This window comes from Ischnura elegans, chromosome 9 (assembly GCF_921293095.1).
Source record: "Ischnura elegans chromosome 9, ioIscEleg1.1, whole genome shotgun sequence".
Taxonomy (NCBI): Eukaryota; Metazoa; Arthropoda; class Insecta; order Odonata; family Coenagrionidae; genus Ischnura; species Ischnura elegans.
The window spans coordinates 106,891,674-106,955,141 of record NC_060254.1 but is presented as its reverse complement, the minus strand read 5'-3'; the positions used below and the strand labels follow the sequence as shown (position 1 = coordinate 106,955,141).

The 63,468-nt window shown below is 39.4% G+C and overlaps 1 protein-coding gene across 1 annotated transcript; it reads right to left on the bottom strand.

Moving 5' to 3' along the window:
• Nucleotides 1-34,042: 34,042 nt before the first annotated feature.
• On the bottom strand, nucleotides 34,043-63,149 carry LOC124165740. Its single transcript, XM_046543227.1, has 4 exons — nucleotides 62,985-63,149; nucleotides 50,219-50,461; nucleotides 38,664-38,806; nucleotides 34,043-34,547 (listed from the first exon to the last, which is right to left on the bottom strand). The coding sequence occupies exons 1-4, from the start codon at nucleotides 63,063-63,065 to the stop codon at nucleotides 34,469-34,471; spliced, it is 546 nt and encodes a 181-aa protein (XP_046399183.1). The 5' UTR covers nucleotides 63,066-63,149; the 3' UTR covers nucleotides 34,043-34,468.
• Between the last annotated feature and the right edge of the window lie 319 nt (nucleotides 63,150-63,468).

Genomic DNA, 63,468 nt, shown 5'->3' with positions numbered 1-63,468 from the left:
AATCAAACTATTTCAAAATTTTGCTATCTAACAAATGAAATTTGACCACCTATGCTAAGTCGAAGTTTTTACATGTGAGCTGCAGGTAAATGTTGAAAAGGACCCACGGTATATACTCCGAAGATTTTAAAATGATTTCCAGAATTTTATTGATGTGCGAAGTACTTCGATGACCGATAGAGAGGCATTGTTGCTCACGGGATGAATACTTTCACTTTGGTCGTTATGACGCTAAAAGCCTTAATTCTGGAAGTAAGGAGGAAAATGCAACGAATGTGTTTCCACTTGTTTGAACCCTTAGCCTGCCCTTCGTCTTTACTGATTCGCGGAAGGAGTGGGGAGGCGTTGCTTGGGTTGTCTGGAGGAGGGCAGGGCCATCGCATCGCTCGGAATTGGAAAGGGAATTCCACGAGTGGGGTGAGTGAGAGAGAGAGGGCGAGGGGGGGAGGGGTCGCAGTTCAAGGGTACCTACGCCCCCCCCCCCCATTCGCCGCTTGTTAGTGTTTCCGGTTGACAGGCAGGAGATTGCATTTTTCCGACGATAGAGATTGAAGGATTTTTTTGTTCGAAGTGTGCTTCATGCATTCCAGCACAGGGAATTTATTTCCGATATTATTCCGATATATTTCCGATAGTGTTAAAATCCTAAGGTTGGTGTGCTGCAGCTGTTCGTTTCCTCCTTTGCTATTTCCTTCGGTTCTTCTTGTTCCTCTTCCTTGTGTCCTTAATATCTACTCCAAGTATTTATACCTTTGTTTTCTTTCTTCGGAGGACCTTTTTCTCCCTTGATGACATTCCTTGCGTAATACGTTATTTTCCTTCATAAAAGAAAACGAAAGACATTCAATGTGGTTCGTTACCCACCATTAGTGTATTCATAATACAAAATTATTTTGTTTTAGAAACCCCAGTTTAGACGAATGGCAATAGACAATTTTAACCGCATTTGAAAAAGGCGAGATTGGCGCCCATGCAATGCCACTCCACGTGACGTCACAGGGACCAAGTTTCTATACGAGTAAATAGGAGTTTTACATCGTCTGAGATTACCGATGCATGCATAAGGCACAGAGCTCAGGGTAACATCTCTTAATAATCACCCATTAAAACTGGCTAAGTTCGGAAAGTTTTTTTTCGTTTGATAGGGTATTAATAATCCTTATTTAAGCCAAGCGCTACCTGCTGGCTGGGTACTTTGCTACCTGCTAGCATCCTGCGTCGTATCAGCACTCAAGCTTCGTCCCAAGGTCACCTACACGCCGACAGCTGGAACCAGAAATACGTCACACGGACTTTTCCCAGCATTCATACTTAGCCGTCGCGTTTTCGCGCGCTTGAAATTTTTCACTTTTCATTTAATCGCGAAAAATAGATATCGTCATTAAAAAATCTAAAAGCGTGATATTCGTACTCCAGGTGTAATAATCTTTCGATTTAGACAATAAAAAAATAAAAGGAAACCACCCTATTGCTGTCTAATTTCAAGGGATCCACCAGAGCCCATGGCAAATACGACAGTCGAATGATTCTCCGGTTATTATAAGCGGTTGCTAACTCAAAACACCAAAGTAACTCGTGGCTCTCGCCACGAATACTATTCTATCTTCTGTTGCCTTGCTAATTCTAGCTATTGCTAGTCCCAAGTGGCCAGACTATGAGCCCAGGAATTCGAATAATCATTTGCTCCTCGAGAGCATAGCAAAGTTCACGATTACCCTCGCAGGATCTTATCGAATATGCACCGAGGCACCTGGAAAACGTAGGAAATGTTATCGTGAAGAGTAATGATGAACTGAAACAATAGTAATTCAACCAGCTGTAATTGAGCTACGATGCTGGCCTCCGTAAGTATATTTTCTCTGTATGTTGGCTGTGCTGAATGCAATACAACACTTTAATCATGCGTTCCGAAATGTATTGGCTTACTTTCAACACAATATGAAAACATAGGGAACATTTTTTAATATGACCATGTAACTTTGTAATGAAAATACCTGATTTTATTACCTCTTCGTCCATTGACTGCACGTAAATATCTTTATGCTCTGATGCTAGCAGCAACCTATTTCCCTGATTATGGAGATGAATTTATGAAAAGAAACTTGAGCCTTTTTAACTAATGATTATAATGATTGCCTGATTATAATGGTTATAATGATTACCTGCTGGATAGTTATCTAAATACCTAGATTGCGTGCGGATATCCGATTGTCCATGAGAATGTATGCAAAAGCAACGGTATTCACTCTCACGCTAGTGTTTTTTACATTGAAAAAGTCGAGAGTCGCAGGCACTCTGGTATTTCCCTCGAGTTCTCTTGCCGTGCATTTACGCATTTCTCGATGCCACTCGGGTGGCTGCTGATCAACGAATTTTGGCACTCGCCTATTGGAGAGGTCGGCCGCGCAGTGTGTGGGGATCGTTTAGACTTCGATAGTATGGTGCTGGATTCAAATCGCTTAACTGTTGGGCTTTTATTAATAATATGTCATCTTCGAACACCGGTGATTCGAGATGCATCAAACAGATAATTAGTAGATTTTGTAGTTGTCATTTAAAATATCTATTTATTGTTGTGAAATACCGACTAAACAATTAAAAATTTTAAAAAAGATTTAAACAATGAATCGGAAAAAATATGTGACATGTCCACCTCCATCTTAGAAAATATAAAGGAACTTTTTCTTTCCTTTTGATTTTAACTATTTTCTCTTTTTCATTCAGATTCATAAAAAATCACATTTTCTTGGATTTATAAATTACCTTTGTCAATCGATGTATGGAAGGGTACCATGAATAAGTAAATTACTGATACGATTATTTTCCGAACAGTTTTTTTTATGTAGAAGGATGCGCCGGCTGTATCTTCTCAAGTCTCTCCGGAAATGCCCACTGTAACCATTGCGATATTCTTAGTAGCGAATTTTCAGAAGAAACCAAGTCGCCACTTGGAAACGGAGCGGTTCCTATGCGGAGTTTTTTTTATGTACATCAATTGCCACTCTTTAATTCGTCCACAGAGGAACTGGAGGTGATCGTAATGATTGTTCACGGAAAACACCTGCTCTCAACCTGCAATTTGAAATGAGGAGGAGGGCTTACGACTGAGGACGGAGGAGGATTTGTCTGATATGCCTTCCGGAAATAGAGAGGCTCCACCAAACAGCGAAACGTTTGCCTCCCTAGGAATTCTGCCTCATCCAAGCAGCGCAGCTGGCCCGAATCACCAATAGGGTGGTTTCCTATTATTTTTTTATTGCTTTAATCGAAATATTATTACTCCTGGAGTACGTATTTCACGCTTTTAGATTTTTAAATGACAACATCTATTTTTCGCGATTAAATGAAAAGTGAAAATTTTCAAGCGCGCGAAAACGCGACGCTTAAGTATGAATGTCGGGAAGTCTCTCTGCGTGACGTATTTCTGGTTCCCCCTCCCGCCCTGCGAGGTGACCTTGAGGCGAGGCTTAGCGCTGATACGACGCAGGCTGCTAGCGGCTAGCCTAGTACCTTGCTGTCTGGTAGCGCTTGGCTTAAAAAAGGTTTATTAATACCTTATCAAACGAAGAAAACTTTCCGAACTTAGCCAGTTTTAATAGGTGATTATTAAGACATGTTTCCCTGAGCTCTGTGCCACGTGCATGCATTGGTAACCTCAGACGATGTATAACTCCTATCCTCTCGTGTAGAAACTAGGTCCCTGTGACGTCATGCGGAGTGGAATCGCATGGGCGCCAATCTGGCCTTTTTCAAATGAGGATAAAATTTGACCCATGCCATTCGTCTAAACCGGTATTTCAAAAACCAAATAATTTGTGTATTATGAATACACTAATGGTGGGTAACGAATCGCAATCAATGCCTTTCGTTTTCTTTGATGAAGGAAACTACCCTATTTCCCATTATTTTTTTATTTCCTACATCAAAAGATTATTACTCCTGGAGTACGCATTTCACGCTTTTAGATTTTTAAATGACGATATCTAATTTTCGCGATCAAATGAAAAGTGAAAATTTTCAAGCGCGCGAAAACGCGGCGGCGAAGTATGAATGCTGGGTAAAGCCCGTGTGACGTCTTTCTGGTTCCCGCTTCCGCCCTTTGAGGTGACCTTGGGGCGAGGATATGTGCACCACTACGATGCAGGCTTATAGCAGGTAGCAGAGTACCCTGCTAGCAGGTAGCGCTTGGCTTAAATAAGGATTATTAATACCTTATCAAGTGAAGGAAATTTTCCGACCGTAGGCAGTTTTAATAGGTGATTAATAAGGCATTTCTCCCTGAGCTCTGTGCCTCACGCATGCTTTGGTAATCTCAGACAATGTAAAACTCCTAACTACTCGTATAGAAACTAGGTCCCTGTGACGTCACGTGGAGTGGCATCGCATGGGCGCCAATCTGGGGCCGTATTCTGTATTTCGTCGGTACCGCACCGGTCGGTTTCCCTTCCCAGCCCACCGACAGCACATCATTCCGTACCGACAACGGTTTCCGTACCGGCGACGGCACTTTCAGCGATTCTGTAAGGTCGTCGGTTTCAATCCAGTCGGTACGGTTCCCTCTCCTTCCCAAACAGGGAAAATCCGAGTATATCCGAAGTTAAACGTGTCTCCACCAATGAAAGAAGGGTAAAAACAAGTGAAGACTCATTGGCACAGTTTGTTGTCGTCATTCTCAATCTTTTTATTTGCGGAAATTACGACTTATTGCTAGATTAAGATAATCGATATTGGATAAGTTGTTAACAATGCTTATATAATGTGTGGTAGTATTGCTCTACCTACAGAATCGAAGGAAACAATATTACAACAGCACAATAAAGTTTGTATGTGATGGAGATTGTTGATGCTGGAATGAATTATTGAAACTATCCTTAAGATCGTAGTTTCATTTTTTAAATATTGGTTCCGTATAATGCTATTTATTCATGATTTGGTAATATACTCGTAGTTGTCATTGAGTAAGTTCCGTCTAAATGCTATCAACGGAAGGTTATGCCATTGGCACCGTAGCAGACGAAAATCACATACCATGGAACGTGAACGTAGGATTCAAATGCAAATGTAAATGTCATATTAGAGGAACAAGTTAGGAAATTGTTATAAAAATATGGAGCTGGGTGTAATTAAAAGAAGTGCAATGACGAGGAAGAAAATAAATTGTGATTGGGTGAAATACATATGTTTAAGTTGCGCATTCCAAGTGAGAGAAAATTATAATATTGCGGTAAACCTCATACCATGCCTCATACTTATTAACAAATATCTTCTTTTATCGTCAAGGGAATCAATGGCTGACGATGAAATGAAATATAGTTGCCTGTTACAAATGAAAGAAACTGATACCGTTGTGGCAAACTTCATACTTAAATAAAAAGATCTTATTTCTACGCCGAGAGAAACGCCAAATTGATGATTGAGTGAAATAACAGTCGCCTATTCAGAGTGATATAAAGTGATGACATTGCGGCAAAACTCATATTTAATCAAAAATATCTTTTTTATGTCAAAGGAGCAAATAAATGATGATAGAGAGAAATAAAGCCTATTACAAGCGAGTGAAATTTCACTTAAGTGGTAACATAAATGAGAAAAAGTCATTATATGTTAGCAAACCTCATGTTTATTAACCATTATCTTATATTTCTGTCAAGGTAATTAATATAGATGATGACACAGTGAATTATAGAGGCGTATTCGAAGGGGCAGATAAAGATAACATTGCAGAAAACCTCATTATTTACTCGGTGATGAGGTAAAAACAAAATAAAACGTACAATGCGCACCGGGGAGTTCATGAAACCCACAAGTCGGTGGCCGTATCGACACCTTTTTGCTGTCGGTACGGCTACCGACGATCTCCCGTCCTCTCGTCGGTGCCGCACCGATCGGGTTCGTAGAGAATCGCACGACTTCTTACCGGGAGTCGGTGTGACGTCGCACCCGACGAATCGGTGCCGCACCGATCGGTTTGGAGTTACAGAATACGGCCCCTGGCCTTTTTCAAATGCGGTTAAAATTGACCATTAACATTCGTCTAAGCTGGGATTTCTAAAACCAAATATTTTTATATTATGAATACACTAATGGTGGGTAACGAATCGCAAGCAATGCCTTTCGTTTTCTTTGATGGAGGAAACTACCCTATTGTGAATGATAGACTAGTGCATAGTGTACTCAATGCGTTATTTTTTGTGATTTTAATTGAAATCGTTAAGCTCCGTTTGCTAGTGAGCAGATTTTTTTATTCTCATACTTCATTTTTTCGATTCTTTGATTAATATTAATGATGACTGAATTAATAACTAAGATTTATTTTGCACCGATTCGTCGATTCGGCAAATACCGAACTACTTTTTTTTGCCTGTGTTTTGCCTGTGGGATTTGCCTCTGGGAACAGTGTAAATAATTAAGCATAACATCAGACTCCCACTCCTAGTATCATTGTACAGTACGTTGTATTAGATAGTCATTGAGAAGTCATCTAAATAAGGAACCGAAGCGCAGGCCGGACATTGAATGCGTCTTACGGTTCTCGACAATGCGATGTGAGGAAGGAACGCTTTTGAGGAGGCGTCAATGCCGTCTGTGACTCACGCGACACAGGAGCACGACGGAATATACTCGCAAACTGCCTTGAAATCCGGATGGATATCGATAGCATGCAGGGACGCCGACTTACAAAAATATTGGGGGGGCCCAAACCGGGGATCTTGCCCCGGGAAATTTTGTAAGTAATGAGTTTTAAGTTTTTTAAGCATTTTATAAGAGTCATATGATCAACATTAGAACCCTGATAACTCGAACCTCGATATATGAACACTCCGATGAAAATTGACAAGCCTGACACATTTTTCCTCACAAGCCCCATGAAGTCGCCCCCCTCAAGCCCCATGAAGTCGGCGCCACTGATAGCATGGACTGATTATGATACAATTACGTCTCTGATTCGGAGGAGGGTGATTTATTGTCTTTCGACGTCTCAAATCCAAGGATAAAGTTGTTCCCGTGAGCGCAATCCTTCCGCGTGGGACCGCTTCCAATTTAAGAGAACGGCTGGGAATTGGGCTGGGTGAACACACGATGTTCCAAGAGATCACAATCCCAATCGCTAGGAGAGGGAGAGAGGGTGAAAGTGGTGGTGATGGTGGCTGGGACGGGAGAGGCGAAACCGCCTGACTGACGTGAGAGTGACCTTCGCTGCGTTGGGTGGGTGGGCAATAGGGTAGTTTCCTTCATCAAAGAAAACGAAAGGCATTGATTGCGATTCGTTACCCACCATTAGTGTATTCATAATATACAAATTATTTGGTTATAGAAATACCAGTTTAGGCGAATGGCAATGGTCAATTTTAACCTCATTTGAAAAAGGTCACATTGGTGCCCATGCGATGCAACTCCACGTGACGTCACAGGGACCTAGTTTCTATACGAGTAGATAGGAGTTTTACATCGTCTGAGATTACCAATGCATGCATAAGGCACAGAGCTCAGGGAAACATCTCTTAATAATCACCTATTAAAACTGTTTATTGTCGGAAAATTAAATCTAAACTAAATCGAAAGATTATTACTCCTGGAGTACGTATTTCACGCTTATAGATTTTTTATTGACGATATCTTTTTTTCGCGATCAAATGAAAAGTGAAAACTTTCAAGCGCGTGAACACGCGACGGCTAAGTATGCATGCTGGGAAAAGCCCTTGTGACGTCATTCTGGTTCCCGTTGTCGCCGCATGAGGTGACCTCGGGGCGAGGCTTTGTGCGCTGATACGACGCAGGATGCTAGCAGGTAGCAGAGTACCCTGCTAGCAGGTAGCGCTTGGCTTAAATAAGGATTATTAATACCTTATCAAGCGAAGAAAATTTTCCGACCTTACGGAATTTTAATAGGTGATTATTAAGAGATATTTCCCTGAGCTCTGTGCCTCATGCATGCATTGGTAATCTCAGACGATGTAAAACTCCTATCTACTCGTATAGAAACTATGTCCCTGTGACGTAACGTGGAGTGGAATCGCATGTGCGCCAATCTGGCCTTTTTCAAATGAGGATAAAATTGACCATTGCCATTTGTTCTTCGAACAAAAGAAACAATCTCCTTTAAGCAAACAACAAAAAAAAACTAGTAAAATTACAATACAATTCAACTGAATTACAGAAATATGAATGAAAAAAGACGATAGATACAACAAAATCATCGTGTATTTAACAAAATCAATTTGACGATGGGCCTCTTGAAGGTGCTGGTCGCTGTGCGGACAGTTGCCACTCGCGCCGATCCATCTGACCCAGGATGAAGGTCAGTGATTACCGCCAGAGGCCACTTGGCTGGAGAGGTCACCTCATTTTTGATGAGTACTATATCTCCCACGGTCAAGGCGGGAGATTCCTGGGTCCATTTGCTTTGGCATTGTATGCTTTTTAAATATTCTACCGACCACCGGTCCCAGAAGTGTTGACTCATTTGTGACAGCAACAACCAGCGCTTCAGAGGAGGCAATTTCTCATCCGTAACCCTAGGTTCTGGAATCAGTAAAGAAGCAGAGCCAATTAAAAAATGCGCTGGAGTGAGTGGTTGCAAATCGGTAACATCATCCGTTATAGGGACTAACGGTCGAGAATTGAGACATGCTTCAATTTGACATAAAACAGTTGAAAATTCTTCATATGTTAACTTGTGCAATCCAATAACTCGTTTCAAATGATACTTTGTGGATTTAACTGCGGCTTCCCATATTCCCCCGAAATGTGGAGCCGCGGGCGGATTAAATTTACAACTAGTTCCATCTTTCGCTAATGTTTCAATTATTTTGTTACATTCCTTAGAGGCATTTTGGAAGAGACTTCGGAATTCAGCATCAGCACCAATAAAATTAGTCCCTTGGTCACTAAGCAAAGTAGCGCAGTGACCCCTTCGAGCAACAAACCTTTTGAAGGCAGCAATGGAGGCTGCAGAGTCATAGCTAGACACAACCTCCATATGCACGGCTTTGGTGCTCAAACAAATGAAGAGAGCCACATAACCTTTATAGTGTTTGCGACCCCGCCCAGGAGAACACTTGAGAAATGGCCCACAGTAATCGACCTCTGAATTTAAAAATGGTCTGTTTAGTCTTACCCTGAGAGGAAGCAAGTCGCCCATTCTTTGATACGTAGGAGAAGCAGAATACCGATGGCATGTCGTACAATTGTGGATAACACTTTTCACAGCTTGCCTTCCTTTTACTATCCAGTATTTTCTCCTAATATGTGAGAGAGTTAGTTGAGTTCCTCCATGAAGAGTAATTTTGTGGAAATGTTCTATTATAAGAGTAGTTAGGCGAGAAGAATGTGGTAAAATTAGAGGATGCTTCTCGTCTTCACTCAGGATAGAATGTTTTAAACGCCCACCAACACGAAGACAATTACTTGTAAGAATGGGGTTAAGTTTATGTAGAGAACTTTGATGAGAAATTTGAAGTCCTGATTTGATTAAAGAGATCTCTTTTAAAAAGGAAGTTCTTTGGACTTCATGGACCTATAGCAAACGTGCGAAGTCAGTTTCCTCGACACTAGGATGCGAGGAATAAGACGATGGAAAGTTTTTTAAAGATTCAAGAATTTTTCCCGACGCCACCCAAGTTGCAAATTTAATTTTTAATAATCTCAAGCAGAGTGCCGTAATTCTCAGGAGTTTTGAAAGGGAAGAAAACCTATACAACAAATCCCAAATCGGAGAGGGCGAGACTGAAGCAATGCGTGTTATTTTCCTTGCCTCTTTTGGCTCTATTACCACTTGTATTGGCTTTGATGTTGGCCATGGTGCACTGGAGGTAGTTAAATTTGGGGGGCCATGCCACCAAAGCTCAGACTTCATCAACTCAGAAGGAGTTAAACCTCTAGAAACAGCGTCTGCAGGATTACCTGCGGAACGGATATGATGCCATGTACCATTAGGAAGTAAATTTAAAATTTCTGCACAGCGATTAGCCACAAATGTTTGCCATCGAGAGGGATGATCTTTCAACCAGAACAGAACATCAATGGAATCAGACCAAAGGTGTAATTTTGAATCAGTCAAATTGAGGACATGTTGGCAATGTTTAGCAAGCCAAGCAGCCAATACGGCGGCGCACAGTTCTAGCCTTGGTATGCTGATAGTTTCAATAGGAGCTACTTTGCTCTTAGACAAAACAAGCATTGAGGTGGAACCCACATCAGAAACAACTCTAAGATAAACAACAGCACCATATGCTCTTTGTGAAGCATCGGCAAATGCATGAATTTCGGAAAATATTGCATTTGGAGAAAACCTAATCCATCTGGGAAGTTTTAAATTCGACAGAACTGGAAGTGACAAATACCAATTCTCCCACACCCTAGCAGTTTCATCAGTAAGTTCAGAATCCCAATCAGTTCTCAGAAGCCACAAAGATTGCATTAATATTTTAGCAGTAATAATAACCGGTGATAACCAACCAAGTGGATCAAACAATTTAGAAATATTAGAAAGAACATTGCGTTTGGTTATCGGTTTAGTCAAAACTGGATCGATACTTATCCGGAAGTAAATGCTGTCTTCTTGGGGGACCCAGGATAGGCCCAGGACAGCCATCCTCCTGGATTCCGGCTGTGGAAGATCACCAGGATCAGCAGCAACTACCTCCTGTGGCTACCATTCCAGAAGCCATGTAGATCTCATCAAGTAGCACAGGGGCAGCAAGAGGGCAATGGGCACCTTCACTCCGGCCTAGTTCTCTAACACATCGATTTGCTAGATAAGGTGAACATGCCAAGCCATAAGTCACAGTTTGTAATTGGTATGAAAGCACAGGTTCATTTGTGTCAAATCTCCACAGTACTTTCTGTAAATGTTGGTCACGCTCATCAACTAAGACTTGGTGAAACATCTTCTCAATGTCCGCAGTAAAAGCAAAGCGATAAGTTCGTCAACGTAATACCACATCAGCTAAATCAGGTAATAAGTTAGGACCAATATGCAACTTATCGTTGAGAGATATCCCTTTATCAGTTTTTTGCGAACCATTAAACACAACTCTTAACTTAGTTGTCGCACTGGACTCTTTCCAAACAGCATGATGAGGAAGATAAAAACCATGAAGCTCTGTTGCAGGAATTGCGACTTTCATGTGTTTCATGTTAATGTACTCACGCATGAAGGCCTTATATTTCTCTTGCAAGTGGTCATCTTTGACGAATCTCCTCTCCTTCCGATCGAGCATCCTCTTGGCAGTAGAGTAAGAATTACCAATTTGTAGGTTTTCGGCCGTCTCATCATCCTTCAATGGCAGTCGAACGATGAAGTGACCTGAAAAATCTCTATTATAATTAGACATGAAAAAGTCTTCACACTCTTGCTCCTCCGGAGTAAGTATTTTTCGTGAAGGTTGAAAATCCTCTTGTTCCCAGAATTTCCTTAGAAGGTCAGTAGGTAAGGTCCTCAGTCTCCAGGCAATGAAGAACCGTTGAAGGCTCTGACGGTTCAACCTGCTGGATTTGGACGTCTCCCGACAGCATCCATCCCAATGCGGTGCACGTAGCTATAGGCTCACCTGAACCTCCTTTCTTCACCTGGTCCTTCACAATCTTGGCATGGATGGCAGCGCTAAGTAGGAGTTCAATCCCCCTTCCTTCATATTGCTGTGGATCGGCAAGCGTCAACACTTGAATATGTTTCCAGTTAGAGGAAGCAATCTTATTCTCTGGAATATATGAGGATACTTTGGAGACAGCAAAAGCGTCTACGTCACAAGCAAATGGGGAATGGAAATGCGGCTTGATTTTAAATGACACGGATTTTTTGCAACTCGCTTGTTTATTTCCCGCTAGTCCCAGTATCTCCACCTTAGTGTTCCTTCCCTTCAGCCGTAGCCGTTGGCACAATGACTCAGAGATGAAAGATGACTGAGCACACTGATCCACAAGTCCTCGAGCAAGTATTGAGTGACCATGAGGTCCAATTACTTTAACGAGCACCGAAGCAAGCAGCACAGAACACGTTTTGGGGGCGGGGGTTATGTGCATTAATGTGGATTTATCTGAATCATCTTCAGATGAAACACTATTATGTGCGTGAGAAGATTCTGGTGGCGGGATAGATTGTTTTGCGGGCTCTTCTGTCTCATGAACCATCGAATGATGCTTTACCTGGCAGAATCTGCACCTTTTGTTGGACTTACAACACTTTATTGAATGACGCGAGAGACAATTCAAACAAAGGCGCTTTGATTTCACTATCTCTTGTCGTTGCTGTGGAGTCTTTTCTCTTAATTGGCCGCAAAACATTATGAAATGTGATCGATTACACAAAGCACATTTGTCTTCGGTCTTTTTGGAATCGTAGCCCACGTGAAATACTCTTGAATATTTAGAATCAGAATAATTTTTTGTTTTTGCACTATTCGCACCGTACTTAGTTGATTTAGAAGTCCCATGAGTCCCGCTCTCAAAGGCTTCGGAGCTGATTATCGCACTTTCTAAAAATTTGACAAGAGTATCTAAAGTTGCAGGCCGTGTTCCGATCCATAGGGTGCACTCTACGCTCTTGCGCTCTTACGCTCTAAACGGCTCTTTCACTCTTTCCTGCTCTTATTGCAAGTAGTGCCACCACTGTCAAGTGGCAGATTTCGAAACTGAAAAAAGTTGAGTAACAAATTCGAAGGGTAAGAAAATAGTGCAATGTTGTTGTTGTTATGAAGTGAGTGTTGCAATAATTTATTGCCTTATAAATATATGTACTCATATATATGTTTATATGTACTTATAAATGGAATTGCAGAAGTTATAACGAATAAAATACGACATAGGCGACATATTTATCAATTGTAGGCTACTAATTTCGTGCAGGCAACCAATTTCGTACATTCAGACAAATTTAAGTGGTTTTTATATCTGAAAACAATATATTAAAGATGTAGTGAAAATGAAAAATTATAATCACTGTAAATAGGTACCCGTCATAATATTTGAAATGCAGTAAGTCGACAGACTTAGGGCGTCCAGCCAAAGCAGAAAACTTCATGCATAATTCCAGCTTCTCCAGGGAAATTTTACAAATCCCAGTTTAATCTTACGTGATTACTGCGATATATACGAATTTTTTACATGATTTTACCCGAATCCCTTACGTGACTTTAAATCATTGAAGTGATTTCATGTTATATCATTATCATATTCATGCATTTACAAGGAAAAGAAATACGTTAGTTAACACATTGAATACGTTTGTTAGCATTGAAATTATTCAAAGCAAGGCTGACGAGCTGCTCCTAACTAGATGTCGACGTCACCTGGCATTCTATTCTTCGTGTTTTTTTAATATTACTTGAGTACATAGTTAGATATTTACATTCATTCAGATAGAGTACATATATTAGTATATTTCGGTTCTGTTGTCTCGTCTGACATTGCACGTTTCGTTGCAGCTGAAAAAACTCTTCTTAGCTATTGCACTTAAATCTACAACAAACACGTTTTAACCAGAAAATGGGCGTTGAACTGGAAAAATTATCTGTGAAATGAATTTGATATAAACGTTTCTACAGTTCCGGGGTGGATCAAAAATTCATGCATAATTCCCGACTTTCCCGGTCGCTGGACACCCTTAAATTCACATCTATTCAAGATTCATTCGGATTCGATATTCACTCGATTCCTTATAAACGATATAAAGAACCGAATCATTGCTCTGAATCAAATCCCATCCGAATCTACGAATATTCCACCTCAACGGCGGTAGACGAAGGGCTGAAGAGCGAGTAAGGGTGAATCCTTGCGCTCTCTCGTGCTCTTCGACTATGCGCTCTTCAGAGCAGAACGTAGAGCGGATTGGAATCGCACTACGTGACGTCACTTCCGAAATGTGACGATCGAAAAGTGCGGGAAAGAGCGCAAGAGTGCATTTTCGGTGGATTGGAACACGGCCGCAGGCTCTCTTGGCGTGGTTGAATTCCCCAGATGGCTCTCCCACTCCTTACGAGTTGGTGGATACAAATTGCTGACGGTAAGGTTGACTAACAGGTCGTCCCTTTGCTCAGCTGCTTGTCGTAAATTATTCAATGGTCGCACACAGTTTAGAGCAGATGTCAAAATTCGTCTCAACTCTGCGTAATTTTCACTTTTAGCAGCCGTCACAGAAAACAAACTGTCGATGTGCGCATTGACTTGACGACGCTTGTTCTCGTACGCGTTCATAAGGGTTTCCCAGGCTAAGTGAAAATTGTTCCCAGTTACTGGAATTGAAGAAATATAATTTGCAGCATCCCCGATTACACAGCTTCGTAGATAGTGCATTTTAGCTACGTCGGCTATGGCCTTTTCTCCCACTACCAAGGAATCAAAAATTTCCTTAAACGGCAGCCAATCGCAGAACACACCAGAAAACTTTGGCAAGTTCAATCGAGGTAAGTTAGTTGGCTGAGTATAGTCTGAGGTTTCAGGCGAGATGGAGTGGAAACGTGATGAAAAAGCAGGAGCAATTTCCACAATTTTAGTTAGCTGAGCATTACAATTACTTTCCCCGGGGATCACATTCGAAGCACTCTCTCTTGTATTCGAAAATTCGTCCCTCGTTAAGCAGTTTAAGTACTCTTTAAATTCTCCCCTCTGAGAGACATAACTTTCTTCAGCCACTTCAAAAAATTCGTTTTTAAAATAAATATCCTCGAAGTCAACTTCTTTTGACCTAATCATTGAACTGTGGTCGCGCGTTAGTTGACTCCACCACCCGTCTAATTGTTCCAAGCGTACTTCACACGCACCCCGAGTCATTTTGGCTCTTCCTTCCTTCTTAAAGTTCGTGAAAGAATTTGTAATTTTACGATGAAGTTTTTCCTGCTGGAATTTAAAGGACTCCATCGTGACTTTGGCGGCCCTTGATTTCGTAAGCAGTTTTGCACACACGATAGAGAATGACGAATTTAGTCATTATAAGCAAATATAGAAAGCATGAAGCGATATTAGAGCAAGCAAAGAGAACGTAAGCACGTTCTTAAGAGAATTCGCCATGCGAAGCAACACATTCAGTTTTACGCCGAGTAGCATGAGTGGCGACAGTTAAGTGGGGTATTAGCAGGAGCGTTTGACTGTCGCGTCTCGAAGCACACGTGGTCCGTGTTCTAGTGAAGTAGCCCGTAATTTGGTCAGAAAGTGATTGAAATCACAAGCTTTATAGTACAAACGTTCCTCAGAAGAGAAATTAGCACGAAAAGTCAGCAATCAGACACCAAGCAAGAATTCACAGAAAAAAGAAAAAGTAACTTATCGTTCATTCAGCAAGAGGTTGACGAATTTCAGTCCAGTTCGTCTGTCAGCAATTAGCACCAGCTTATCCGGCCCGAAGGACCAAAATGTTCCAAACAAATCACAACTACATAATACAATCAATGCGGGCAATTCAAATTCTCAAACACCATTCGTCTAAACCGGTATTTCTAAAACCAAATAATTCATATATTATGAATACACTAATGGTGGGTAAGGAATCGCAATCAATGCATTTCGTTTTCTTTTATGAAGGAAACTACCCTATTAGAATATCCAAAATTTCATACTTCGTGAAATGGTGTTAGGAGGTGCTTTCGGTATTCATGCGGAAGGAAAAAGCAAGTGCGGCTGCGATCAGCTCAAAAGACTTAAGTACTATTCCTACTGGCTGTGACTGGAACTCGGAAATTTCGAGAAATCGCCGAAAAAAACGGAGAAAAAGGTCAGGTCATCGCGGTATTCTTGAAGAATGAAAATATTAAATTCAATTGTTGTGTCACTGGCTCAGATCAATCATGTAATGTGCTCATCTCATATGCATCAGGATTTTCCAAATCTGTTCCATTCTTGTTTGAATAATAGGTGAAAAATTACTTGGAGAACTATTGTCCTGTACGGTTTCGTTTGTGCGAATTTGATTAATATGTCGCGGGCGGTGGGAATAGGCAAGAGGGCACTCGCTGAACCTTGACATCCTCTCAAAAATTAAACCCATCGTTCAAATCGAGAGAATCAACAAAGAGAGGCCTTGCGAGCCCACAAAGGGCCCACGTCAACCCAACTCGATTCTCTGCCGAAGTTGACTGGAAGCGCATCGAAGATTGATTGCTCTCCTGGCGACTTGGAGACGCTGAGAAAAACTTATTTGGCTATAAGACACGGAAGAAAATGTTATTGGGCGGTTGTGATTACCTGGAGAATCCGGAAGAAAAGGTGAATAAATAACATGAGAGAACACAAAGGAAGCGTTTCACTTTGTTTAAAATATGTGAGAGGATCTATGGTAAAAAGAGAGGGATTACGTGTAGATGGCTTGAGAGTATTGGAATGCTATTGAAATGAAAGGGAGGGTAAATGAAGGGTTTTTTATTTATTTATTTCAAAATTTAGTTGCCATGGGTACAAGGGCGCCTTTGGGCTTCTGTAACTACTAGTATTTCTACGTTCCCCGTATATTTGGCCAAGGAGGGAGAAATGAGTTTTTGCGGAAAGAAGTTTGGAGAATTTACCTCCGGCAGCCATAGCTGCGTTTTATGGGCGCATATTCCGATAAAATACAAGCGATGGCGCTCGAAATGACTGCACAATCAATGAAATCTGAGGATAATCTTGAAACACCCAGGTCATCATATCATCATGTCAACTGGAAAAGGCTATCAAATGAAAATATTAAAGTGAAACACGTAAAGGTGATTTTCTTGCCATTCTGATACCTGCATTCCTCATGAGCATGAACTTTAATGAAAATTCAATTTTTATTTTAAATTAGCAACACTCTAACAAGCACTAATTCAATTACCTCATTTTTACTTTACTGCTGTATCTTAGCCGAATGCCCAATGGTAGTAATTACGAGGGTCGTCCAATAAGTCCTTAGAATTTCCGTGAGATTGCACTCTTGACATGAAAAATTAATATTTCCTAGTAATCAGGACTCTTGACAAGTCAACTGTTTGGGTTTCAGGTGTATCCATGCCACATTTTCATCGTTGTTGCCGATTGTAGAGAACAACTTTCATTTGTTTTTCTAAAAATGGATAAAATGGAGTTTCGTGCAGTGATCAAATGCTTGTTTTAAATGGTTAACGCCGAAAGAAATCAAAGCTGATCTGTATGAAGTTCATGTCATATCTGCTTTTGTGTTCGCTACTATTTACAATTGCGTAAGTGAGTTAAAACGTGGCCGTTCATCCAAAAAATTGAACATTGCTCCGGACTCCCCGTGGAAGGGTCTACCCCCGAAATGATAGACAAAATCCACGATATGATTCTAAATGATGCACTAATCGAAGTGCGAGATATATTTGAGGCCACAGGCATATTGCAGTGCACAATCGCTTCAAGTTTGCACGAAAAATTGGGTTGGAAAAAATCTCGGTAGAATGGCTGCCGAGTTTGCTCGCCGCGGAGAATAAACGAAATTGTGTGGTCAACTCCGAGGCTGTTTTGGCGCTTTTCCACCGAAATTCTGAGGAATTATTCCCGTCAATACATAACTTTTTATGAAATATGGATTCATTACTACACTACAGAGACAAAAACAGTTAAAAAATGTAATTCTGAAGGTGAACAGGCTCCAAAGCAGGCGAAGTTGGTGAAAGGGGCAGGTCAAGTCATGGCATTGACATTTTGGCATGGATACGGAATAATATACATCAATTTCTTAGAAAACAGAAAAGCGATAACAGAAGGGTATTATGCATCGTTATTGGATCGGTTGTTGGTTGGTATAAATCAAGAAATGCGTCCTCATTTGAAATAGAAAAAGTTCCTTCTTCAACAAGACATTGCACGGTTGTACACATATGCAGTTTTATTAGCCAAATTTACCAAATTGAAGCCCCTATTTGTTACAAAATTTACCGTATTTAATAGATTTGACCCCCAGCGACTTTTTATCGTTTCTAAACTCGAAGAAGTACCTTTGCAGACATATTTTTACGTCTATGAAGTAGATAATCGTCCAAAATAATACCTTTTTTGAGAATATCCCGGAATTATTCTTTTTGAAAGGCTAAAAATTCTGAGAAAAATGTATTCAAAATTTACAGAGCTGAAAGGAGTTAAAGTTGAAAAGTATGAAAACATTGATCCAAAAGATTTGTTTTTATATCTTTTTGTAAAGACTTACTGAACGACCTTCGTACCAAGTGATTGCCGGTCTTATGATTTTCCTCTTTAAAATGCGCTCGATGAGGCTGAAATTTTTTTTAAATCATCGTGAGAGATTTTATACGCTCGATTGGAAGGTATAGTTTCTGGTGCTATCATGCAAACACAGCTCGAATACATTGCACAAGTTGGTGGTGCTGCTCTCGAGACGACTGAATACATTCTCAGTTAACCCATACAAATCCTATTGTGGGACTTTTCAGGGTCGAGTACAGTGTGACGATGACTCTTAATCAATTTATGTATTTGAGTGAAACTTAGCGTGCTTTTGTCTTCCCGGTTTGCATTGCGAACTCTTAAGTGAGATAATAATATTCGTCTATGTCTCGCCTCATAAGAAATCAATTTAAATTAGGCCGTTATGACTCTGTTTAGGGAGGGGCCGATGAAGGCCGTTATTTTGGCTGGAGGAAGGTTCTTTAATAACACAGGCAAGCAATGAAAAAACCTTTTTACTGAAAATACCTTATTCTTATGTTTTTAAAGTTGCTGAATCCAAATATGATGGTTTTAAAGTTGTATCACCCACTATTTATTCACATTTTACAGTTAAATTTATGAAACCAAGCAATATTTTTAGAATTTAACAGCTCTTTTATAGTTATAATAAAATTGAAAAAGTAGGTCTAATGAACGAGGATAATGGGGGATTACTGTTGGTACTTCCCCGAGAAGTTCAGCAAGCGATTCATCGGAGAAAAAGCTACACAAGAAGCTTCAAGGAAAAAAGGGAAAGAAAATGTAGACCAATTCCAGTTGACAAGTGAACCCTGTATTATCACGCTGTAGTAAATAGAAACAATTTTATCACGATGTAGTGAATAGTAAATGCAAACAATTTTATGGTGCAACACAGTGTTTCATTGATTTCCCTGTATACCGTATAGGGGTATTAGACTAAATATAAAATACATATTACTTGGACACTATGGATGATACAAAAAAACTAAGGCCAGGTTTGGATTCGGCACATCATAATCTATAAAGATCAGCTATTTAAATAAAAAAGGTTTTCAAACAAAATTTTGTTGTTGGCCTGTGTAATCGCAGAGCCTTGCTGGCTCCTCTCCATGTCATGTGCCTGAAGTCTGACGTGTGTTGACCAGTGGCTTTTAGATATTCATCACTTATCATTAAACATTGGTTGTTAAATCTGTTGAAGGAAAGACTTTCATTGAATAGCCGCCTTAGAGATTAATAGCTCCTCAATTTTTCCACAAGATACGTCCTCCACCCCCTCCCTTGAGCCGTCACAATGTTTTCCGATTGCGATATACCTATCTGTGTCTTCCTAATGCGCTCAAAGTCGAACTGCTGCGACTATCAGTCTATTTTAATTATACCGTGTCACCGGACCACCATGTATCAAAATTCTTTTTATGTAAAATCATGTAATGCATGCAATGTCATTGTCATGCAATGTATCTCAACATCTGAAATACCTACATCATGACAGTATATAATTTTTAAAAAATTGTCCTTATTTTATTTGAATAAAATTTGATTTTCATGTTAAAATATTGAAATTTATCGTATTTTATGTGTATTAAATACTGTATTTTGTCTAATTATTATGACATTTGCTCTGATGACAGCATTTACGCTATTATGAAATTTGATGACTGTGTAAATGTATTTAAAGTGGATCTATATGAGTATAATACTTCTCCAAATGTTCACGTTAATATTTTGCTATCAACAATTAAGTACTGTGTTCCATGAGCCATTGAAAATCCCACAAGATTTTCTCAAACTTATGCGTATAAATACTTATGCTTAAAAGGGCAGTCCTAGCGCAAATAAAAAATGTATATCTATCAGCACAGTTGTCGCAGATCGACTAACTAAGATGAAGAGGTCGACCGCGTCGATTCCTCGCACCCTTTGTTCACACACGCGAGTCGAAGGTACATAAGACTTGGACGGTCAGTTCAGGCCCTATTTGACCACAGATATCGTAAAATTTGATCAAAAACACTTTCTCCGCTCTTTCTTCTGCTCTTCGTCCTCCCCTGCTCGTGAGCCTTGCCAACATTCCAGAATTTAGTTGGGATCTGTGAGTTGGTCGCCACTTTCACCAAGTCGCGTGGCTTCTACCATTTTATCCGTTCAACCGTGCTTTGAATCACTAATAATCCCAGCATTTATTTGAATTTTCACCTACCTTCATTTTTAAAACGTGCTCTGAATACCCACTGCTAAATGACGCGAACTGACAAGGTCAAAGGATTCCTCTGTGGATTAAGAATGCCTGTAGACTTATCAGAATGCCATAATTTTTGACATCAATTGATTTATCACATGCGCATTAGTCTCATGTATGTTTAAGTTATTTTTAACCTCTATATGATTCTAATTCTTTCGTTTGAATTCCTTCGAAATCTTCTGTGGAGATACTTAAGCTGATCATATGATCTTCACAGTGGAAAGGTGATCGCCTTTTTCAACGCCCTACTCACCCTAGATTGGAGAAATGTGTGTGTGAAGACCAAACTATCGCATAGTACAAAGTAAAACGCTCTCGTACCAAATTTTCACGCTAAGAATGAAACTATTCGTGAAAAATATCAACAAGTTTGTATGCATGGTATTCTGGGATTGATATTCTATCGATAGAGATAGTTCGGACTCCAGCCCCTGCCATTTATAAGTTTCAGGAGCATAGAGTCATGTTGCCAAGTCATATTCAGCAATTCTTATGTAGTGCTTTAAGAAAAATCGTTGCAGGATTACGGTAAAGCAGTTTAAACTCCCATGGACAGATCTCCTCTCCAATACGCTCGTCAATCAATGGTGAAAGAGCTTCTTCCTTCGTTTCTCTTTGTCTCTAGATAGATATGTGCTTAAAGTCTAGATGGGAAATATACAGGATTTGATAAATTAGGTTAGCATCAAAAAAGGAATTTGAGAAAAAAAAGTCCCGCTTGAATAAGAGGAATAGGATCCAAAAATCAATAAATTGATTATACCTATAATTAAAAAATATGGAGAAATATATCAGTCCATGGGGTGCAAAAACGTTGATCTAGGAAAATATTAACCATATTTAGATAGCCACGGAAAAAAAATCTGTAGAAAAATGCATTCCCTCCTCATTACTCAACGTCGAAGCGATTACCATCACGTTGGTTTTTTCCAATTAAATTTCTGTAATCGTGGCACTTTTCTAAATACCTTGGCGATGGGTAAAAATCATAATTAATATTTTTTTCTAATTTTAACTTATTGTCAGTTTATGGAATTTGAAAGAATTTGAAGCAGAGCTCAGACTCATATTTTAATAAAGATCTATTTTAAGTTATTGCTCTTATCCAAATATGTATTTTTAGGGATCATCCATGTGATTAAAAAACGAGTTTTCTTTAATTATAAATTTCGCAAATATTAATTTACACCTGTCATTGCAGTATAAGAGTAATCGGTTAATGACCAAATTGGTACACAGCTTTGGGCACCGCATAACAGTGGCGCAGCGAGGGGGGGTTTTGGGGGATAAAACCCCCATCAGAGCTAAGAAAATTTTTAAATTTAATCCATTTCACTTAATTGGACTAAATTTACTCATATAAAAGTGCAAATATTAATAAAATATCCCTCGGAAGGTCGTAAAACTCACCATTTTCAACCATTTATCTGAAAAATTTTCTACGGGAGGTCCCCCGCACCTCCCGCTTACCCTTGCGGGTATTCCACACCCTCAGACACCCCAGTGTTTTGCGCCTTAACCCCCCCCCCCCCAGCATTAATTCCTAGCTGCGCATAAAAGAAATTATTGAAACTTATATTGGACATAAACATTTTTCGTTATCTAAATCAATTCGGCTTCGAGCTTCTTCTTTCCGACTGCGGTTTATTAAATTATTCTAATGTAATCCTCGAGAAACTATTACTGGAAATAGAATATTTAGCAGGGCTTTGTCATACTGGATTGAAAACAGACAACCGATTTCTCTGAGGTCCTAAGGTTGCTCAAAAGTTTACTCTCACTCTGCTTCGACAAACTCTTGAGGATTTTTCCCTGAAACTGGGGGAAGATGCGTAGGCCGTGACACAGCCAAGTCGCTGCCAAAAATTCTACACCCTTAACCCTTTCGCAGATAAGTTGACGTCGTCACGAACTAATGCCATGAGGGTCGCTGCTTGTCAGCTATAACTGCTCGGCATTATGCTCAGCGCGACTCGGGCGGATCCTTGTTGTCCAAACTATTGTGAGTGACTACATTCTTCGGTGAAAGATTTTTCTGGTTCCTTTTCACGTGCAAATGAACAATTAATCTTGTGACGTCACCAAATCACGGCGGCAACTTTAGCAATTTCTTATTTGAATCCTAAAAAAGAGCGTCTGAATGGGAGGAATATTAATTCTCCTTCTTAACTTCTCTTTTAATCCCGCCGATTCTCATTTCATTGAATCCCAATTTCAGTGAACGAATCAATCTTTCCGATCGCTTTTAATCGTATTTCTTCTAATCGTAAGCAGGTATTTTTACATCTCGTCTCCCTGCGCTGCGAGGCGTCATCTCATAGTTCGCGTTTCAAACACATTCACCCAATGGCGGTCTCGTATCCAACCACTCGGAACAAATCTCTCCGAGAACCGATCGCAATAATTCGAGATGAGCGTAGAGCGTACCCCCGAGATGAAAGAAACTGACCCACCCCACTCTGCACGTGCGAATCTGGCGTGAGCTCTATCGCGACCACCTAAATATTACTATTATTTCGGTGGTCGTCACTCTAATCTCTCATGCATCAAAACAAACCTTAGTGTGTTTTGATGAGCGATGTGATTGATCATGCGACTTCTACTTCATCGTTGTGGTATTTCAATATTCTCGGTTCGTCAATATTCTTCGTTCGTTCCTCAATTCGTATACTCCTATTATTTTTTTATTGCCTAAATCGAAAGATTATAACTCCTGGAGTACGCATTACACGCTTTTAGATTTTTAAATGACGATATCTATTTTTCGCGATTAAACGAAAAGCGAAAATTTTCAAGCGCGCGAAAACGCGACGGCTAGGTAGGAATGCTGAGAAAAGTCCATGTGACGTATTTCTGGATCCCGCTACTGCCCTGTGAGGTGACCTTGAGGCGAGGCTTGAGCGCTGATCCGACGCAGGTTGCTAGCAGGTAGCAGAGTACCCTGCTAGCAGGTAGCGCTTGGCTTAAATATGGATTATTACTACCTTATTACATGAAGGAAACTTTTCGACCATAGGCATTTTTAATAGGTGAGTATTAATACATGTTTCCCTGAGCTCTGTGCCCCATGCATGCATTGGTAATCTCAGACGATGTAAAACTCCAATCTACTCGTATTGAAACTAGGTCCCTGTGCCGTCACGTGGAGTGGCATCGCATGGGCGCCAATTTGGCCCTTTTCAAATGCGGTTAAAATTGACCATTGCCATTCGTCTAAACTGGGATTTCTAAAACCAAATAATTAGTATATTATGAATACAATAATGGTGGGTAAGGAATCGCAATCAATGCATTTCGTTTTCTTTGATGAAGGAAACGACCCTATTTACTGTCATTTGGGTTTTTAAATCCGTTTTGGTCAGTGAGTGAAGAAGAGACGAGGGAGGCCTAAGTCTTTCCACACCCTCTCTCAAATACCGCGAAGACAAAAAATTGAATTTGTTTCACCGTTACGCCCCTCATACAAATATCTCTCTCTCGTGCAAATCAACCACCTCAAATGGACCACCGACCACCGCAACGGCATTGCCTCGGCTGACATTTCTTTCCATTTACTAGAGGGCATTTTCAAAATTCCAAGCGATTTTAAGCGACTGACTGTTCGCGGATTCAATGGCAACAACAGCACCATCCCTGGCGGATAACTGGTCGGGTGCAATGCGTGTTGTATGACTGGTATTTTTTTAATTTAAATATGACGATGACGTCGGCAATAGAAGTCTTTTAGCTTGTAAAATATTCGAATGTTGATCAGCACCCTTAACCACTGAAAGCACGAACTCCTTCAATAGGGTAGTTTCCTTAATAAAAGAAAACGAAAAGCATTGATTGCTATTCGTTGCCCCCCATTAATATATTCATAATATACAAATTATTTGGTTTTAGAAATCCCAGTTTAGACCAATGGCAATGGTCAACTTTAACCGCATTTGAAAAAGGTCAGATTGGCGCCCATGCGATGTCACTCCACGTGACGTCACAGGGACCTAATTTCTATACGGGTAGATAGGAGTTTTACATCGTCTGAGATTACCAATGAGTCACAGACTTCAGGGAAGCATCTCTTAGTAATCACCCATTAAAATTACCTAAGTTCGGAAAGTTTTCTTCATTTGATAGGGTAATAATAATCCTTATTTAAGCCAAGCGCTACCTGCTAGCAGCCTGCGTCGTATCAGCGCTCAAGTCTCGCCTCAAGGTCACCTCACAGGGAGGCAGCGGGAACCAGAAATATGTCACACGGACTTTTCCCATCATTCCTACTTAGCCGTCGCGTTTTCGCGCGCTTGAAAATTTTCACTTTTCATTTAATCGCGAAAAATATATATCGTTATTTAAAAATCTAAAAGCTTGAAATACGTACTCCACGAGTAATAATCTTTCGATTTCGGCAATAAAAAAATAATAGGAAACCACCCTATTCGCAACAAAATCCTTGAACCTTTCGCACGTAAGTTGATGACGTATTGTGCTCCTGCCGAGCGGGTTTCTGCTTCACCGTGCCTCTCTGTTGTTTACACTGTTCTGAGAAACCTTTCGATCTCCCTGAAAGGAGCTCCCTGAACGAACAAATGACTGGGAACACCAATGACCTCACTGACTCCCTAAAAGCAAGCGGGAACTTTTCCGTTATTTAATTAAAACTCACTGGTGAATGAGGAATATTTGATCGTCGTTACAATGCATCAATCCCTTTTGCTTAAATACCTAATATTGAAATTAAATGCGAATACGAGTCTTGAAGTGAGCGACCCCACTGCAAGCTCACGTTGCGAATTGTCCCTTCGGACATCTGATGCGAGTGCTTGGAGTAGTACCTATGTATCATTCATCATACACTGTATCAATAGATATAAAAACGAGTGAACATAGAGAAGCGGATCCCAACTAGAAATAACTTGATTTTGATGGAAAGTGGTCGTTAATGACCTTGCTTAAGGTTCCTTTCGTCATACTGTTCCACGGCGTCAGGGTTAAGGGCCTTTGATTTTACATCATTTTTACGGCTGCCTTTCACTCTGGGAATAATGACCTTGACAGCAGTCCTGTTCCTCTCATTCATTTCTCGCCATTCGTTTTACTTTCTCGCTCAAATATTCGCGGAATCAGTCGTTCTCTCTCTCCTTGACCTTTCGCAGTTTAGCAGCAGTGGCGCCGACTCCATGGGGCCTGAGGGGGCCCGAGCCCCCTCAAAAATTCGTTGTGGGTGTGAGGAAAAAATGTGCCAGGCTTGTCGATTTTCCCCGGAGTGTCCAGATATCGAGATTCGAGATATCAGGGTTCTAATGTTTATCATATGACTCTTCTACAATGCTCGAAAAACTTAAAACTCATACCTATAAAATTTCCCGGGGCAAGATCCCCGGTTTGGGCCCCCCCAATATTTTTTGTAAGTCGGCGTCCCTGTTTATCAGGACTTACCTTGTATTTTCATCCGTACCCACTCGTTGTCAGCCATTTGGCCTCGGCCGTTGTTTGGTGTTTATGCGGGTTGCCTATACTCAACCTTAATTGTTGTCGATTCGCACGAATTGGAAATCCTTAAATTTCATAAAAGCAGACGCAGGATTCGTTTGCATAGACATGATAGTTAAACTCATCGTACTCGATTGGCGATTAGTATGAAATATACCCAAATCCAAAGCAGGAGAGTCATGGGAGGTGGTCCCGGCCTTAAGTTGTCTCTTCAGCAAGAGTGTGTCGCTCGCAGTCGCCGTGAGGGAAAAAATTCTGGGGGCCCTGAGCACCCCAACATTTTTCCCCCTGACATATTGAATTTTCCCCCTTGAATGTTTATCTACAATAAATTCAGCATATTATTACTATTGGTACACATTTTGTAGTAGTTCAATTCAACAGAAACTTCTCAATGCTATTAAATACATGTTTATGTATTGTTAATTCTCATCAACTTCCACCACTTTTCTGTTCTATTTGTGACAATACAAAATGTCAGACCATTTTTTTTGGCCAATTTTTTTGTCTGTGAAGGATAGTAAGAAAAGAGTCACCGAGTTCATTTTAGCAGGCACAAGATGACCCAAGGCAGGATGATCTCATTTTGTTTGTGGTTTTCAGACTCATAGAATCCTTTCACAATCTCTGCAAATTTATGGAACCTCATTAATATAGTCAATTTGTTTGCAAAAAATAAATAATATCTTACAAATATTATTAGAACTGCAAATATTTTTACAATATTTACTTCGCTTAGCATTTAATTTTTTCCCAATTCAGCAAAATAATATTACGAACTTGTATGAAAATATATATTCAGTATATTTTAAATATTCCTCTTTTGAGCATGATTAATGATTACTTCTGAAATATAAGCAATACCTTAATCAGCGGTAACTTAAGGATGATGTTATCATCATTGCCATGTGGTCATCTCCCGTAAACTGCTTTGACTGATCTTTTATTTAATTGCCATATTTTCCCATTTCACTGAAAATTTGTGCTTCACCTCCGAAAGAACTTTTTCTTCTAATTGCATTTTAGAACTTATCTTAAATTGTTCTTGATGTTGTATGTGTAGGCTTCAGAACAAATTGTTTTTCCACAGCATAGAGGTGCGCTGTCATGTATAGTTTTGATAAGTTTACCCATACTCAGCAATTTTCACATCAAAATTATAGAGGTGCTTTTTTTCCATAAGGTGATTGGTGAAGTAGGATTTGGGGTCACGGTTTGCTAAGCACCTTTTGTGTTTGACATCCGAGTGACAAAAGTTCTTCCCAGTTTGACCGATGTACGCACCCCAACATTAGTCCCATTTCAGTTGCCACACTCCAGATTGAAGCATTAGGTCATGAGAGTCCTAGGGTAAGGTTGGAAAGAGTTCTTAAAGTTCTTGGTGAATAGGTTAGTTTCCTTCATCAAAGAAAATGAAAGGCATTGATTGCGATTCGTTACCCACCATTAGTGTATTCATATTATACAAATTATTTGGTTTTGGACATCCCAGTTTAAACGAATGTAAATGGTCAATTTTAACCCCATTTGAAAAAGGCCAGATGCCACTCCATGTGACGTCACAGGGACCTAGTTTCTATACAAGTAGATAGGAGTTGCACATTGTCTGAGATTACTAATGCATGCATGAGGCACAGAGCTCAGGGAAACATCTCTTAATAATCTCCTGTTAAAACTGGCTATGGTCGGAAAGTTTTCTTCGTTTGATAAGGTATTAATAATCCATATTTAAGCCTAGCGCTACCAGCTAGCAGGGTACTCTTCTACCTGCTAGCATCCTGCGTCATATCAGCACTCAAAGCCTTGCCCCAAGGTCACCTCACTTACGGCAGGGTTAACCAGAACGACGTCACACAGGCTTTTTCCAGCATTCATACTTAACTGTTGCGTTTTTGCATGCATGAAAATTTTCACTTTTCATTTAATCGCTAAAAATAGGTATCGTCATTTAAAAATCTATAAGTGTGAAATACGTACTCCAGGAGTAATAATCTTTTGATTTAGGCATTAAAAAAATAATAGGAAAGCACCCTATTGAAACTGACTATGCGTGAACTAATGTCTAGGTAATGCTTTTGGCTGAGGCTTCGTAAGAAATTTTATCTATCTAAATAAGGAGGCCTCACCCATTTTTGTTTGTTGACATTAGTAGATTCAAAAAGTGAAATAAGTTTAATAGCCATCAATTGAATTTTCTTGCTTAACATTTTGTTGACTAAATTTTAATTGTAGATGTTGGCTCTGGCATGGCATAATGTGTCTGATGGCATTTAGTTTTTTTCCAAAGATTATCAAATGAAATGGGGTTTCTCATGTGGTTAAAAGCTGAGGTTGTATAGAACAGTGGGTGGCAAGAGTCAGACGATACAACATTATCAATATGAGTGTGCTTGCAAAAATTGCGAAATGCGTGTAGGTATGTTGTTTGAAGTGGGTACACTTAACAAAATTTTGAAGTCCACTTGATTCCATCTCTAAAGTAAAATTAATGTATGGGTGTAATCCCAGCTAGCACATTATAAGTCATTGAGATAAGGTGAAAGGAAGAAATTAGGAAGGCGCTTATCAAGTAAGCTTATCATGGGTTTCTTACGACCACTCCGACAAACATCCAGAGTAATGACAAAATGGATGATACGAGTAGATAGGAGTTTTACATTGTCTGAGATTACCAATGCATGCATGAGGCACAGAGCTCAGGGAAACATCTCTTAATAATCCCCCATTAAAATAACCTAAGTTCCGAAAGATTCCTTCATTTGATAGGGTAATAATAATCCTTATTTTAGCCAAGGGCTACCTGCTAGCAGGGTACTCTGCTACCTGCTGGCAACCTGTGTCATATCACTTCTCAAAGCCTCGCCTCAAGTTCAACTCACAGGGTGGCAGCGGGAACCAGAATGACGTCATACGGAGTTTTGCCAACATTCCTACTTAGCCATCGCGTCTTCACGCACTTGAAAATTTCCACTTTTCGTTTAATCGGGAAAAATAGATATCGTCATTTGAAAATCTAAGAGCGTGAAATGCATACTCCAGGAGTAATAATCTTTCGATTTAGGCAATTAAAAAATAATAGGAAACCACCCTATTTGTTGAGCCATTTATCTATTGAAGTTTTGAAACTATGCAATGAGTTCAACAATCCGTTTGTCCTTCTTCCTGCAAACTCCACTCATTTGTGCCAGCCATTGGATTTGGCATTTTTCAGACCCCTTGAGATCGCCTGGAGGAAATGTCTTGATTGCTGGAAAAAGTGCAATGTTGGCGTTTAACCGAAAAGTGAATTTCCACGGATGCTTAAAGCCACTTTGGAATCAGTCGGACCTTGTTTAGAGGACAACATTTGTGCAGGGTTTAAAGCTGCAGGAATTATACCTTTTGATCCGAGGAAGGTGCTTGACAAAATCCCACATTTTGAAAGTTGTGAAGAGGACCAGGAATTGAAGAAGACAAGACAGAGTTGCTCCCAAAAGACAGAGTTGAGGAAGGCTAAGTAGGAATGATGGAAAAACTCCGTGTGACGTCATTCTGGTTCCTGCTGTTGCCGTGTGAGGTGACCTTGGGGCGACGCTTGAGCACTGACAGGACGCAGGCTGCTAGTAGGTAGTGCCTGGCTTAGATAAGGATTATTAATACCTTACCAAACGAAGAAAACTTTCCGACCTCAAAAAATTTTAATAAGTGATTATTAAGACATGTTTCCCTGAGCTCTGTGACTCATGCATGCATTGGTAATCTCAGACGATGTAAAACTCCTATCTATTCGTATAGAAACTAGGTCCCTGTGACGTCATGTGGAGTGGAATTGTATGGGCGCCAATCTGGCCTTTTTCAAATGAGGTTAAAATTAACCATTGCCATTCGTTTAAACTGGGATTTCTAAAACCCAATAATTTGTATATTATGAAAACCCTAATGGTGGGTAACGAATAGCAATCAATGCATTTCCTTTACTTTGATGAAGGGAACTACCCTATTGAAGAAGACAAGACAGAATTGCTCCCAAAAGATAGAGTTGAGGAAACGATATTCCAGTGGCTGCAGGAAGAAAGAAATGTTAGTGAGATGGACCTTGATGGTGCCTCTGCTGAGGGTATGGGGAATTAAACACAACAAATGCTGTTCTGGACCCTAATTCTCGATTGCCATCAACACCTATCAGTCAAAACTCTGAAAGTAGAGATTTTTACGTGGGAAACTTTGTTTTAGCATGTTTTAAGGCAAATAAAAGAGAGGGCAGTTTGTGGGAAAAGTTGTTTCCATAAAGAAAATGACTTGATTGAAGTATCATTTTTAAGAAAGAATTTTTTTAAGAAAAGAGGGAAATGTAAAGAACGCTTATTTTGTTTTTCCTGAAATTGAGGACACTGTAGTTGTCTCATTAAAACAAACAGCTCATAAGTTAAAGGCACCAAGAGACATCCGATGTGGACGATTTGTCTTTTCTGATTTGCAGCCAGAGTTTTTGGAGTGAAATTTTTTATCTTAAATTGTTTTAACATGTATAAATGAAAATTAATTTAAATAGTAATTAGTGATTAAAAAAGAATAAAGTAAAACCGTTCCTAGCAGGACTTGTATTCATTTTTATTATTAATGCTTTTAGCATCTTACGAATTTGGAAATGCATGATTCGTAATCCATGCAAAATCTTAAGAGAATTTTCAAAAAAATTAATGTGACAAGTGAGGTTGCCAAATTTTTTATCATTTGCATTACGATATAGACAAATAATTGTTTATTGGATTTATTAATACGTTAAGAATCAAGTGAAAATTTGTTTCAATAGAGATAAAATACTATAGAACAAACATTGGAAATTAAGGCATGGAATTATTTAAAACATTAATATTTATGCATTTAATGTTTTAATTTGTTATTCTTATAAATCTAAGGTGTGTAAGACTATTATCTGTGAAGGGTAGTTAAAGAAACTGAGGATACATTTTTAAAAATATGATTTTAACGATCGTTCATGAGGAAAAATATGTAATGGCCGATAAAATATCTAATGAATTGGAGTGGTTTCAAATGGAAGGAGAGGTAGGTGCACCATATTCCAAGTTAAAGTTGTTGTCAGGCAGCAAAATATGGCATTCCATGTCAAACGTTAGTGTTAAGAACAAAGGTATGCTAATGGAGCATGACAAGATGCAGAACAGGAGATGGAAGGATTGGGTGGAGGATTTGTAAGACAGTGGGAACAGGTCAGAATAACTGAACATAAATGAGGAAGAGGAGGATGACGTTGCGGATGCGGGGCTATTAGACCCAGAAATCAAGAGAGGTATTCTGGATGTGAGGGCTACAGAAGTGGTCAGTGTGGATGATTTCCTGCGTTAGACTCTAAAATTTTGGAAAGAATGTGATGAAAAGGTTATTCAAACTACTCCCTAAGATATATGATGAGGGGTTTTAGGCTGATGATTTCATGACAGCACTATATTTTTGGTAATATGTTGGGTGACTACTTTGCATTGTATCATAATTCATTCAATTTAGTTGACAACATGGCAGAGACAAATAATTTTCTCCATTTGACACACTTGAAAGGCTCCATTTATAGTTGCTTCCTTCGTAATTCCACAGCCAGAAATTAAGAAGGTGGTTTCTTTGCCGAGACTGTAGGACTATTAGTATAATATCTCATGTGGTGAAAGTGGTACTGAGGATTTTAAATCGCCGAGAGGAGGCAAGGTCAAAAATTACTTGGGCCATGATCTGTTGTATTTCAGAAAATGAAGTCAACCAATGATGCAATGGTGGTAATGAGGACCCTGGTGGAGAGAAGCCTGGAATAAATGTTTTTTTTCTTTCCGTTTCATTCATGTTTGTAGATCATCAATATTTCAATTTGCCAGTGTATATATGATTAAATTAACTATAAATGAATTACATTTAGTTAAAACTCTGTAGGAAGATAGTGGGAGGATTTGTATAGGAAGCAATTGGTGAATCATACTATCAAAAGGTTAAGTGAGGGTCATTCCGTATCAACTCAATGCAAAAACATAACATTTTACCAAAGTTCTTCCGTGCTTTTCAAAAGTGGCACATTTTGTATTGCATAGAGGAAATGAAAAATGGCATTTTTGTAGAGTTTTGAAGCTGCATATGTACAAGTTTTCTCTATGAAGAATGAAAAAGGAGAAACTTTGTGCTTTCACATGAAATATTTATTCACACATTTACACGACCATGGTTTCAATTCGTAAGACGTCATCATCAGGTGAACTCCACAGAGGTCCATCACATCTATTAATAAATCCAAGCCTGATATAAATAGATGTGATGGACCTCTGTAGAGTTCACCTGATGATGACGTCTTACGAATTGAAACCATGGTCCTGTAAATGTGTGCTTTCACATGAAATATTTATTCACAAAGTTTCTTCTTTTTCATTTTTCACAATGAATGGCTCTCTCAAAGTTACGCCTCAAACCATCAAGTTTTCTATAAATAAATGAACAATCATATCTCTATTTGTTATGTAGGTAGAAAATTCACTTGTACATTACTGGAAATAAAATTAGTAGTGCTCAAAACTTTGATGCAATGTGACCTCTTTTTCTCTTAGCCTGATCTTCAATATCTCCAAATATCCCCCTTCAATTTTTGTAAATATATTTCAATGCCTCAGAGTATTATTATATCCTTTCAAGTTTTTACAAGGCCAAATTTAGTGCACTGTGTATCTTGAAAAAATCTCACAACAAATTCACTGCACCATCAAAAAACTGTGTCACTATTGACTGGCGTACACAGAGTATGCCAGAAATTTTCTTTAACTTTTATCTTACTTAAACCCTTTCGCTGCTGTGCAATCTCCAAAAAAATTCTCCTCACATGTGGCGAAAAGGTTAAAATGCGTTTCGTGGGCCCGTGGAGCAGGTACTTACATAATGGGCGCGGTACACCCTCCAAAGGGTCCCTAATCCACGACCCTTTCCTCGACGAGCTAACCCACGCACAGGACCGTCTCATTGACCCAACCAGCTGGGGCCTCCCTCCTGAAAAGTGACCGCTCTGACTGCAATTTGAAAATCAACCAATCAATCCGATCATCAAAAAATGATTGTTTTCATCACACTCCAGCCAATCATGCAATCAAGTACATCTTTGAACTGTGTTTCTGCGATAAAAATTAACGATTAACGATTAACTTTGCTGAAATGGCCATTTTCCGGTTGTCCGCAGCCACGTTTTTAGCAAAGTTAACAAAATCATTATTTTTCATCGCAGAAACACAGCTCAAAGATGTACTTGATTGCTTGATTGGCTGGAGTGCGATGAAAACAATCATTTTTTGATTATCGGATTGATTGGTTGATTTTCAAATTGCAGTCAGAGCGGTCACTTTTCAGGAGGGAGGCCCCAGCTGGTAGGGTGGATGAGATGGTCCTGCGTGGGTGAGCTCGTTGATGAAATGGTCCTGGATTAGGGGCCCTTTGAAGTGCTTTTGCAAAGGTGCAAGGCAGGGAGGAAGAAAAAGTACGTCCACAGCAGTCTGCCATGCTAACATACTATAGTTACGTTCACAGCAATGAAAGGGTTACGGGCCAATTTCATAAGTTCAAGTTAAATTTTAAAAGTTAACAAAGTCTTCCATTTAATGTCACCAGCTTAACTAAATGTTATCCTGAACTACTTTGTTTTACTTTAACTTTCAAATACTTACTCTCAAATTTAGGCTACAATAATATCCTGTTTCGGTTAGCGCATAGATATATTTTGAAACCACCTCTTGATGTAATTTTTATGGGTTTTCTTAGCTACGTAAAGTATTTTCTACATTGGGTAATTTTACTGAGAGTACTATGAACCATGAAGTTTCACCAGCAAAAGTTTGGTAAAAAATATGATAATACCACCTAAGGAAACGTTTGAGAGATCAATGGTGGTTTAGAATACTAGTATGCCTGTTTACTTATCATTTCAAATACTTTTGAAACTTCATTGTTATTTTCTCTTTTGACATCATTCAACTGGCATGAATTACTTACCAACTTATGCTGAAAACAGAAGTATTGTCATTCATCCACTGGTAGAAGTGCTGAAATTTGACACGATTTCCCAATTTTGGTGTGTTATTTCTTGTTTTATAATTCTCCAAATTAGTATTTTTTCATTGCTTGTGATACCACTGAATGTACTAAATTAGAAGATCTGGTTAGGATTGTAGAAGATCTGATTGAGCAATGTACTGAGCTCACATTAATATTATTACTCACATAATTACAAATCTATGGAAAGCAGATACCCTGTGTTTTCCATATGAAGTTTGACTGTAATGTACAAGAATCGTCATTATTTACTGTGCTGCACCTTCACTATTCATCACAGTTAAGAAAAGTTCATGAATGCATGATGCAATCACTGACCCAGCTCTTTCACACGAAAAATTTTTCATCTAGATATGATTGATATTTTACTTCATGAATTTATATTTTGTCTTATTTTCCACTGGAAATTGAATTTTTATCTCCTTTGCAAATATTTTATACCATAAATTTGTTTATTGTTGTTTAAAAATCCAAAGTAGGCATAAATTTCAGCAAAATCTTAAAATAAATCCAGTTATGTATTAAATTCTAGGTGAATAAATAGAAAAAAATTGCGGGTGTTGTTTAAAACAAAACAACCTTCTTGAGGTCGTCAGGCTTGGGCTTGGGCACGTACGGATTCTTCAGAGGATCCAGGTTGAGGCTGAAAAAACAAACGAATACCATTAGGTAACATTTATTTGCTCCTACATGTTGAATTTCCCCTTTAGCCTTAACCCTTAACCGGTGACGTGCGCTCTGAGAGACCGCTGCGTTTCTAAAATTATGAATATTTTCAAAATTGCTATTTCGAAATATCTATAATCCTCGTGAGCGTCATAATGTTGTATGATGAGGACAAAGCACTCTTAAAATTTAACGTCCTTATTATTTATTACTGAAAATTTGCAACTGAATTTTAGTAGAAGTCTATGAGACCTCACTTCACTAAATTAGAAAAACTGATAAACGTAATGCTGGTGGAAATGATTCAAAAAGTTTTTAAAAACAATTGCTAGTGATTCAACAAGAATAATAATAATAAATAGTAATTTGTAAGGAAGCATTTTTAGTTTCATAGCTTGGATAATTAAATACTTAATTAAAAAAAGTATCATAATAAAAATAATAACTCAAGTGTTTTTGATATCAGTTTTTTGATCCTCTTTCAAGTAACAATTTTTACTGAAAAATTGGGTTCCTATTTGGAATGCATAATATGAAATTAGTTGATTAGCATATTTATAATAGTTGAGAAGTCAATGAAACATTAAACTAAATAATAAAAATGACTTTGCATCGTTTTGCGAATTTTTGTTTTATTGTGGTCTCCCAGACCGCACGTCACTGGTAGTGTAACAAGAATTGCACGTCACTGGTTAAGGGTTAAACAATATTGAATTGTTTAATTACTGGATTAATTGCAATTGAAAAAGAGTAGTAAAAATGAACAAATACAAGCGTTATGTATTGCCTGAAGAGCATGATGCTCACCCCTGTGTTTGATATTGACCTTCTGCATCTGTTTGATGGAAACATTGTAAACGTATAATATAAAATTCAATTTTGGAGAATAAATTTTCTTGATAACAATTTTCACTTTCCAAAATCTAAATCTTATGCCAGCTTTGGAAGCCATAGCATTCATAAATACAAAACTTTATGAAACCTACTAAATCTAAAATCTGTATAAAATGTATAGCTTGTATGCAAAGAATTTACTACTCAGTTTTGCGAGGGTTTTATTTTTTTTATTTTTTTTGTGGGGAAACAGAAGGCTGTCAATTGGCCCCTCATTAGCATCATGTCTTACAGCAAATCACATGAATTTTGGAGCACTTCTGATGCGATTGCATTCAAAAACCCTTGTATTGCCTTTGTTTTATTCCCATAGGACACTCTTTGTGCCATTTTTTATTTGATTAAGCATTGGATTTCCATGTTATTGGCCAACTCGGGGGTCAGTTGTGAGCCACGACCTTACAGAGCGAGAGTGTGCCTCGGCTGAGGTGTATGGCTCATACCAAAGGAGGCATTCATAAACAGGAAAGAGTTGATGAGAGGATCTTTATGCAATATGGAAGGATCTTCATGGAAGAGATCAAAGAAAAGGCCAGTAATGAGTCTAATATGGAGTGTAGAGCTTTATGGTGCGTAAACTTGGATACTTTGAAAGGAGGACGAGAAATTACTGGAGGCCCTCAAGATGTGCGTGAGGAGGAGAATGGAGTTGGCAAAGCGGGCTGGGAGGAAGAGGAGCGACAAATTCTCGGCTGTGGTGGGTGGGGAGAAAAAAGGTACAGCAATGAGAGGGAAGGTTTGGATGGAGAGAGCACTGAGTTGGAGGGGAAGGTGGAAATGGCGTAAAAGGAAATGGAATGTAGGTGAGAGAGTTAGATGAAGGAAGGAGGGAAGAGAATAGGATATCTGGATGGGTGGGTAGGAAGGGAGAAGGCCATGATGCAAATCAAAGAGGGAAGGTGGGGAGACATGGGGAGAGAAACATAATCAGCTGCATACAGGGTGTCCCTTTTATCTTGACCACCCGAGATAACTTTATGTCCAGATGCAAATTCAAAAATGTTTCAAGCAAATGTTCATTAGCCGTCAGGGGGACATTTATCAGCATGACTGCCTTTCTTGCAGCTTTGTTGTTTACAAAGATATGAACAGCAGAATGTCTTTTTTAAATCGAGGAAATGAATTGCCGAATAAAAAATATAGGGTGCCATTTAAAAAGAAATACTGCTGTTCATATCTTTGTAAATAACAAAGTTACAAGGAAGGCAATCAAGCTGATTAATGCCCCCTGGACAAAAAGTTATTTCGGGTGGTCAAGATAAATAGGACACCCTGTATATGCAACATGGAAACATAGCCTAACACATACTGCGCTTGGATAATAAAATCATGCAGAAATTAGTGTTTAAGCAATAGATTGAGGGGCGGTCTGGCAAGGTCAGGTGGTCTGCAATCCCCGAGGGCCCCTAGCTTAGGGGGGCCCCACAACTCTGATGTCTATCATGAAGCGTATGCGAAAAGTGTAATAAAAAAAGACTCTGAACAAAAGTTATTTTTACATGTATAAAATTCTAGGTTTTCATTAGTTGCTTTGTCTAAAACATATTCAGTGTAAAAAGATTATATAAAAAATAAATAAAGGTGTCATAAGATAAAAGAGAACCTAAAGCTTTCTGAAAGGGTTATTTTAGGTTTTTTTTTATTTATTTCAGTGCAAAGTTCAAGGAAATGATTCACTTATATATAGATAATAGAACCATAATACATTATTGAGATTCTCACTTTTCATAGTTATTCTTTCCTATGAAATTCGTATTTTTTATTAACTTTTATCTAGTTTTTAATAGCCAGAATAAGGTCAAAATCCATTTCTGGGGAGGGCCCCGCATTCACCAGTAACGAGGACCCCCTATCATCTCAGACCACCCCTGAATAGATTATTGGATCGCTACTGTGTCAGAATAAATAAATTGTGTGATTGACTATAGGATTATACATTCTTCCAATGAACTCATTGATATGAACTCCCTATGCTTAGAAAATGATAACCATTTGACCGTCAAATCATCATTGTGCCTCTGTACTCAAGAGTCAGTGCCTAAAGATGTGTCTGCAGAATTTGTCTCAGAAAGCCATTCTCTCAATCAATGGTTTGACATTAAGTTGATGGCAATTCCTGGATCTTTGGCTGCTATAATGTTACTTTAGGCATTTTAAGGTAGTCTAGTGAGTTTCAATCTATGGAGAATTTCTCAGGGAGCTTAGGGACCAAGTGGGTTAGCAATTGGACATTGAACAGAAGGGTCCTTGGTTCAAATCTAGGGAGTGCTCAAGTAACACCTCCAACAACAATCCTCCTATGAGAAGGAGGTGATTAGCTCATCTACATCATTGAATGTTTGAGAAGCTAAGCTTGTTGGTGATGGGGTAAGCTCCTACCCATTGAAACCAACATTTGAGCTGAAGAACTGAGTGAATTCATGCATTTATGGGACATTTTTCTATTGACAACTAATTAGGCCCTGACCCTAGAGTGGAGAGATGGTCTGAAACACACGTGATATGTTGTTTTTATCACGAATAATCCTAGAAGAAACATATGTGTATAACTTTCCAATGGCAATTGAAGAAATTAAAATTTGGTTAACATTGGCAGGCTGAATGATTTCACCGATTTAGAGAGTAAAATTATGAAAGATTAAAATCAATAATACTAGTGTAAGGAGTAAAAGTAGGTGTAGACGAAATAGGCCTTACAAATTATGATGAACTGCTAGCACCCAAAAGTGACACCATTGAAATTATGATGAGGTATGGATGAAGTGAGGCCTTGGTGGATGTGAATCACGGGAGCGAGAGGAAAGGATAAGAGTGAATGCATTTCATTGGAGTTGGATTTTCTTGATTTTTATGATTTTCAATCATGTTTGTACATTGCAAAGTTTAGCTCTTTCCAGTCCGTTCATGCCAACACTTCCTCTCCCCTCAAATCCTTGTTTTTTATACTTGCTTTAGGCACACACAGTAGTGTGTTACTTAAAACAAAATCAAAAAATCACAAGCATACGCTACCAACAAACAAATTGAACATAGATTTGTCTCTCTTTTGGTAGGAATCAATAAGACATCAAATCCTAAGGCGGATGATGTCTTACAAAATAATAAAAAAAAGAGAAAAATTATTATTAAAAAGCAGACATTTTCCTTAAAAAGACTTGAAAAATAAATAATGTAATTGACCTTTTGTTTTTCATATTACCTGTAAAATGTAGGGGCATTGTGACAGTCAACGTTGTACCACCAGTCGCAAGTGAACTCCTGCTGGTTGAAGAGGGTTCCGTTTGTGCAGAGGAAGGTGGCGCCCTGGTGTCCTTCCCTTCCATCGTGGCAGACATGGTAGGCCTTAGCAGATATAGAGCATTATTTTAATTCCGCTGTGTCTTTCATCGGGAAATTTAAATGTCGATGGTTACAGAGAGAGACTATACTCTGCCTGCAAATGGCAGAAAGTTGGCGTTGGCGTAATAAGATGTACTGCAAACATACAAGTCTTTGAATCCTAGATACATACATACCTACAGGGGCGGACCCAGGATTTCTTTCTGGGGGGGCACAAGCAAGGCCGTATCCAGGATTTTGTTCTGGATGGGGCACAAGGATACCTTGTAATACAAAACAAACGCAATGATAATGGGACCGTATTAAAAATCTTGCATATTTTTAGGGGTCTGGAGGGAGCATGTGCCCCCATGCCCTCCACCCTAGATCCGCCTATGCATACCTACGCACATTGATGATTAGTAGAGCATGTTGAGAAGGTGCAGATTTACTGCAAATTTGGCTTGGGATTGGGGTTCAATACCTGTACATTTTTTTATTCCTCTCCTACACACTCCATGGCGGAAAACAATCTATCCATTTTTCATTTTATGTGTTAGCCATATTGATCAAATTCAATTGAAATGAATTTTGCAACCTCAAGCCTTAAAATCGCCACATGTGCTGAAATTGAATACTTAACACGATTGTATGTTCATAGAAATAGAATACTTCTACACTCTAGCACCCTTATATATTTCAGCCACAGAATATGCTAAATAAGTCAGTCTATAGGGTTGAAATCAAACAGAAGCATCGTCTTTTCTTCTATAGAAAGTGTTTGGACTACAAATGAAAAGGTTTTTCATTTTTTTTTTCAAAGTTTATTTATTGGTCTATAGTGACCTTTCCAGAGTTATTTATATGTTGTCTAATTTGTTTCAGGGGAATTATTAGCAATTTTATTGGATACTTTACCATTTTTTGCTGTATCCATGCCCTAACTTTGCTCATTCTATTTGTGGAATTTTAACCCCCACTTCTCCTTCATACTGATTCACGATGTTAGAAGACACATCCTATCCCACTTTTACACATTCATTTCATCATGGACCAGTAGACTTAAACCTCTTAGCTGTTTTGTTTATCGCCATTTTAAGAAGCCCTCATTTTAGCAGATATTGTATTTTTTTTTTAAAGTGACTATTACCATGGTCAGATTCGTGTTCTGATCAGCATAATTTGCCTAACCTCCTGGAATTCTGTTTCTCTGGGGAGAGCCATTTGATCTTAATTGGAGTTACTAAGGATAGCCATAATTTATGACAACATAGGCCAGTGAGTTTGAAGCAGGTGTGATATAATATTTCCCCAATTTCCAGTCCATATCAATATTTATCGTGTTTCTGCGACATACTTTTTGGACTTCAGGAGAGGTTAAACCTATAGTCTCTCCATGCCCATTTCCATTTTTAGTTTAGCTTGAATGTAATAGGTAGACACATTTAGTCTGATGACGCTGTAGGTAAAGCATGGAGATGAAAGCAAAGCAATTGAATTCCGCTGTAAGGAAGTCTGTGGTCAGTGGGCAGTGAAACGCCTCCAAAATTCTTTAATGTGAAGTGCCCCCAAATCTTTCAAGGAAAGGGCCTTCACCCTCAAACATTTGCTGGTTAGAGCCTAGACTGCTAGGATTCCTTGAAGTCAAGCTTAATACGGATACAGACTGAGATAAATTTCAAATTGCTGTGACTGTTCTAATTTGTGGCTACATATTATTACCCAACCTGGATGCTGTGATTTATTTTCATAACCGTATCCATTAAAACTTCTTAAACACTAGAGTCACAGGTTTTTGCAATAGTATATGTCTAAAACCGTCATAGTTATGAGGAAACATAAAAAATATGCAAAAAGGGACTCTTGTTGTGCTGCGGGTTGCATACCCACATCGATGGTTCTCCGAAGTTGTAGGAAATTTTCGAATTGCGAATATTCATGCTGTATTTTATCATGCAATATCTTATCAAATACTTATGGCTCAATATTCATAGTTTTTTCTGAAATAGAGTACTCTAAAATTCATTGACTGTCGGCGATTCCCATCGCTCTGCAAAATATATCGAAGGCCAAAGAAGACTTTCGCTTTACAAATGGGACAAATATCCCGACGACGGTTCTCCTGTTGAACTTATTTTTGGGAAAGAGTCATTATTTTTTAGTCATTTTTTAGTCATTTTGTAGTCGCAATCAAAGTGTGCAATTGTAGAAATGGTGAAATTTGAGAAAATGTAGCCTTTTACATCTTTTTAAATACGTTTCGTCCTTATTTCGAGGCTTACTCGCTCGTATTCGTTACTTTGGGAATTCAAATGGGATTCCACTCGATTTCTAGCACTTACACCGTCTTTGTATGCAATTGCAGTCATGTGAGTGAATTTTATTCTCTCCTTTACTCTTTTGATCATCATTAGTATTCCTAGTTTTGTTAATGCGTTTTTCCTTCTCTTACAATTAATCATTCAGGACCACTCAATACCTATTTTGTGCATTATGATTGGGAGAGGGACTGGGTGGACACGCTCAGAAAGAAGGATTAAAATGTCTGAGGATTGACTCCCTGCTTGCTGCGCACAGCCGCACAATATATCCAGTCGCTTCTGCAATAGACCTCTGGACAAAATTTTAATTTGCCTTCAAATATGTTCTAAAAAATCAATAAGGATAAATATATACGTAAAACGTTTATTATATGTAATAATTTTCCATGGAATGTCTTTTAATGGCAAGAAAAGGAAGCTTTTCTCATCAGCAGACACTCCCACCTCAATACGTATTTCCATTGGCTGACGGAAATATGACGTCAGCTCATGCAACCATGCGGCGGTCCCATGAAATTCATGGGGGTTCGGCGGATTTGCAAGATCTTCAGCACGGATCGGCACTTCGTTAGCGTTTCACTTTGAGAAGTGAACATAATATCGCCGTGACGTGCTTTTCCGAAGAGTGAAAAAGTTACTGGGGATATTATTTTGCTTCCGTGGGCATCATGGATCCTGGTTTCGATAAGGGAGACGCGAGAAACTTGCCTAAATTTTCAACTGCCTCAATGTTTACATTCATATGTATAAATAGTAACTACTGAATTAATAGTAACTACATAAATTCTGAGACCCGGGGAGTGAAGATGGCTAGGTGAGTGTATCACCACGAGTGGAAATTGATTTTCTTAGGGTATTAGTTGATGTCAACGTTTCTAAATCCTTTTATTCACATAGAGTCAGACGAGAAGAATACGGCGATGATGCTATAAGTTACGTGGTAAAGCGTGATAAAAATGAATGCATCGTCCGTGATCGTATTCGTAGGTTCGATCGAAGGCCTATGTTGTTGAAGCCCGTCTTTTGGAGGAGAGCGGCGAAAGCGAAGTTGTGACTCTTTCGTGTAAGGATTGCATAGCCTGTTTGGGTACGTAAGACTTTACTCTAAGTGGTATTGTATCTTTTTTATTTAGCATTATAAGGAAAACAAATTTTCCCGTTATTTATTCGTGTAGAACAACCTGATGAAATTTTTAAGTGGTGAAATCTCCGATTTAATAGACATAATAATTAGTATTTCCTGAAGTGTGGAAAATATAATATGGAACTTCTTCGAAGTAGCCCACTTGCTCAAAATTTCACTTTTAAGTAACTTAATGGGATAAAAAAATTCCCCTTTTTCTGTTGCTGTTCCTTACATTCTTTACCTACAGCAAAAATATAGGAGATAAAACTATCCGCTTATTATTATTACATTTGTTACCTATCAATGAGCTGTAGGGTTCTACGGTACTTATTCATTTGGTTTTGTAAGCATATATTCGAGTTACTCTAACATTGTCCAGTCTTTCCCTAGTTTCAAGAAAGAATTACTTCAGTTAATTATATTAGAGTTTTCGTAGTAAGTACCAATAAATCAAGAGACTGAAATTCGTCGGCACTTTTTCATCCGAACAGTTCGTCATTCACCGTCTTGGGGGACCGTGTGAAAATACTTATTTGAGGCATTTCCACTAGTATTACTGCACATAGGCACAATACAGTACTTAAAGCTGCGCTTCGACAAATCGACGAAATACGTACGACAACAGAAACGGCGTGATATCCACAAAATCACTAATTCTTTACCTCCTCTACAGTAATGCGCACGGACGCGAACAACGCTATTGCATGAGCTGACGTCATTCAAGATGGCAGTGGTGCGAATTACGTTCTTCTTGCATGGCAAGTGACAGCTATTTAAAATGCTCGAAATAAAAAAATGCAAGATTATACGGCCAAAGTGCTACGCCATTTAGATTAATATTTACACGTACTTTTCAGAAAGGTCTTTACCTTGATAGGTGTCCAGAGGTCTATTGTACTTTCTGTTTTGATTCCAAAATTTCACATACTTCTTTCAATTTGACTTTTATTTCAATCATAAAATATATCACGGGGTGTTCTTCAGAACCTCTAAATATTTGGTGCATCAAGGGCGTATAAGAGGGGAAGATACAGAGAGTGCTGGCTGCTAATTTTAAAGCCCTACTGAAAAATCCAGCCATTTTTACTAAATTTGTACATTTTTTAAAACATTAGAATCAAAAATATATTTATATCGATGTGTATTTCAGAAAAAATGGACTTTGCTCTTCTTTATGAATGAGTTGAATAACATTCATGGCTAATTTTAAATATATAATTTAACAATGACAACCTACTGTTTTTGAAAAATTAAAAAAGGTTGCAACATATGATGTACCGCCATAATATGCATAATAATTTTTTATTACACTCAATTTGAACTATTTAAAGCATGGTAATCATAAAAAAGCATTGTTACAATCAAAGCATTATAAATCCTGGATGACAAAAAGGGTTACTGCACCCTCAACGAACGGTTCTTTCCGCAAAAGAATTTTCACACTAAGTGGCCTAAGATAAGGATGCCGGTAGCTACTGAGGACTTTTCGTCCTCAAGACATAAAGTGAACTCTTTTTCCATCGAGCACTTGATTTTTGAAAAACCAGAACCATTAAGCAGTAAACTGAAAAAGTACCACGGGCGAAATATTACGACTTCACGTATACAAAGCCAATCAAATAGAAAGACGTAATATTACGCCCATGGCAATCTTCAGACGTATTAATAGGACGTAATATTACGTCCATGGCACGCAAAGTGATACACGCTTCTGCGGTTGACCTTACGCAAGAAATTTGATGTTCCAGAAAAGTGGATAAAAATTTTAACTGCGCACACACGGGCCAATCAACGTGGAAAATTCGGTCGCCGTTTCACGTGCAGTTCACCTGTTTGTGGGGTCGTTTCCTATGGGTGTGGTGGTGTCGTGTGATGTGAAATTAGCCACGGGATGGGGGGGGGTCCAGTTGAGTTGTTTCGCGTGGAGAGTGGAAAGTTCAATTTGGGAAGTTCGGGAGGGGTGTCAATTAGCCACCCGTCCCAACCTGTGGAATGCCTCTAGTTGCGGTGAATGGGAATGATTGCGTGCTTTTGGAAATGAGAGTATGTACTTGTGGGTCATTCTGCGCAGACATGTCGCCCGTCCGCGCAAATTCAAGTGAATAAGGTGGCTGCGCAGTAAACAGAGAATGAGGCCAACATTGAAACTTCCTGCTTCAGTATTGCAATAACAAATTTATCAATTGATTAATTAATAAATGAATTTCGTCGAAGTCTTCGTACGAGGTTTAATGAAAACAAAATATCGGTACGAAATAATCAACATGAAAACATACAATATTGTTGCAATCAGTTAATTATACGACCATCAGACCCAGGGGCGCAGGTAGGAATTAAGGCTAGGGGTGGTTTCAAGCGCAACTAATACTGGGGTGCACTGGAGGTATGGCATACTTGCCATAGGCGGGAGGTGCGGGCCCTCCACCAGAAATGTTTGGAGTTGAATGGTTCAAAATGGTGATTTTTACGGCCTTCTGAGGGATATTTTATAAATCCTCACACTGTTCTGTAAGCAATATTAATCCAATTAGGTAAAAGAGATTTGACTTAAAAATTTCTGTGAGCTCTGGGGGGGTTTCATCCCCCAAAATGTGTGGCTAGATACCCGGGTATCTGTATTCATGATATAATTTTCTATTGGTCCTACGTTTTTCTGTTACACCTGAATATTTTCCTTTGAATAAATTGCGATACTGTTTCAAATGTATTTAATATGTCTGAAAATGTTGTGTGGCTAGATACCCGGGCATCCGTATTCGGGATGCAATTGTATGTATATGCTTGGATAGGTTTATATTTTGTTTTTGTTTTTAGTTTTTTTTCTCTATTTTTTGTATTTACTGAGTCTTGATGTAGTGTTTTTTTTTCTTTGAACCTTTGTCAAATGATATTTACTGAATTTTTGTGCACTTGTAAATTATCTCATGGGCCAAATGGCCCACGATAATAAATTAATTGAAATTGAAATTAAACCCCCCCCTCGCTGCGCCATTGATCAGACCCGTCTTTTGATCTTTTATTTTCCCACCGAATTCTTGGTCGCAATCCTTAAATTCCCTCCGTAGTTTCACTTGCAGCATATCAGCGGGAGAGCGTGCTCGTAGGAGCTAGGGTGTGGCGAAGTGGCATATGATGTGAAATTAACCACGATGGGGGGAGGGGAGTCTGGTTCGCTGCTCCATATCCCTTCTTTCGGTCGCCATGGGGCAGACCACTACTACCCTACTACAGCTGTGTGCAATAATATGCCGAGGGGCCTTTTTCCACAAGTGCTTTCGGGACACACCCAAGATCTCAAAAGCCGTTTGTCGGCTTAAGAAGTCAGCCTCCTCCCACAGGCCCTCCTCCTCACTTGTCCCTGTTCTTGTTTTTTTTAGTTCACCTTCTCGCCGTATTGCGTAATGTTATATGAGCGCGAATGTAGGCCTTTCACCTCGCCGGGCGGCTTTTGTATTCCAGCGTGCTTGCTCATGGTTGTGTTCTCGTAGCCGAGGTCCAGCCGCCTACATTCTCAATTTCTTCCATGATTTTATGGTCTTTTCGCACCGTAATAAGCCTCAGGTTTTTTGCTATTAATTGCAGTAATATTGTCTTGAAATATCCTTTATGTCTTTCACATCTAACTGAATAAATCTTTAAAAATTATCTCATATTGTGATAGAACACTTGTAATAATTAATTATTTGTGAACATATTGACAATTTTCTTTTTTAATTCGTGTTAAAATTTTGATTACTCGCCGGCTAAATGTGAATAAATTACTTCAAGTATTCATTTTTTGATGGATGAAAAAGGTGAAATACTCTTGAAAATATCTGGTTATATGTTGATAAAATATTAGGTCATTTTATTCTGCGAGTTTCCATATTCTTCGTGTGTAAATTTTTGTTTTGATAGTTGAATATAAAGTTTAACGCGTGGTACATAGTTATCTCTCAGGCGATGGAAAGGAAGATTCTAGCTTATTAGGGAGTAAGGATTTTCTCTGCATTGGAACGGGTGGAAGCAGAACCAGGCGATGGTTTCTTACAAATGGTACCAGGGACGCCGACTTACAAAAAATATTTGGGGGGCCCAAACGGGGATCTTGCCCCGGGAATTTTTATAAGTAGTGAATTTTAAGTTTTTTTAAGCATTTTAGAAGAGTCGAATGGTCAACAGAAGAACCCTGATAACTCGAACCTCGATTCTGGACACTCCGGGGAAAATCGACAAGCTGACACATTTTTACTCACTCCTGTAACGAATTTTTAAGGGGGCTCGGGCCCCCTCAGGCCCCATGGATGGCGCCACTGAATGGTACCTATAATCGTAATAATCAGTTCTAAATTTTCCATTTTTCCAACGTTTTAAATTTTCTCATTGCCGCGCGACTGTTTATTCGCTAGAGCCTGGGCTCGAGACTTATTGTGAGATCTTAGTCGACGCAATATTTCAATAGTAATTTTCTTTGCCATTCTATCCCTCCGTATTAACCGTGAAATGCTCCTCATATTGCTTCCTGACAATTTAAGAGAAGGTAGAAATGCTTTCCGTACGATTATCTAGGGGATTTGGGGGAGGGGACTACAAGCTAATCTCTCAATGTTTGAATTTATCCTTCTGTCGTATATTTCTGGTTGGCGAGAGTGTTTACGACACCATGTTCTCCTGTCTCCTCTAAGTTGGTCGCCTCGTTTCCGCGTAACTGCTGATCGATCAGCATGCTGCTCCATTCCTCGCACTTTCAATAGATCAGCAAAGTGAATGCCGCGAAATTTCACCTTATGCTCACTCGTTTCGCGTCTCAAGTCGACGCGAATGTGGAAATAAATGTAAAGGCGTTCGCCACTCATTCCCCATATTGCGCGCGTCTACTCGAACCAGTCTCACGTCGATTATTTGGTCTCCAACAGACAATAACATTTTTAACTCATCGTTTTTAATGTTTCACCATCTCGATCACGTTGCCATTTTTATTTGCATTTTATCACTCACTCTGAATTTTATTTACGCCAGCCATGAATCATATGATTTAAGCTCAAAATTTGCATACACTCAGATTTTTCTCAGGAAAGAATGTTCTTGAACACTATGATGCGAAAAGAAATTTACCTTCTTTGTAAAATATTTTTCCCACCATCGGTGATTTTTAAATTAACTTGAATGTCAGTACTGGTGATTTTATTTTCATATTAATGTAGTTCATACGTGTTTTTCGGAAAATTTATTTGTGTTACTGTCTAGGAAATTTCAATGTATTTAATTTTTCCTTTCTGAAAATCTCCTTACTCACGAAAACTATTCACGAAAATTTTCAGTAACTCCTTGTTATAATGTTATCGAGCTTATTTTCTAAATAGTTAATTTGTCGGCCACATTTACTAAAACTTAATTTGATCTCAATTGACCAAGATGTTTTAGGATTGCCATCCCTTTGATTAGATCAGTTGATGTATCCAATGACGAAGCGATTGGGAGACTATAGCATAAGCGTGGACACTGGACACGCACTAGTACCATTCGAAGATTTATTACCCACTCATTTCGATTTTAATATTTCCTCAAATAAAAATCGCTGCTTTTGCATCTTACATCTTTTGGAAATTAAGGAATCAACTTGGTAATCACAGATCGATTCTAATATGCAGGGGCGCAGTTAGGAATTAATGCTGGGGGGGGGGGGGTTAGGTGCAAGTAATACCGGTGTGTGTGGGGGTATGGAATACCCACCAGGATAAGCGGCAGGTGCAAGATTAATAAATTGCGGAATGTTAAGATAAATGGTTCAAAATGGTGAGTTATACGGCTTATTGAGGGATATTTTATTAATTATTACACTATTCTATTAGTAATATCAATACAATTAAGTAAAATGGATTAAACTTAAAATTTCTCTGAGCTCTGAGGGGGGTTTTAACCCACAAACCCCTACCCTCCCTCGCTGCGCCACTGGTAATATGAGTCTATTGATGTTTTCTTTTGAGGAAGATGATCTATTGATAAGTAAACTTTATAAAATCAGTTTTTAATCTAAAGGGGACTTCCTGATCAAACGCGTGTCGCTAACTTTTGTCTGCTGTGAATATTTAGCTTCCTGGTTTGGTTACTTCGTTATTAATAGGACGGAGAATGGTGCGTTTATAATCCGAGGGGGTGGGGTTCGATTCGTTTGCGTTCACCTGCGTGGACACCCTCCGTCTCGATTGAGGGGTGAGTGACGCAATCCCCTCTCATTTCTCGTTCGTCTGAAAGTGTTGCACGGATATATAAAACTCGGTCACGCACTCAGTTCGCCTTAAGTACCGGTAATAATTCCCGCGCAGGTATCCGCCACGCGAGGAGAGGGCGAAAGGTTTGCTTCAGACGCAATCATCTCTTGTTTACTGGCCGTCGGTGCCAAAAAAAAACAATCTTGGGCCATAAAAAAGTCCTCGACGTCATCTGTGTTAAAAATTACAGATTCCAGATGTTCCTAACCCAGGCTCATACCTAATGCAATCTTATTGACTCTTTAATATGATTTATTCTACTTTTTAAATATTCATTTCTCAGTCATAGAAAAGTTGTAAGTAAAAATGACTTAAGGGGCCGTATTCACTAGGCAGTAATTTGAGATGAACTGTTTCATAATTATCTGTGGGGCTTCTGGAGCTGTTTTTTTCTGTTTTCTCCTGTGGATAAATTATATAATAAACGAAGTAAAAATATCTTTCAATGGGGAAAAATTGAAGTGATGGATTAGGTAGCGATGTAGATGTGCAGAGAAAATTGTTTTCCTTCAAACTATGCTGATGGGCTTCATGCGTTATGAAATTCCTCACTTCAATGACTATATAGAGGAATAATTGACATTTATGGGACTCAAAACTGTAACAGTTAATGGTTAAACAGGTGTAGTGGACTTGCAAAGGATCGAATTTAAGGTCACTTTGGTCATTCAAAGTCCCAAGTTCCGGTTTCCGCAAATGAAAAAATTAGCTAGATCACTAATGCATCTCGCAATGCATTTCATCGACATCAGCGGAAGGGCGGTGGAAAAACACCAGCGCCTGCTCTGAGCATTAAGAGATCGCGCAGTTTGAAGACGTAATATCGTGGCTCCCTTCACTGGCGTAACTAGGAATGTGCTTTGGGCTGGGGGGGGGAGGGGGAAGGGCTAACTCTTGCTCCCCTCCCCCGGTTTGGGAAAATTTTGGAAAAATTCCATGCCTGCAAATTACATTTTACATAATTATGGCACTTAAAATTTGGGTTTCATTAAAAGGTTACATTAAAATTTACTGTATGTCAAAACTAGACAATAGTTTTGGATACTATTTTTATTTCTCTGAGGCTTTGGGGGGGGTATATATCCCCCTCGTCCCCCCCATAGTTACGCCAATGGCCCCCTACACCTCATATCAATGCCAACGAGTCCATACGACGATGCGCCAACGATTTTGGAGGACCGAAATGTACGAATTCATGAACGAAATAAGATGAGGATTATTATTTCCTGCTAATGCATTCATAAGGTTTCAAGGAGCATTTTATAATAATTCACTTGAGCACGTTAACGCATTTTCAGTGCTCAGGACATCAGCGAGGAGAATCAGAGAAATGAAAGTAGGAGCTAGATGTGTCAGGGTAACGAGGTGATAGCATAGAGTAAGCATATATACTGGTATACACATGGTCAGGTATACACACAGACAAAAATCGTGTTTAAATGTGCGGAGCGCTCTAGCGGCATTGCATTGTTGGCTGGGCATCACGGGTTGGCGCCCACTTGGCGCCACTTGAATTTATTACGCAGAGTATTGTTTTTTTCTCTCAGAAAGATCTAATCCGCGAATCTAGCGCTTACATTTCAAGGAAAAACCACGCTTTACTTCTAAAATTAGGGAGAGATTAGATGAGGAGCCGCTGGAGACTCGGAGGCGGCTTCGTGAGAGACTTAGGTTGCGTCACGTATTTGTAATGGATATCTTCCTGAGCTATAAGAAAGAAGGATGGCGGACGTGTTACCTGGCAACCGGTCTCAACGTCGGCGTACATTCCAGGGGCGACAGGGACGTTGCCGCAGTGGAAGCTGGTGGGGGGGGCTTCGTGGTAGAGGGGGTAGTCGACCCCTGGGATGCCAGGGATCTTGCTGAAGTCCTGCTGCGGTTCCTTGGGCTTCCTTCGGTGCACCGTGGGCTGCGCCGGCGTGTGGATCACCGCCCCTATCGGCTGAGCGTGGTAGATCGGGGCATCGGCGAAGCCGCGCTTCTGGAAACATCAAGCGATACATGCATATGCTCAAAAATCGATTTGGACACTTTAAAAAATAATTGGTGCCTAAATTTTATAAAATTGTACAAAAATTATCTATCTTAATGTTCAATGAACTTCTGAATGAGCCATTGCATGCATTTTTATCCTCCTTATTTCACACATTTTTTGCCAATATTTTGGTCGAATTTTAGTGGACTGACTCAATTAATACACTAGGAGTTTCAAAACGAATAGCGATGTTTTAATGCTTCATAATATTTATTAAAGTAGACTTGAAGGTATGAATGATAAGTGATATGGCAGAGTTTAAAAAAAAAACTATTCGAGCTTCTCTTTTATTTGATGTATCATTTATAGTTGTAATTTTTGTTCAATAAATATTATGAAGCGTTAAAATACCTTTTGAAACATCCGTTATTTTAATATAAGCATAGCCCATCAGACGTAGGCCTGGCCTATCCCATCAGCTTGCAATCACCTAAGTACTTGAGTGGTGATTCGGAGCGGAGCATGTGCGAATGCAGCCTAATTAAGGCAAAGTCTATTTTCTATTCATGCGCCCTTACAAGTCGGGTGGTTGCTCGGTGATTTCTCACGTTCATTCGTTTACTCATTAACATGTGCCTGTTAAGGTATCATATAACCAGCCGTTTGACTCCCAAATCCGCGTCCAATTTACCACGAAGCTGAATTCAGATAATTGAAAAACAATAGTGACTGCGATATCAGTCTCGAGGTCCAAATTTATGAAATAATTAAATTCTTTATTTATCCAGTCATCCAATTAGCAAAATCCCGGCCCAAGTATTTAGTAATCATCTATCGAGGGAAAAAGTTATTCACATAAATGATTACACGATACTAATTGAAATCGTTTTATATTTAAAACTCACTCACCAATCACTCTCCGATATAATTCACAATCTCTATTTATTTTTACCATGACTGGTTTACAAGGAACTGTGCTGTCGTCGATTTCAGGAAAATTGAGAGTTTTTGTCTGCTTCTAGTGTGATTTTAAGAATTTCTATCCTAAAGTTCGTTGCGAGAGTGTATTTCAAAATGCATCGTGTTAAGGCGTACATTGCATGAAAAGATGCACTAGTGAATGGTGGAAAATAGTCCCTAATATAATTTTAAGACCATCGCCCGCCCGATTCAGAAAAAAACACACTGCTTGAAGATGTGCAGTTCCATGGCCCGTGAAGAACGAGTTTCAAAGAAAATCGCTTAAATTAATTTCATTTTCAATTTTTTCATCCACCGAATAAATCAAACCGCGGCCCTCTGTCTTGAATGAAATTAGTTTTATAAAGCAAACAGAGAAACCACGTTACTGGAGCCAATGTGAATCAAGTGGAACATCGGGGACACTTACAATAACTAAAATAGTATAAATACCTTTTCCTTGAACAAATACACTATATTTACTGTATTTTACCTATAAAGGTAGGTTTCCATGGAGTACTGGAGAAGAATTCTGGGATCCTCCCTCCCCATCAACCATTTCCCTCTTCCATTCACAACAAGGCCTACTCCTTTTCACTCTATCTAAACATCCTTTTTTTCCATCCTATCCCTCGTTTACCTAACATTTTACCCTCTAACACAGTTTTCAACATCCCCTCCCAGCTAAGCACTCGATCCATCCATACCTTCTGTCTCCTCCGCATCTCATCTAAAAGCTGCCTCTCCTCACCCACCATGTCCAGCAAGAAAAAATACATAAATTTGACTTTTTAGTTTCATGGTGATCTGTGAAACTGTTTCGCAGCCATTTGATTTCGAATACGCAAATATCCTCTTGAAAGAGGCCTTTCATTGGACCTGGAAATATGTAAAGACATTTCCGGCATTCCATCGTCCAAATTATAGACATTTGAAAAATGGGCGCTTTTCCCCGCTCACCGAGACGGCGATGTTCGTGGCTGTTTCGAATGGTTGCTTAATTCAATTCCATAGAATACTCAGGTAGTTAAAAGTAGAAAATACCTTAATTTCTCTTGTAGATCTAAGACTTACAAATTTTAAATAGCCAAGGTGGTGACGCCACATTTTTAATAAGTAAGTATGTGCTTGATTTTGAATGGGGACGCACATTTCTGTCTAAAGCTGCAGTCGTGATGTCGCGCACGTCCATATTCAAGGATATTTCTCTCTGCCTCTCATGATTTACACGTTTTATGATGAAAACATGAATCCGTTTGTTAAAATACTCCTGGAAAATAGCTTCCACTGCAATACACTTCTTAAAAATGCAATCCTCTGTATTCGTAAGTTGCCCTTTACAATATTAAGTCGACTGCGTATTTATTTGAAAAGCTCATTGGAGTTCAAGAAAAAAACAAAATGCCTTATTGCTCATGTAAATAAATACACCCAAAAGAATTAATGCCCAAAGAATATTAATGATAAGGGTAAAAAATTCTATTAGCAAGAATCTGAAAAGTAATAATGTTATTTGGCTTCAGGCATCAAAATGTTTAAGAGCTAAAATTTCATGAACAAATGTGTTATTATCAATCGAAGACCTATCAGTAAACTGGCCATATTTTCTTGCAATTATTTACAGTATATATAAATAAGAAATTATAGATACATAAATAAGAATTACAGCAACAAAAAAATTATGTTTAGAAAAATGATGAAACTAAGAGATGATTGCCATGGGGACCATTTATAAAACTTGAAGTGCAGGGCAAGAGTCTCTTTTCCGGAATGAACAATATCGTATCGATAACATAAAAGTCGCAGAATATCCATCACACGAATAAGCGGGCCCGGTGACTTGCAGCCCCACGGTGGAAGGGTTTGTAATTAAAAACATCGCTTGACCTTGCCCCGGTGAGAACGGCATGGGGCATGCGATGCTTTGCTTTCTCTGTCTGGCGCCCATCAACGCTTTCCGGCATCCGCCTCCGCTTGGATGGACGCCCCCACCCCACTCTCACGCCACCTTTCCCATAATTCCGCGGGATATGAATCTTCACGCTCTGCCTCAGTCGTCCTTCAGCATCGCGTAATGACGACTCGAGGAGCGCACGCTTCCCCTCGCTCCGCACGCGTGTTCAACAGACTCACTCCCCTCCGTTGCCATTTCATTCGAGGCTGCCCGAATGCTCAATTTCCTGAATTCTCGAGAGCCTTCTTAAATTCGTCAGGTCTCATGAATATCTGGGAGATATTTTTATTGTAGAACTTGGATTTGAAGCTTTTTTTTATCAACTCCCAGGACAGATCCCTCCACCAATACATCTATACTGAGAAAGGTACCTTACAGTTTTATGAGTCCAAATATCTTCTTATGTTAGCCATGTCTCACGATATACTTTGGCAGATGAACTTGATACAGTTGCAACTTTTATGTCAAGTCAGTGGAACACAATCAAGCAATCCATGTCCGCTGAGGGATCTGCTTGAATTTGTGGTTCCCCTCGAATAACTTATGAACCTCGTCATGCCTCGTGAATGATAAATTCGAGATTTATCGTATATATATTTCATACCTCTTTATCAAGTCACAGTTATTACCTCTACAAGAAATAATTACCAACTCTTTTTAAACGGACATTGAATTATAGCCGTACTTTATTTAAAAGTCCAATTTTCCAGTTAACCAGGTTTTCTCTCAATTATGCCATATATCTAAATGATTGTATATAACTTCTTTAATAAAATATAGGTGGGCCAACTTTCTTGCCTAAATTCATTACGAAACGTAGAAAAATCCTCATGAGAAGATGGGACTGTGGTACACAATAATCATTAATGCTAGTCATCACAGATCTGCATACGCAGAGGGGAGCTGTCATATTTCCAGGGTTTTTTTAGTTCCACGCGGAAGCAATGCATTTGTCATTAAATCACTTGGAGCTTATTCGAGGGATTCTAGTTAGAAAATTGATTTTTTTCGCGATTGATATCCTGGACTTTATGTTCAAGCACTTCAATGTGTATTCAGTGATGTACGTGAATAAAAGGGTGGTTTCCTATTAATTTTTTAATGCCTAAATTGAAAGATTATTACTCCTAGAGTACGTATTTCACGATTTAGATTTTAAAATGACGATATGTATTTTTCGCGATTAAAAGATAAGTGAAAATTTTCAAGCGCGCGAAAACGCGACAGCTAAGTGTGAATGCCGGGAAAACTCCGTGTGACGTTGTTCTGGTTCCCGCTGCCGCAAGTGAGGTGACCTTGGGGCAAGGCTTTGAGTGCTGATACGATGTAGGATGCTAGCAGGTAGAAGAGCACCCTGCTAGCTGGTAGCGCTTGGCTTAAATAAGGATTATTATTCCTTATCAAGCGAAGGAAACTTTCCGGCCAGTTTTAATAGGTGATTATTAAGAGATGTTTCCCTGAGATCTGTGCCTCATGCATGCATTGGTAATCTCAGACGATATAAAACTCCTATCTACTCGTATAGAAACTAGGTCCCTGTGACGTCACGTGGAGTGGAATCGCATGGGCGCCAATCTGGCCTTTTTCAAATGCGGTTAAAATTGACCATGGCCACTCGTCTAAATTGGGATTTCGCAAACCAAATAATTTGTATATTATGAATACTCTAATGGTGGGTAACGAATCGCAATCAGTGCCTTTCGTTTTCTTTGATGAAGGAAACTACTCTATTGAACTCTCGAGTAAGCGGTAGGTTTTACGAGAATAAGAGAGCATCGTTGGATTGAGCTGCTCGCATTTGCTATGCGTTGTTTGTGTGTGTCGTCGCATGATAATTTTCCTTGGTTAGTTCAGCGACTGAGCTGTACCATGCTTTTTTCAGAAGAGTCACCCGTGGCGCTGGGCTCATGGCATCGTAGGCATCCGTCACCTTACGTCATTACATTTTTAAGAATTTACAACGTTTATGGACTATTATAACTTGATTGAAATTCTCATTCTTATTTTCTTTAGTTTGCTCTCTGAAAACACAGTCCAACGTCGATTATAGCTGAATGGGAACAACTGGCAAAAATGAGTATTTTTTTCACAATGATTGACAGGGCCTTTCACGGAAGCTGTTGCTGACTAGGTGATCAAAAGGCTTACGCTTGCATTATAGACCCTCTCCATGACGGGCGACAAGTATAATACCCATTGTCGCATGCTCATAATTAAGGGATTTCTGGCTAAGAAAGAGTTACAAAGCAAGTGAAATAAATCTGTGTCCATCTTTAGACAGGATATTTTAGAGAAATGCAATAAGAAGGTTTAATGAATTATGCCAACTTTCTCTTCTGAAATCGTGAGCTAATTGTTTGGCCTACGTAATATTTATTAACTAAAATAAGTTATTCTCGAATGTCTCTTGAAATTTCTCCTTAAAGTGCGGGTATTTCGAACAAGTTTTTACGTTATTTAGGCTGGTTGGAGAGTGCGTGAATGTCCCTCCAACACACTCTCATGTGCACAGTTCTCTTTTGAAACTCTCAATCCTTGACACTATTTTCAGAGAGGCGGAGACATACATTGTGCTCACTTCATTATTTTACATCGACACTAACTCTTTATGTCACTTTAACCATCTTGATGAATCCATGATGCATGAAAATTATATTTTATTGCTGAATATAAGCGTTTAAGTTTTCATCGAGTGAGAATTAAATGAATAACTTCATGTTGGATAGAAAGTCAATTGTAAGGCTGATCCCTCGCCAACGCATTCAAAGCAGAAATTCACGAGCATTCGCCGTGGGCGGTGAGGATTTCTCATTCTTAGCACTTTAGTTTCTTATTGATTGTAAATGCATTTTATAGATCCTTCAACAGAAATTTCTTTTACGGAAACCATTATTTAATTAAATTAACTTAAAGTTTCCGTTCCTGATAGCAAATTTTAGGTGGCTATAGTTAACGAGATGGAAGTTACATGCTTAAATTTTATGAAATATTGAATGTAAAATCATTCTAGTCAGGTTGTTGCAATAGATAGTGGACCTTATTTACTGGGGCACAGGGACCGAGATGTAGATCGAGAAATAATGTTTTTCATGCGAACTTGGACCAGGATTTAAAAGAGGCAATATTTCATTATTTTCATGCGCTCTGTGCCAGTCAATTAAGAATAGGTTTTCATGCTAGACGATTAGTTGAAAACCATACCTGATGCCACCAAATGCTAGCAGAAAAGTGTGCAAGCATATAAATGATGAAATTTATGTAAAAAAAACAGCATTTTCGGCGGTGATTGGAACCCGGATTTAATTTTTAATCACTAAACTCAAATTTTGGTAGGCGAAAAATTGAGGTAATCCATTAAAACTTCATATTAAATTCCTCTGTAAAATCCCGTCCAAAGTTGGAGACAAAATATGTATCAATGTTTTTCAATTGCATTTTATTTTACTGTTGGTGATTTATTCTGATTTTACAACATATGCAGGTGTTCGCTGCAGTTTATATCGTACAGTGAAACAATTCACTGAATTTTGTGATAGGTATTTGCATATTTTATCAACCATTTTTACAAAGTGATTATGCTGAAATTGAGAAGACTAAAATTTCCTTCAAAAGGACCTACATAAGTAACTGCTCCATGAATTTGAATTGTGGTGCAATGTTTTTGGCTTAAAGTTATGTTCCACACTGTGACTTCCATAAAAAGTAGCCCGCATTGAAAAAATTGACATAACTTGCAAAAAGGAAGGAGATCAATAGATGGAAAATGCTTTGAAACCTTTAAATGCCTTTCACCCAATTTATTTCAACAAACCCATTTTTATTAAATTCAAACCTCCTCTACCTCCAGTTTCAAATGTGCCTTCTACTTATTTAATCTGATTGCTATGTCTTTTTGGCAACGATAGATATTATATTTTAAAAATTTCTTCGAAATGGTCTACAATTCCGGGACTAGAAAATTAATTTTTTAAACGCTTAACGTTGTTGCATTTTAATATGAAGTAAGGCACAAAGAAGTAAGTGAGTCGTGAAAAATTATATTATATAGGTGACGCTTTCACATTTTGAGGCTTTTGATTTCGTTTACAGCTATTGAGAATGATTTCATTCAAGGTTTTATTCCAACCTGATTGTGAGGCCTTTTCCCAAATTGGAATCCATAAACTTGATTGCACTGTTGGGAACTTTTCACTCGCAGGTCGAACAGAAATCAAGGCTTCGTCTTCTCGCGGGAAGTCGTGAAATCCGGATAAGGCCGCGAGACGACGTAAAGGCATTCATTAAGAGAGAATGTTGGAAAGTGGGAAAAAGGGGGAATTTTCGGAGTCAAGAAGCGCATATATTAGCAGCCTCCAGAGTTCTAAATGGAGTCGGTATAGTCTCGTCGTGTTTGAATGTCGTGCGAGGGATTTTGAACTCGAATCCTAGACAGTGCTTTTGGTAATCATTAATCATATTTCACAACAATTTATCTTGGCCTAACTATTAAGTTGAAAGCTCAAAATGTACGTCCATTGGTTTACAACAAGTTATAATAGCGTAACTAAAGTTTGAAATGTGAAATTAATTTAAATCAAATTTCTCTTGAAGTTAACTGACAGCAATGAATTTTTGTCTTTTGAGAAACGCAGAATAGTCTTAATTCCGCTGAAAGGGATCTCAAAATTTATGCGCGGCTTGTGCTGTGATTGGAGGAAGTGGTCGTTAACTGTTGTCGTGCGCATTGAACCATTCATTGAAAGTCAGTCAATTGAAAAAAAATCAGTCATTTCGTGACGAGAATTAAGGCTATTGGAATATTACTTGCAAACAATTTGGGCAGAAGACGCGTTGCTATGGAAAATGTTGTTCCAAGCATGAGTAATTTTTCATGGGGGCCATATGGAGTTAGCTGGTGTGATCTCACATCTGATGGGTGGCGCTGCGCACGCGCAGACGAAAACAGCTATGCCACGCATGAAGGAGTTCCTCAGGTAAAGAAAGAGTGCTCTGTTAGGATTCATGCAGGGATCAACTGCCTCCATGGAGTAGTGAATAATCCTTAGGAATCGTTTGCGTATGGTGTCAAGAGAAAGACAGTGGAAAACTGCGAGGAGATGTTCGAATGTAAAATTAAGCTGTTGCCTGCTTGTCACGAATAGGTTAGTTTCCTTCATCAAAGAAAACGAAAGGCATTGACTGCGATTCGTTACCAATCATTAGTGTATTCATAATATACAAATTATTTGGTTTTAGAATTCCCAGTTTAGACGAATGGCAATGGTCAATTTTCACCTCATTTGAAAAAGGCCATATTGGTGCCCATGCGATGCCACTCCACATGACGTCACAGGGACCTAGTTTCTATACGAGCAGATAGGAGTTTTACATCGTCTGAGATTACCAATGCATGCATGAGGCACAGAGTTCAGGGAAACATCTCTTAATAATCACCTATTAAAACTGGCTAAGGTCGGAAAGTTTCCTTCGTTTGATAGAGGAATAATAATCCTTATTTAAGCCAATCGACAGCTGGAACCAGGAATACGTCACACGGATTTTTCCCAGCATTCCTACTTAACCGTCGCGTTTTCGCGCGCTTGAAAATTTTCACTTTTCGTTTAATCACGAAAAATAGATATCGTCATTCGAAAATCTAAGAGCGTGAAATGCGTACTCCAGGAGTAATAATCTTTCGATTTGGGCAATAAAAAATAATATGAGACCACCCTATTGGCGGAATAAGAATGATGCCGTGAATGTCCGACTGAAAATACCTGTCTGGCTCATTTTAGTAATTTTTATACTCTCCTGGTTATCCTAGGTATTCACGGAAATAAGTAAATTTTATTAGCTAGCTTCGAGAACCGATTTTAATAGCAAAAGGCCTCACATCCAAAAATATCCAACAACCACATTGCTACTTGAGTGAAACTGCAAATTCAGCTAATATATACTTAAAGCGAGTATTTAACTTCCTGGATATCACACAATTACTTATACCACTTATTTTTTACAGAGCGCGACCCGGGTTTCAATGAATTATCGTCATCTTCAGGAGCTAATTATGATAATTCGTTGAAACCTGGGTCGCGCTCGGTAAAATACAAGTGGTATAAGTACTTGTGTGATATGAAAGAAAGCATATAATGGAATACCACAATATTAATCAAGAGTTAGTGAATTTTGTTCGAGTTTTTAACTGTTAATACGTAGAATTTTTCCCAACCTAATTGAATTATTACAACGTTCACTGAACATAAGTGGGAAATAAAAGTGTAAGCAACGAAACGCACGAATTGCTCGTTTCCAGAAAGTTGAATGAAAATTTATGACTATAATACGTAGGTATTGGGCGAAAATATTTTCGGTTTCCTTTCTGATGCCGGCATGTTATTCTTATGGAAAACGTAGCGCTCCTCTGTTCACCGCTGAACGGCGTGCGTGCAGCAAACCCACCGCAGTGTATAAAAGTTTCTCGGGTTTTTCACCGGTTGATGTCGTCCATGTCACGTCGACGTTTCGATCAGCGACTTTCTGATCATCCTCAGGGTATCTTCCGAAGTCGCTGCCGCAAGTCGCTGATCGAAACGTCGGGAGACATGGACGACATCAACCGGTGGAAAACCCGAGAAACTTTTCTGCAACTGATACGCCGGAAAACCCTAAGATCACGCGTCACCACCGCAGTGTAATTCGCGCTTTTCCCGTGCGAAAGTGGAGAGTTGGAGACTCGGAAAGGATGTTTGGACCTCGCTCGGGTGAAGGCCACCAATATTACAACACCATACGATTCACCATTTGGCATTTGGACATCCTCCGCGCATTTCATTGCGTTTACGAAAGTCGGAACTCGCGTCGCTAATGAGGGAACGCAGAGAGAGAGAAACGTTTTCATTCGCGTTTTATGCTAACCAAAAATTACAATCGTGCCGATGTCATTCACAAATTTTAAGTTCCATCTCTCGCTTATATTATATTGTGAGTGTTGGATCACTCTGTCCCCAGCGCCACGCTGCGGGCATTTTCGAAAACCGATTAAATCCCGCCAAAGTGGAAAAAAACCATAAAGCTTCGAGGAGACGGACTTGGGCCTACTATAAGTATCTGCACACTCTTTTTGAGACCCTTGGTGTGATTGGGAATATAGGAGAGTAATGAATGTGTAGCATTTCAGAGACTTTAAATGAGGATTATTTAATGCGACATCATTCTGGTTCACAGGGCAAATTACGTTCAGGGCCGGGAGGCTGCCCGTGAAGCACCTTCGACTTTTACTACGAAAAGAAGATTGAAGTGAGGTTTGTTCGGATTTCGCTTGGGGTGAATTAGGCCTGACAAAGAATGTTATGCCAACAGGCATAAAAAAAGCGATCCTTTCGCTGATCGATCTTTGCGGCACTTTGGGGTCCCTCCCAGAAGCATGCGTTCCCATCTGAAGGCAAAAATGCGCATCGGAGGAGAGATTGGGTGGATGGTGGTGCAAACGCTGATATTGTGTGGTCAACACGCAAGTATCGGAAACACTTACATCCTATTATGTCAGTTATCTATTTCATTTGCTTAAAGGTAAATTCATCGGTAGTTATCAGCGGATTTAATGCAATGTAGCTCTATAAGGATCGATGTGTCAGGAGAGAGGTTTTCGCGGGTTAGATGACCTCCTCAGATAATTATATGGCGGAGGGTTGTCTCAATGGAAAAAAATGGGGGCGCTGGAACCCCCAAAGAACCCCTCCCCCCACTCCCTTAGGAACAGGGTAGTTTCCTTCATCAAAGAAAACGAAATGCATTGATTGCTATTCGTTACCCACCATTAGGGTTTTCATAATATACTAATTATTTGGTTTTAGAGATGCCAGTATAGACGAATGGCAATGGTCAATTTTAACTGCATTTGAAATAGGTCAGATTGGGGTCCATGCGATGCCACTCCACGTGACGTCACATGGACCTAGTTTCTATACGAGTAGATAGGAGTTTTACATCGTCTGAGATTACCAATGCATGCATGAGGCACAGATCTCAGGTAAACATCTCTTAATAATCACTTATTAAACCTGTCTAGGGTCGGAATGTTTCCTTCGTTTGATAAAGTAGTAATAATCCATAATTAAGCCAAGCGCTGCCTGCTAGTAGGGTACTCTGCTACCTGCTAGCAGCCTGCGTCGTATCAGCGCTCAAGCCTCGCCTCAAGGTCACCTCACAGGGTGGCAGCGGGAACCAGAAATACGTCGAATGGACTTTTCCCATCATTCCTACTTAGCCGACGCTCAAAGTCTCGCCCAAAGGTCACCTAACTTGCGGCAGCGGGAACCAGAACGACGTCACACGTAGTTTTCCCAGCATTCTCACTTAGCCGTCGCGTTTTCGCGCGCTTGAAATTTTTCACTTTTCATTTAATCGCGAAAAATACATATCGTCATTTAAAAATCTAAAAGCGTGAAATACGTACTCCAGGAGTAATAATGTTTCGATTTAGGCAATGAAAAAATAATAGGAAACGACCCTATTCTCTCGTTCGCAAAGGTTACTTACGAGTCACATTTAACACATCTTGATGAAGATCCTATTTCTTTTGACAGGCAGAGGTAATTTGGGAAGAGGATGCAGGAGAATTGGAGAGGGATGCGTAGGGAACTGGGGGAGGAGGTCGGGCGAAAAAGTGAGATAGGCTTTCGCCCGACAACACCTTGAACACACAGCGAAAATACGAGATCCGGCGGAGAAAGACTTGATACGTGAACTTGATAAAACATAAGGGAAAGCTTCGTCGAAAAGTGGTGGGGGCGCACGAAAAACGCTTTGAAATTAATTAGGCTGGGAGCCGATGGAGACTCGTGGTAAATACGGTGGGCTTGCAATTAGATTGTGTGAGCGAGCGGGGTCTTTGAGAGCGCATTGAGATCACATATCAAATTAGAACCTCAACATATTTCCAGGTCCGACAGAACTAAAATGTAGAGAGAATGCCATAAAGATCGGCTTAGTAATTTGTTTTTCCTTCGATAGCAAAAAAAAAAAACTTTTAATACATGCTATACGGGACTTCGTAACCGCATTTCCTTTTTACAGCTGTTGTACCCCGTAACACGCTTGTTGAAAGCAGCTTGCTTGTTAGTATGTTGCTATTGATATATTTTACTTTACCGTGGACACTGAGGAAAGGAGACGAGAGAAGGTTGGAGGCATTCGAGATGTGGGTATGGAGAAGAATGGATAGGGTGAAATGGACGGAAAGGAAAAGGAACGACGAAGTGCTGGACATGGTGGGTGATGAGAGGCAGCTTTTAGATGAGATACGGAGGAGACAGAAGGTATAGATGGAATCAGTGCTTAGCGGGGAGGGGATGTTGAAAATGGTGTTCGAGGGTAGAATGTTAGGGAAACGAGGGTGGGGAAGGAAAAGAATATGATTTTTAGATAGATTGAAAGGGAGTAGGCCTTACAATGAATTAAAGAAGGCAGTGCTCGGAGGAAAGGGAGGCTTCCGGATCACTTCTTGAACACTCCTTGGAAACCTACCTTAATCGGTAAAGTACTATGATAGTAATGGTTGAGTCACAGTCTAGGATCATACGGGCCAGCGGTTAAGAACCACATTGGTGTTAAAAAAGAGAATGAAAATGTGCTTACCTGTATTGACTTAGAAGAGGTGGACTCTGGAGAGAGAGTTAGCGCCAAAGAGACGAGCAGAACACAAATACCCCACGCCATCGTTCACTTGTTTTCTCGTCGCACTGTCGTCGTCAAGGCGGTGTTGCTCCAAGAGGTGCGTTTGACCGTCTGAGCGAGGGGAGACGGTGCTCGCTGCTGCAGGAAGGGTGGGAGGGGGGGGGGAAGGAAAGGATTGAAGGAGCTGGAGTGGGCTTGTGTTGGACCAAGGAAAGTGAGAGTTGGAAGATTGGTTGGGGGGGGGAGGGGGAGAACGAACATTTGAATCATCTTTCCAACTTCCAGGGAGATTTTCACAAATTTTCATCTCGTAGTCACGACAGTGGAGTCTGATGAACGCCTTCTAACGGAATAACTCTTGAAGTGCTTGCTCAATCCCTTCCTCACCACAATAGAACATATAAATTGCCTCATAATATTTTTTTCGATAAGTTTTAGTGGGATT

What these genes read in the sequence shown, in the direction of transcription:
- LOC124165740 (XM_046543227.1), bottom strand. Translation starts at nt 63,065, where the DNA reads ATGGCGTGGGGTATTTGTGTTCTGCTCGTCTCTTTGGCGCTAACTCTC. An exon ending in CCTCTTCTAAGTCAATACAG is followed by an intron (nt 50,462 to 62,984) that starts GTAAGCACATTT and finishes TGATGTTTCCAG; the next exon opens with AAGCGCGGCTTCGCCGATGC. An exon ending in AATGCCCCTACATTTTACAG is followed by an intron (nt 34,548 to 38,663) that starts GTAATATGAAAA and finishes TTGTTTTTTCAG; the next exon opens with CCTCAACCTGGATCCTCTGA.